Source organism: Nannobrachium achirus (assembly GCF_963921795.1).
Source record: "Nannobrachium achirus genome assembly, chromosome: 5".
In the NCBI taxonomy this organism is placed as follows: domain Eukaryota; kingdom Metazoa; phylum Chordata; class Actinopteri; order Myctophiformes; family Myctophidae; genus Nannobrachium; species Nannobrachium achirus.
In genome coordinates, this window is record NC_137814.1 from 66,124,742 (window position 1) to 66,196,830 (window position 72,089).

At 44.7% G+C, this 72,089-nt stretch overlaps 2 protein-coding genes across 2 annotated transcripts; one reads left to right on the top strand and one right to left on the bottom strand.

Annotated features, from left to right (window-relative positions):
* Positions 1–21,485: 21,485 nt before the first annotated feature.
* Positions 21,486–26,636, bottom strand: LOC308285267 (phospholipid-transporting ATPase ABCA3-like; the record flags this gene model as incomplete). Its single annotated transcript, XM_080725984.1, has 1 exon — positions 21,486–26,636. The coding sequence occupies one exon, from the start codon at positions 26,634–26,636 to the stop codon at positions 21,486–21,488; it is 5,151 nt and encodes a 1,716-aa protein (XP_080582110.1).
* An 18,302-nt stretch (positions 26,637–44,938) lies between these two features.
* LOC308285827 (ubiquinone biosynthesis monooxygenase COQ6, mitochondrial-like) lies at positions 44,939–46,384 on the top strand (the record flags this gene model as incomplete). Its single annotated transcript, XM_080726718.1, has 1 exon — positions 44,939–46,384. The coding sequence occupies one exon, from the start codon at positions 44,939–44,941 to the stop codon at positions 46,382–46,384; it is 1,446 nt and encodes a 481-aa protein (XP_080582844.1).
* Positions 46,385–72,089: the final 25,705 nt, after the last annotated feature.

A 72,089-nucleotide genomic window follows, 5' to 3' on the forward strand; every position in this document is an offset into this window, starting at 1 on the left:
AGCATGTAGATCTGATATTTTCACAATTTCTGCCCCTAATATTTAATTTATCATTTTAAAAGTATTAAAAAGTCCTTAAATTGTCTCTTTAGAAATGTGCAGATAGCCTCTGTATACTGTTGAGTGGAAAAACAATGTTTCACATTAAGCTAAACATTTGGGACCACCCAAGATCATTTGGAGACCCCTCTAGGGGTCCCATAGTTGAACCACTGACTTATAAGGGGAGTATGGAGACCCCTCTAGGGGTCCCATAGTTGAACCACTGACTTATAAGGGGAGTATATGAGGCTGGATCCGTCTGGAACACTGCACTAGGCTCTCGCCAGCTCTGTAGCTCTCCACACTTGAACAGTTGTGTCCTTAAATTCAATTATAATAATTAACTCCTGTATATACGGGCAATAGTTTTACATGACTTTGTGTACACAGCCAATAGTTTTACATGAACATGTTCAGGCTTTAGTACTGTACTGTCTCGTGTAGCCCAACAGAGCCCATCACAGCACAACACGGCCCACCAGAGCCCAATACAGCCTACCAGAGCCCAATAGACTCCAGCAAACCTAAGTCCAGCCCAGTCCTGCCCAATAGGAGTATAGACCAGGGAAGGGGGGTAGTTAGATGACTGCACCAGACTCCACCAGGCTGCTCCATGCTCCAGCCAGCTCTGTAGATCCTGTGTACACGGCACTCCTAACTCGAAAGGTCAAGGAAAAGGGTCGTTTTAGGCGTCAAAACAGGCCCTTTGTCCTTAAAATGAATAAAAAAATCAAAAAAATATGTTTTGTTTCAGGCAGGACACACGTTTCATATTTGAAGCATGCCCGATCTGATGGAATGGGTTTCGTGTCTCTCCGACACTTTGAACCCTTTACGATTGCGAAAAAGACACCGAACCCGGATTTTTGTCCTTAAAATCAATAAAAAAATCTAAAAAAATCTGTTTGTTTTACGCAGGAAACACTTTTCATATTTGAAGGATGCCTGATCCGATGGAATGGGTTTCGTGTCTCTCCGACACTTTGAACCCTTTATGATTGCGAAAAAGACACGAAATTTGCACGCCACCAACACGATTACACATTCTTTCGGATAAAAGACACTTATTCTGACTTACTTTTTGACGCTGAATCCAACAAACCCGGTCTCGTGTCTCTACGACACTCCTAACTCGAAAGGTCAAGGAAAAAGCCACTGTGTACACAGGCAATAGTTTTACATGACTTTGTGTACACGGCCAATAGTTTTACATGAACATGTCTAGGCTTTAGTACTGTACTGCCTCGTATAGCCCAACAGAGCCCAGCACAGAACAGCACAGCCCACCAGAGCCCAATACAGCCCCCCAGAGCCCAACAGAGTCCAGCAAACCTAAGTCCAGCCCAGTCCTGCCGAGTAGGAGTATAGACCGGGGAAAGGGGGTAGTTAGATGACTCCACCAGGCCATTACTGTCCAGATCTGGCTTGAATAGGCCAGACCAGGGTAGACAGGACTGCACCAGACTCCACCAGGCTGCTCCAGCCAGCTCTGTAGATCCTTGCACATGCGATTAACCACTGTGTACACGGGCAATAGTTTTAGGTTTTACATGAACCCTCAGAGGGACACTGTGGGCTTATCAAGTGGTCCATGGCCGGTTCTCAAAGTGAGGTCGGGGGGCCCACAGTGTCCCTCTGAGGGGACACGGCACAGACCGTGTACACGAAGGGCAGGAGCAAGTGTTCAAGTCCCATAGAATCTATGGGAAATGTACACAGGCGTGTACAAAGTCACCAGTAGTTTTACATGAACCCTCAGAGGGACACTGTGGGCTTATCAAGTGGTCCATGGTCGGTTCTCAAAGTGAGGTCGGGGACCCTCAGAGGGACACTGTGGGCTTATCAAGTGGTCCATGGTCGGTTCTCAAAGTGAGGTCGGGGGACCCTCAGAGGGACACTGTGGGCTTATCAAGTGGTCCATGGTCAGTTCTCAAAGTGAGGTCGGGGGACCCTCAGAGGGACACTGTGGGCTTATCAAGTGGTCCATGGTCGGTTCTCAAAGTGAGGTCGAGGGACCCTCAGAGGGACACTGGGCTTATCAAGTGGGAGCACAAAGTTGGTGAGGGGGGTACTAGCTATAGTAGGATGATCAGGCTTGTCGAGGCCAAAGGGTGTACTAGAGTCTTAATAGGCACCATTAGGTTGTTCTAGGCCGTTGTCTGCCCTTTAGCTGCTCACACAATTGAGACCAAACACTGTGTACAGGAGCCTTAGTTTGTGTGTACATGACCAATAGTTTTAAATGGATATTTCTAGTCCATCGCACACCGCTGCCTTGTGCACCCTTGGTTGGTTCGTCTTTGTTTGGGAAGGAAGGACTTTGAGGATGTACCTCACTTTGAGAACCGACCATGGACCACTTGATAAGCCCACAGTGTCCCTCTGAGGGTCCCCCGATCTCACTTTGAGAACCGACCATGGACCACTTGATAAGCCCACGGTGTCCCTCTGAGGGTCCCTCGACCTCACTTTGAGAACCGACCATGGACCACTTGATAAGCCCACAGTGTCCCTCTGAGGGTCCCCCGACCTCACTTTGAGAACCGACCATGGACCACTTGATAAGCCCACAGTGTCCCTCTGAGGGTTCATGTAAAACTACTGGTGACTTTGTACACGCCTGTGTACATTTCCCATAGATTCTATGGGACTTGAACACTTGCTCCTGCCCTTCGTGTACACAATCTGTGCCGTGTCCCCTCAGAGGGACATTGTGGGCCCCCCGACCTCACTTTGAGAACCGGCCATGGACCACTTGATAAGCCCACAGTGTCCCTCTGAGGGTCCCCCGACCTCACTTTGAGAACCGACCATGGACCACTTGATAAGCCCACAGTGTCCCTCTGAGGGTTCATGTAAAACTACTGGTGACTTTGTACACGCCTGTGTACATTTCCCATAGATTCTATGGGACTTGAACACTTGCTCCTGCCCTTCGTGTACACGGTCTGTGCCGTGTCCCCTCAGAGGGACACTGTGGGCCCCCGACCTGACTTTGAGAACCGACCATGGACCACTTGATAAGCCCACAGTGTCCCTCTGAGGGTCCCCCGACCTCACTTTGAGGACCGGCCATGGACCACTTGATAAGCCCACAGTGTCCCTCTGAGGGTCCCCGACCTCACTTTGAGAACCGACCATGGACCACTTGATAAGCCCACAGTGTCCCTCTGAGGGTTCATGTAAAACTACTGGTGACTTTGTACACGCCTGTGTACATTTCCCATAGATTCTATGGGACTTGAACACTTGCTCCTGCCCTTCGTGTACACGGTCTGTGCCGTGTCCCCTCAGAGGGGGAAGGATCTACAGAGCTGGCTGGAGCAGCCTGGTGGAGTCTGGTGCAGTCCTGTCTACCCTGGTCTGGCCTATTCAAGCCAGATCTGGACAGTAATGGCCTGGTGGAGTCATCTAACTACCCCCTTTCCCCGGTCTATACTCCTACTCGGCAGGACTGGGCTGGACTTAGGTTTGCTGGACTCTGTTGGGCTCTGGGGGGCTGTATTGGGCTCTGGTGGGCTGTGCTGTTCTGTGCTGGGCTCTGTTGGGCTATACGAGGCAGTACAGTACTAAAGCCTAGACATGTTCATGTAAAACTATTGGCTGTGTACACAAAGTCATGTAAAACTATTGCCCGTATATACAGGGGTTAATTATTATAATTGAATTTAAGGACACAACTGTTCAAGTGTGGAGAGCTACAGAGCTGGCGAGAGCCTAGTGCAGTGTTCCAGACGGATCCAGCCTCATATACTCCCCTTATAAGTCAGTGGTTCAACTATGGGACCCCTAGAGGGGTCTCCATACTCCCCTTATAAGTCAGTGGTTCAACTATGGGACCCCTAGAGGGGTCTCCAAATGATCTTGGGTGGTCCCAAATGTTTAGCTTAATGTGAAACATTGTTTTTCCACTCAACAGTATACAGAGGCTATCTGCACATTTCTAAAGAGACAATTTAAGGACTTTTTAATACTTTTAAAATGATAAATTAAATATTAGGGGCAGAAATTGTGAAAATATCAGATCTACATGCTCACGCCGCCCTGCGTTGTGAGGTGTTGTGAGCATGTAGATCTGCTATTTTCACAAGGCCGTGTTTTACAAAATGTAACGCCTCAACTCTTTGTCCAAACAGTGAGGCATTGTGAGCTTGAAGATTAGCTATTTTCGCCATCTGTTGGAACCAAGTCAAATAAATGCAAGGCCTACAATTCTCTGTCTGTCTGTCTGTCTGTCTGTCTGTCTGTCTGTCTGTCTATCTGGCAATATCCTCAGGGTGTCCAGTCAAAACACCACAAAACTGACATTCAAGGAGTAGTTCACCCCCAAAATGACTTATTTTTTCAATGTATTACTCACGCCATGGAGACTTGAGTTCAATAGAAAAAAAGTCACTTTGGGGGTGAACTACTCCTTTAATGAAATGTTTTCTTCTCTTCACCCACACCAAATGATCACCACTCTGTTTTGTTACACACGTGTGGTTCTAAAGATGAAAGAAAAATGCAGGGCATTCACAATCCGGCTAATTAAACAACAAACAAATTGGAATTATCAGAAATATTAGTTAGTCGCACGCATACTGTACCAACAAAACACAGTAAGTCCAAATGGAAAACAAATACACTTGCACTGATCTGAAACATTCTCTCCCAGTGAACTTGACTGACCAGGGAACAAAGACAGACTGGTGCCACTCATCAAGCAGAAGCCACTGATCAAAAGAAGGCACTAATTGACCACACCTGGCTTGGTGTGTTGACAGCAAGGCTTATGCAGGCCAACCTACTCTGTCCCTGGCATGTGCGAGGTGCTTGTAGATCTGTGAGGTGCTTGTAGATCTGCTGTATTGGGTTTTTTAACTAGTTTGAAGTGTTGGTGCCGTGCTGTGACAGCTTGAAGCAGGGATGGCTCCCCACAAACCCAATTGTGATGAAAAATATTTATGAAATAAATAAATGAAATATATATATATATATATATATATATATGTATATATATATATATATGTGTGTGTGTGTGTGTGTGTGTGTGTGTGTGTGTGTGTGTGTGTGTGTGTGTGTGTGTGTGTGTGTGTGTGTGAAAGACAACTGACTTTTATGTAAACCATACTATATGGACAGTTTGTTCTGCATGTCACTATGCTGGAAAGTGTCCTAATCGGGAGATAAGCCCTGGGGGTCCCTGGAGGGGTGGAGGTTGTGGATTAGCAGGCAAGGAGTGTGTGTGCAAAGTTTGGCATTGAGTAATATGCTGGCTGTGTACACATGTTCACAGCGGCGTCAGTTCAGGAAAGGCTAAGGTATGGCAACATGACTGGTGTCTTGCAAGACACCAATCATGTTGCCATACCTTAGCAACAGGCACGATGAAAAGTACATTTAATTATTTCCCCCCTGTAGCCAAGGTATGGCAGCTGCCATAGCTTGCCATACCCAATTGACGCCCCTGCATGTTCACCTCCAGTAGGTTGGGAAAGTAGCCTGCCACCCTGTGGAAATAGGCTTGAACTGCAAGATAGGACCCTAAAACAAATAAAATGGAATAAAAAAGCATCCGTAAGACGGATGGGCGAACAAGTGGTGTCCATACGTAGATGGGGTCCCAGAGGACATGTAGAGCCCACCCCCTTATTTTTCACGCCCCCAGGGAACACACAGCGGGGTTTGGAAATTTGTCGTGTACACCAGCCCTAGGACCTCGGCTTCGTGGACCGATTTAACGATAGGGGTAATAATAAGACTAATACTGTATATTACCAATTAATAGCCTGGGCGTTTATTATGCAAAATCGATGTGGACCGCAAACATTTAAAAGAGACCAGGCGGCTATTACAGCTAATACAAAAATGCAGTTTAGTATATAAATGTTAAAGGTGATACACCATGCATTTAAAAAGTATTTATGTCATATTGTTTATGTCCCAAAAACGTTTTTCAAAAGGTTTGAGGCTAAATTACCACTCCTGAATATAGAGCCTCTCATTTTTTAATGGCATTTTCAACTGCAGTACCACCTTTGGCCTGAACTGCTTTTAACCTCCACCTTCCCAAAACCAGAGAAAGACACAACGGTCAGAAATGGGACTAAAAAAGGTTTTAAAATAGGAAAAGTGAATTTTCATGGTGTATCACCTTTAACACATTTGATCACTGTTGTGTTAACCAGGGTGTTTGGTTTTGTGTTTAATACATGTTATTTTAAGCCAAGAATCAAAGCCATCCATATTAATAAATATCCTTTGTTTAGCGGTTTAATTCATTTTGTATTCTTTTCACAGAATCAAAGGTTTTATGTTCATGCTTCACCAGCATCCTGGATGGCTTGGTTCTAGGCTTAAAATAATTGATTTAAATATATTTATAAAAGTCTATGAGGAAAATGAATGGTGGATCTTTTAGTGAAACAGACCCACTGCTAGGCTCCATCATCAAGATGAGGAACATGACTGCAGCACATACAGTATGAACACATAACCTGACTCTGCCACATGGTGGCGTCTTGAGTCCCACTTCCAAGACTTTTGTGTCGTGGAGCATACTCAAAGCTGCCACCAACTGGCATAGTCAGGTTAACACATGGGTGACTAACCGGTCATTTTGGCCGATTTTGAGATTGCAAAGTGCAATAACTCTCCCCGTGAAGGTCTCAGAAATGTCCCCTTCCATGACTTTTCCTAAATACTCAAGACATATGTGACCGGACACGGCTGACGGCTAGTCATTGAATTTCAAGCTACAAAATGATATATTGGTTGTGAAGATTGACCCAACAGTTTTGTAGATATGGCTTACAGAGTTATGCCATGCAGAAATACTAGATCTGAGAAATTCAGTCTTTTAGATGAAATGTAAACTGCAATGACCTGACTCTGACACATGGGGAAGTAGTGAGCAAAATTCAATTCAAAGAAGCTTTATTGGCATGAGAACACAAACGTTTACATACATTGTAACTTGGGAGAACTTGGCTATTTGTACTTTACTTTAGTAAATCCAATTTCCAATATTTTAACTTCTAGGCCTACATTTATTTCAAAACTTTAGTTATTGCTTTGTAGATTTTGATTTTAATAGACCAAAACATACATTAACCACTTCAGCTGTTATTGTACACATTTTGGCCATTTGAAAATAGCTCACATTGTGAGCTTGTAGATCTGCTATTTTAAAAATATATTTATTTAATACCGGACTTCTACTTGTAACAGAGTATATCTAAATTGCAGTGGGCATATACTTTTACTTAAGTAAATAAGAAAAGTAAAGTATTTCTTCCTATAGTGGCACAAAGTTCTATGCGGCACCCGTTTTCGTCAGTCCACGTTGCTCTATGGGAATGCACTTCTAGATACGTGCGCAACACCATAACTCGTGCCCTATTGAAATTGGTCAGCTAACTGTGCTAAAAAGTGCTTTATGTAACATCAGTGTTTGTGTAACTTCAGTCAGAAGGATAATCTGACGGTTCTGACCTGATAATAAACCACAATCTACAGGCTTAACCGCCTCGCGTTGTGAGCTTGTAGAAGAGCAACAATAGAGTTGGGTCGCGTTTTATTCCATGTGTATACCATGCCTACATTAGCCTGCAGCTAGCGTTAGTATTAGCCGTAGCCACTAATAGACAGTCATCCAGAATAGTCTAATAAGTCAACTTTCAGACGGCGAGTGAACGATTGCATTCCATGTGTCCTTATGATGGATTTTTTTTCCCCTGGCTGTCATTCCTGTCAATGTTTTATTGTCCAAAAAAAAAAAACGCTCTGAACGTTAAAACTAGATTGTTTACGATGACACTGTTCTATTCAATGCTAAGCTAACTCAACAACAAAGGACGCACTGTTTCCTGTCCAGGCAGGAAACGGATCATTTTTTCCAAAACTCGAGAAGAAGAACAGCAGAATAATAAATAAATAAATAATAGATTAAATCATTATAACAACGTAACGTGGTTCATTTGGAACATACGTGGCATTAAATGAACAAGATAAATACTGTGGTTTGCATCGCTAAGTAATGGAGTCTCGATATTACCGCATTTGGCTACAAATAGCTAACAAAGGGTGGTGAAAACTGGCATGTTAGCTGTATTCCGGGAGGACCAACAGAATAATGTCCCGATCTCTCACATTAATTAAAAAAAGTCTTATTTACATGCAGAGTTAAGCTCTGGCGTTTAAGTGAAATGTAGCCTAGATATTTTGAGATGCTGTTGTGGCTTTATTCCATTTTAGAGAAAAAACAAAACAAAACGTCATAATAGCTCCAGTGAATAATGAAGCGTCCCGAAATGACTTGCCGTCTGCTACGCTGGGTCACATATGTTCTCGTTTTTTTTCCCCTTCTGAAACGTTTCCTAAGTATAAAATAATATACGATTATACCACTGTGACTGCATTTATCAGTCAAATTGGCAGGTAAATTCTCTCCAGCAACACCTCCTCCCCTGCTGCCAGCGGGGATTCTATTGTCAATAGAACAACAGACAATAGCACCCCCGCTGGCAGCAGGGGAGGAGGTGTTGCTCTCCTGGGCAAAAAAAGAGAGAATTTACCTGTCAATTTGACTGATAAACGCAGTCAGAGTGGAAGTGATTTTTTTTTTAGTCACCCGAGTGTTAATGAACACAGTGATCAGTTAGGGTTGGACTGAAGACAGGAGATGAGCAGCTTCTTCACAACAGATCTATATATCAACAGATCTATATATCAACAGATCTATATATCAATATGTGTCATTTCAAAACTTCACACGTCATGCCATTGGCAAGACAGTAGATTTTCAGGATGACTTGCAGAACATTGAGCTTGTAGATTTATGCTATTTCTATGGCCTTCCCTGGCTTCAAAGTTTAAGTCTACGCATGAAGGTGGATTCTGCTTCTCAATGGGAATGGAGTGGTTTCTGCTTCTCAATGGGAATGGAGTGGTTTCTGCTTCTCAATGGGAATGGAGTGGTTTCTGCTTCTCAATGGGAATGGAGTGGTTTCTGCTTCTCAATGGGAATGGAGTGGTTTCTTGCATTTGCGAGTTTTTGGACAAATACCCTCCATTCTCCATAAAGATTAGAAAGGGAAAACAGGGAAAGAAACCTGTGGGGAAAATGCATTTGCAGGAGCATTTCAGGAAAGAGCAATAAATATACTGGGTTGAAACGGCACATCTGTTTACTGTATATTACTTATTCATGTAACCATTTAAAAGAGATTGCTTGCATATATAATCAACATCAAGCATTTATTGTAATAGGATGTTTAGACGGTGTCAATATGTTTACTGTTTAGTCTGTTAAGAGGGGAAGAGGTTATGGTGGTTTAGTGTTCAATCTGTTAAGAGGTGAAGAGGTTATGGTGGTTTAGTGTTCAGTCTGTTAAGAGGTGAAGAGGTTATGGTGGTTTTGGTCTCCAGAAGGTGAAAGTGTTTTCTCTGGTTTATCAAGTATGCAGGGTCCGTTGCAACATCTGTACGACACAGAGATTAAGACCAGAGATTTGGGATGACTTGTTAAACACAGTAAATGACTCCGTCCTCTCATCATGTCAACATACTATAATTCAATACTTTTGTGTTTAAAAAAAAAAAAAAATGTATCGCCAAAAAGGGCTTATTTACCCACTGTTGTTTCTGTAACGATGCCATATTATGTAAACTGTACAAAAGTGTGTGTTGGGTTTTTTATGACATGTTTCACATGGAGGAAGCCACACGAACACATGACATGACTTTTCAGACAGAAGTTGATGAAACTGGTTTAGGGCGGTCTATTGATGATACAGAACCAGATGAAACTGGTTTAGGGCGGTCTATCGACGCTACAGAACCAGATGAAACTGGTTTAGGGCGGTCTAACGATGCTACAGAAACAGATGAAACTGGTTTAGGGCAGTCTATTGATGCTTCAGAACCAGATGAAACTGGTTTAGGGCGGTCTATTGATGCTACAGAACCAGATGAAACTGGTTTAGGGCGGTCTAGCGACGCTGCCTCTCGCAGTCTGGCTCCTATTAAAAGACGAGTTCCGGACCTCGGAGACGGGTTTCGGCTGGACGATCAGCTTAGAAGTTTCCCCGTCATCATTTTCCCTCCGGAAAAAGGAGGAAAAATTACTTTTTAGATTTTCTCTATTTTGAGATCGCATTAGAAAGATATTATTGAATAATTTGGTATACCCTCAATGCCCTCCCGCTGCGTCAATAGGCCTTCCAGATTTGACTTTTGAGAATTCTCTTGGAACTCTCTTGGTGAACGTATCTGGGACGGTCCGTTCCCCCTATGGGACGGTCCGTTCCCCCTATGGGACGGGCCAGGGCCATTCCCCCTATGGGAATTTGAACCCACCTTTCACGTTCTATGGTACCAGTGCTTTTCAACCTTTTTTTTTTCATATCGAGGTCCATTATTTGTTCAGAACTTGAGCCACAGAACCATCATTTGATAAGATTGAGCCTTTAAGACGAAAAACGTAAAATAACTTGTTATCGTTGGATAGGATTTTGTCAACCATTGATGTGATACCATAGAAATAACAGGCACAAGTTGCTCAAATCAATTATTCTACAGTCTCTAATTGTGAGACCTGCATATGTTTAACAATAATTTAACAGTTTTATTTTACAAAAAAAAAAAAAAATAGGGTCCATTTGGTTAACAACTTCATCGAATATAACATCGCAAAAGGTGATGCTATTTAGTAAATTAATGTATCGAATAAATTCTAAATTGATGATGCACCGGTCTGATAGTTAAAGGAATTTACTCAACCAGTTTCACCTTGTCTGTGAATACCTTTTATTAATACTATTGTTGGATTGTTTTATAACTAACTGTAAAGCTACATAATATTGTGCTGATTTTAAATAAAGCTTAATACCTCAGCGTGTCTTATTTCTCTGTTTGTTTTTTTGTTATTCTTTTGTATTTTCTTCCTGTATAGTAAAGTTAATGTTACCCCAACTTTCATCAGCCGTTACAGATTCCCCTACAGGGAAATTGAATGTCAGTCTTTGTCAGCTGTGTTTCTTAACACATTGGTGAAGAAATGTATTTGTATGGAATTTATTCCAAGGTTTTTGAGCGGTGGTAGACCACTCCATATAGCATGGCTGTGTGTGTGTGTGTCTGTAGCCTGTACATCCTAGACTTAAATCCTAGTCTGAAGACATTATGCAAGCACGACCACCGCTCACTTCACATTGGGTATGATTTTTTTTATTATCCCCTGACTAATAGTGGTTTCTTCAGAGGGAGGCCCGTCACCAGGTGAGTCTTTGATTGATTGATTGAAGGCTTTATTAGAAGTTTGCATAGGAAAATGTACAGATTCATGACGGTACAGTTCACTGGTACAAGGTCTACTAAAAGGAGATCCATGAAAAGACTAAGCTTATTTCAACAGGAAACCATTAAAGTATCTCATATAACATTGAATGACAGACAAATAGAACACAGTACTATGCAGTAGATATGTAAAGAAAAAAAGAAAACAGTAGGTCTATACAATCAGTAAGTACAGTATATACAATATATACAAGGAAGGGGCAGGTAACAGTAAGTCTAAACAATCAGTATGTACAGTATATACAAGGAAGGGGCAGGGAGGGTAGGGTTGGGCTAGGTTTTTTACCAGTTGCGAACGGCTGCTGCCTGTGAGTGGTTTTTCAGGGCATTTTTAAAGGATGCTAGTGATCCACACTCCTTTATGGCCTTCGGTAAGGCATTCCACATTTTTGTGGTGTAGCAGAAGAACGAGTTCGACCCTTTCTTTGAGTTGACTCTGGGTTGAACGTGATCTGTGGCACTGCCTCTGGTGTTGTAATTATGGACATCCTTAATGTTTATAAAGTATTTTGACAGGTACTTGGGTATCATAGTGGTGTGGTGTATCTTGTACACCAGGCCCATTGCAAGTTGCTGTACTCTGTCATCTACTCTGAGCCACCCTACTCTTAACTGGTGAGTAGCGGTGAGGTGAGTCTGATAGGGAAGGTTAAGCAGGACCCTAATTAGTTTATTTTGGGCTGTTTGGAGTTTAGTTTTAAGGGCTTGTGGGGCGTCACGATACCATACGTGGACTCCGTAGTCAAAGAGGGGCTGGATTATTGCACCAGCTATGGTCTTCAGTGTGTTGAAGTTGACCATTGGGGCGATCCTCTGTAGGAAACAAGTTCGTTGGTTGATTTTTTTTATTACTTTTGAAGTCATCTTTTCGCTGGAAAGATTAGCTTCAAGGATACATCCTAAGTAAGAGATTTCGTTTTTTCGTGTTATGACCTTGTCACCCACTTTGATTGTGAAGTCATCTACCTTTTTGAGATTATGATTTGATCCAAAGAGGATGGACTCGGTTTTTCCCAGGTGAATTGATAATTTGTTGTCGTTAAGCCATGTGCAGATCTTACTCAGTTCAGAGTTAAGTGTCTTTTCAACCTGCAAGTGGTCCTTGCCCGAGACTAGGAGAGCCGAGTCATCCGCGAACAGGAGCAGGTTGCAGTCGCAAGCAGATGCCATGTCGTTCACGTATATTAGGAACAACAGAGGTCCCAGTATGCTACCTTGAGGAACACCACAGCTTACTGGGAGGGGGGGGGACAGGGTTCCGTTAATCTCCACCACCTGTTCCCTCCCCACCAGGTAAGATTGCATCCAGCTCACTGCTGCGCTGTCAAGACCGATGGCTTTTAGTTTCTCAATCAGAATAGCATGATCCACGGTGTCAAATGCCTTCTGGAGGTCCATCATGACCATGCCACTATATTTGCCCTGATCCGCTTCGCGTTTGATTTGGTCAGTCAAATAGAGAAGGCATGTGTCAGTGGAATGGGATTTTCTGAATCCAGATTGGAACTCGTAAATCAGATTATTCTCATCGAGATAACTTGCAATCTGTTCGTAGACTATTTTCTCCATGACTTTGGATATGGAGCTAAGAATGGAAACGGGGCGGTAGTTTCCAGGGTCTAGTTTGCTACCTTTTTTGTGCAGGGGGGTTACTTTTGCTAGTTTGAAGTCCTGGGGGACATGACCCTGTTCGATGGAAAGGTTAATTATGTGGGTAATGATTGGAGCAATGGTGGCGGCTGAATCTCTGAGAAATCTAGCTGGGATTTTATCAAGGCCAGTGGCCTTGTGCTGAGGTAGGGCGCTCAATTTTTTAAACACTTCATCAGTTGTCACTGTGGAAAGTTTAAAGCTGTCTTTTCTGACGCCCAGTTTTTTGTAGAATTTTTTAACAAATTCTTCACCATACCGCCCAGATGGGGCGACCAGTCTTTCGACCAGTGAACGGGCTGTGGTGGTAAAGGTTTTGTTAAGATGGGTAGCCACTTCTCCTTTGTCAGAAATGAGAGCGGCGTCCGTTTTGATGTTTATGTTGTGGCATATGGTTTTTGATTTTAAGCCTAATTGGTTGTTAAGCAACTTCCATAGGTCTTGTGGTTTGTTTTTGTATTCCTCGATTTTGTCGTCGATGTAGTTTTTTTTGGCGGATCTAACTAGGGCGGTTGTCTGGTTTCTAAGTTTCTTGCATTGAGCAGTAAGATGCTCAATGTGGATTTTGAGGTCATGGTTGTATTTTTTTCTAAGCTTTTTGCAGCACTTTCGTTTTTCATCGTATTTTTTGTCTCTGAGTTTAGCTGATTCTGCAATATCTGAGTTATACCATGGCTCTTGGCGGGCTTTAACCCTGGTGGTATTCAAGGGGGCCACGTCGTCTAGAGCATTGGTCAATTTGGTTTTAAAACCACACCATGCTTCTTCGACATCTGTACACTGCAGCTCTGGGGAAAAGTCTACACCCGCTAGTTTGAGATTAAAAGCCTCACTGGAGTAGTTCTTCAGGCTTCTAGCAACGACAGTTCTGTGGCCACTAGCCTTGGGTTTGTGTATTTTACGGGTAGAGTAGATCATATAATGATCACTAAGACCGCATACAATAGCCCCGCTAGCGGTGACTTTGGACTTGTCAGTGGTTACGACGAGATCTATGAGGGTTTGAGAGTGCTCTGTCACCCTGGTGGGTACTGTGACAAGCTGAGTGAGGCTGTATTGATTGCATAACCCATCAAAGGACTTGAACATGGGTGCGTCTTTACGCAAAACGTCCACATTCCAGTCGCCCAAAATGTGATACTCAGTACCGTCCACCTTTGCTAAGCTCTCATCAAACAGCTCAAAGAAATCATTCTGATCAGGTGGTCTATAGACAGCGCACATTAGTATGTTTTTGGCATGTTCAAAGATTACCTCAATCCATACAGTTTCAAGTGAACTGTGGTGTAAGTCTGGACGGGGGATAAAATTGACATCATTATGTACATACATGCAAACTCCGCCTCCATACCTGTTTCTATCATTCCTGATTACAGTATAGTTGGCAATTTCAATGCTAGCATCCGTAAACGAGTCATCAAGTTTAGTTTCAGAGAAGGATAAAATCTTTGCCTTACCGTCATGAAACATTCCCTTAATTAACTCCAGCTTTTTGGGATTCAAGCTATTGATGTTTAAATGGACATGATGAAGTCCTGGTTTGGCAAAAACAACAGAGTGCATGTTCTCTGTAGTGATCGAGCCATCGTCGGAGCTGGGGGGCTCTTTGTCTACGACCGAGACAGGAAAGTTTGTCGTGGGGGGGAGGTGGTCATCATAGTCCGGTTGTAGTTGAGACTGAAGTGGGGGAGCGGTGGTGGGGGTGGGGGTGGGGGGGAGCTCAGGTTCCTGTGTTGACTGTGAGCTCAAACAGGAGGAGATCCATGCCTTTTCGACCGCACGGGGGGTCGGTGTGGCGGCGCCGACAGCTTCAAAGCCAAGATATTGCGCCAGCCACGACTGATCACGATCCCTGGGGGGTGGCGGGACCAGCGGGGGGGCATCCGGCTCGACGGACATCTCCGGCGATCCAGCGGCTGCGAGCTGGGCACCAGCATCCTCGGTGACGAGGTGGGGCGGCAGGGGGACATCCAGGTCCACGTCGGCGCTGTTGTTATCGGGCGGCGGCTCGAAAACCACGGCCGCGAGCTGGTCACGAGTAGCCTCAATGTTGGAGCTTTGCTGTAGAGAGCCGCGTGGGCAGCCATAGCACTCGTCACCAGTAGAACCCGTGTCGATGTTTCCTCCGCTGGGGTTCTTTGTCTCGGAAAGCAGCTGTAATTCCCTCGTGAGACGGGCGGCTTGCCGAGTGACTACGGGACCTGGATGAACCTCAATATCACCAGAAAGAAGCAGAATAAAGTAAATGATGGACCGTCTGTCCATTCTGCCTATCTGGGGTTTGTTCTTAGTCAGCAGCAGCGTCCCAAGGACCGTCAGTTTACCGAAGCCGAGATGTTTTGGCTCCGAATCCTCCGATCCAACGTGAAGGAAAAAAAACACTGCGTGATTCCTCTCCATTCCGCACATAATTCTCCGTATATACAATTTATGAGCGTTCCACGAGTCGGCAAACCATAAAAGAAACAATAGGAAAAAAAGAAGAAAAAGTATCCTTCCTTTCCATTGTCCCTGGACGGAGCGAAAATGCGACTGCTCAGGTCGACTGCCAAGCTGGTGTGTCTGGAGAACCATCGTCTGATATTTCAGTGTTTCTCAACCTTTTTTCTGCATGGGCACACTTTTCATGTCCCAAGAATCCATGGGCACACCAACATAATACGGGGGTGTAAATATCGTCACTGTCGGGAAGAAACCTGGTATTTCCAAGTTTAAAATGTGTAAGTTTCTTCACAAAGTAAAGCCCTGCTTCATCATACAAGGCTGTCACACAACAGAGCGAGGCGTTGTGTGCTTGTAGATCTGCTGTTTTCACTAATTTAAATCATTTTAAAAATTATAAATACAATACTGGCTTTCAAGTAGTTTCAAGGGGCACACTTGACCCTTTACAGGGGCACACCAAAGGTCCCCAGGCACAGTGGTTGAGAAACACTCCATAATCAATTAACCCATGTGTTTATAATATAGCTGCAAGCAGCGATAAAGTGGCCAAGGCAGAAAAAGCAGGAAAGCAAAAAAGCAAGGGAAAGTCTGGAGAAGCATTGTCTGATATTTTCACACTCCATAATTAATTAACCCATGCAGACCTGATGACCCGATTCTATAAATGTCTTCTAAATCATAACGGCTTTCTGATAAACCTGTGTTTCCATATCAGTGGTGCACTTGAACTTTATAATGGCAAAACGGGGAAAACTCAGAACCATTGGCCAAAGGGGTCCATGCTCAAGCTCCCTCGGCCCTATGTTCCCTCAGCCTTATGTTCCCTCAGCCTTATGTTCCCTCAACCCAATGTTCCCTCAGCCTTATGATCCCTCAGCCTTATGATCCCTCAGCCCTATGTTCCCTCAGCCCTATGTTCCCTCATCCCAAAATAGGACCCTATGTTCCCTCAGCCCTATGTTCCCTCAGACCAAAAATCTCAGTCCCCCATGGCATTGTTTCCGATGTCTCATTGTTCTGACGCCCCATTCGCCCGATGCTGGTGAATGCTAACCTGGTGAATGCTAACCTGGTGAATGCTAACCTGCCGACGCTGTTGAATGCTAACCTGGTGAATACTAACCTGGTGAATGCTGACCTGCCAACGCTGGTGTATGCTAACCCGTGAATGCGGACCTGCCGACACTGGTGAATGCTAACCTTTTGAATGCTGGCGAATGCTAACCTTGTGAATGCTGACCTGCCGATGCTGGTGAATGCTAACTCTTTATATGCCCATATATGGAGATCCCTGATGTCATCATTATTAAGGCCATATCTGTGAATGCATGGGTAACAGGGATCTCCATATATGGGTAACTGGTCCGATATATATTAATAAAGGATAACATAAATTAAAAGTTCACATATGGGTATTCCAGATGATGCCCTGTTAGGGGAACCACACCAACAGAATCCATATATGGCCAAGACTGGTGGCCAAGACAGATGGCGTGACCTTGCCCAGTAAGACGCCCTTAATGGGACATCGGAACAATGAGATGTCGGACCAATGCCATGGCACCGTCTATTTTGGGCTGAGGGAACAGAGGGCTGAGGGAACATAGGGTCTATTTTGGAATTGAGGGAACATAGGGCTGGGGGAACATAGGGTCTATTTTGGAATTGAGGAAACATAGGGCTGGGGGAAACATAGGGTTGAGGGAACATAGGGTATAATAAATTGTTAGGGAGTGAGGGAACATATGGCTGAGGGAACATAGGGCTGAGGGAACATAGGGCTGAGGGAACATAGGGCTGAGGGAACATAGGGCTGAGGGAGCTTGAGCATGACCCCGGCCAAAGGGTGGCGTTATATAGCACCTAATTGAAAATCCAAACTTTTAACAGGTATAACTCAACCCTCTGACCTTTGACCTCTGAATCTTCCACCATTTTGAATTATGTGAAGAAAAAAAAGAGAGTTAAAATCGATATCCTCCGGCTCCAGGGATTTTCACGCAATGTGCACAAAACATTTTACACATGAACTGGACTGGACTAATATCTAAAGAAAATGCTTGTTCTTTTGTTTTTAAGTAAAAAAAAAAATCAAACCTTGGTTGGAAGTGAAGCGGTGAAGGCAATCATTTGGCCACCCCGGCCAAATGTGTTTAATTTAATATTATATTATATTATATTATATTATATTATATTATATTATATTATATTATATTATAATATAATATATTATATTCTGCAGGTGGGTAACTGTCATGTGAAGTTTGACCAATCCTCAATTCTTCATTCATGCACGGGACACGGGACAGACAAAGCTATACCTTGGAAGCGGTTTTCACCGCTTCAAAAAAGCTTTGAGCTTTTATGAGCCAATGAATATTGCAGTTCTATGAAAAGTATTCTTCTGCCCCTAACATACACACAAAATCACATTCTTATCAGACTTTGGACAATAGTACTACTGCAATAATGTAGAGGGTTAGTCCAAATATCACTGAAACCAATCTCACTCCAGTTGGCCGAAGGGGGGCAATTGTTTTAAAAACGCAACCTTTGAAACCAGGCATATGTCATGACTGGTTTGGCCTGAAGCCATGTACTGTACCTTGACTCGTGAGGAACACATCTCTTTGTTTGACCAGTAAGCTCCGCCCTTAGACGCGATAGATTCAGTCCTTGTCCCTTTTATCCTTCCATCCATCCATCTTCAACCGATTATCCGGAATCGGGTCACGGGGGTAACAGTTCCAACTGAGACCTCCAGATTTCCTTATCCCGAGCAACTTCCTCCACTCCCTCAGGGAGTATACCGAGGCGTTCCCAAGCCAGTTTGGAGATATAATCCTTCCATCTGGTCTTTGGTCTGCCACGGGGTCTCCCAGTGGGACGCGCATCAAGGACCTTCCTAGGAAGGCGCTCGGGAGGCATAGGGCTGGGGGAAACATAGGGTTGAGGGAACATAGGGTATAATAAATTGTTAGGGAGTGAGGGAACATATGGCTGAGGGAACATAGGGCTGAGGGAACATAGGGCTGAGGGAACATAGGGCTGAGGGAACATAGGGCTGAGGGAGCTTGAGCATGACCCCGGCCAAAGGGTGGCGTTATATAGCACCTAATTGAAAATCCAAACTTTTAACAGGTATAACTCAACCCTCTGACCTTTGACCTCTGAATCTTCCACCATTTTGAATTATGTGAAGAAAAAAAAGAGAGTTAAAATCGATATCCTCCGGCTCCAGGGATTTTCACGCAATGTGCACAAAACATTTTACACATGAACTGGACTGGACTAATATCTAAAGAAAATGCTTGTTCTTTTGTTTTTAAGTAAAAAAAAAAATCAAACCTTGGTTGGAAGTGAAGCGGTGAAGGCAATCATTTGGCCACCCCGGCCAAATGTGTTTAATTTAATATTATATTATATTATATTATATTATATTATATTATATTATATTATATTATATTATATTATAATATAATATATTATATTCTGCAGGTGGGTAACTGTCATGTGAAGTTTGACCAATCCTCAATTCTTCATTCATGCACGGGACACGGGACAGACAAAGCTATACCTTGGAAGCGGTTTTCACCGCTTCAAAAAAGCTTTGAGCTTTTATGAGCCAATGAATATTGCAGTTCTATGAAAAGTATTCTTCTGCCCCTAACATACACACAAAATCACATTCTTATCAGACTTTGGACAATAGTACTACTGCAATAATGTAGAGGGTTAGTCCAAATATCACTGAAACCAATCTCACTCCAGTTGGCCGAAGGGGGGCAATTGTTTTAAAAACGCAACCTTTGAAACCAGGCATATGTCATGACTGGTTTGGCCTGAAGCCATGTACTGTACCTTGACTCGTGAGGAACACATCTCTTTGTTTGACCAGTAAGCTCCGCCCTTAGACGCGATAGATTCAGTCCTTGTCCCTTTTATCCTTCCATCCATCCATCTTCAACCGATTATCCGGAATCGGGTCACGGGGGTAACAGTTCCAACTGAGACCTCCAGATTTCCTTATCCCGAGCAACTTCCTCCACTCCCTCAGGGAGTATACCGAGGCGTTCCCAAGCCAGTTTGGAGATATAATCCTTCCATCTGGTCTTTGGTCTGCCACGGGGTCTCCCAGTGGGACGCGCATCAAGGACCTTCCTAGGAAGGCGCTCGGGAGGCATCCGTACTAGATGCCCCGAACCACCTAAGCTGACTCCTTTCCAAGTGTAGGAGCAGCGGTTCTACTCCAAGTCTCTCTCGGGTGACTGAACTTCTCACCCTATCTCTAAGGGAGATACCAGCCACCCGTCTGAGGAAACCCATTTTCGTCCGCTTGCACCCGCGACCTTATACTTTGGGTCATGACCCACACTTCATGACCATAGGTGAGAGTAGGAACAAAGATTGCTCGGTAGACAGAGAGCTTTGCCTTCTGGCTCAACTCTTTTTTTCTGATGCCAGTGAAATGGTCTTTATACTAGGTCAATAAACTGCCTCTTTCATTGCCCACAAGATGATGCAGCCCTTTGTGTGGATTAACGTACCAATGTCATACATTCTCCATTGGACCCGTCTCACTCTCCTCCGTGCTGCGCTGGAACTGGGCAAAGCCGAGGAACACTTGCTCCAGCGTCACCTGGCCCACGCAGTAGTCCTCCACGTGATACTTCTCCTTGGCCGCCTCCATGGCCCCGAACACCCGTGCCCAGGTGACGGCCTCGCCCAGGGCCAGGTGGTAGTTCACCGTGCCCTGGTGCTCGTCCTTCAGCCGGCAGCTCGGGAAGGTGCGTTCCACGAAGCGCTTGAAGCGCTGCAGGTTGCTCCCTTCCTCCTCCTCCTCCTCATCCTCGTCCTCCACCTCCTCTGCGCGGTCGTGCGGTCGCGCCACCTTCGCCAGCAGGGTGTAGCCGCTGCCGAACTTGCTCTTGAGATGCTGGACGCTGCCCAGGCACTGGAGCCGCCCGTTGACCATGACGCCCAGCCGGGTGCACAGGGCCTCGCACTCCTCCATGTTGTGCGTGGTGATGACCACGGCCTTGCCGGACTCCCGCGTGGCGCGCGTCACCGCGTCCCACAGCAGCCGCTTGGCCGCGGGGTCCATGCCGGCCGACGGCTCGTCCAGGAGAACGAGCGGGGGCCCGCCGATCAGCGCTACGCCGGCGCTCAACTTCCTCTTGCTGCCGCCGCTGTAGGCGCCGACCAGCTTGTCGGCGTGGGGCTCCAGCAGCAGCGACACCAGGAGGTCCTGCACGCAGGCGGACAGACGCCTCTCGGGGATTCCCCTGAGCCTGCCGTACATGTACAGCGTCTCCCGTCCCGTCATGTGGTCCAGTAGCGCGTCGAACTGGGGACAGTAGCCGACGCGCCGCTGCACCTCTTTGACGGCGCTACAGACGCTGTGTCCGTCGACGTAGGCGTCGCCGGAGGTGACGCTCTCGTCGCCGGTAAGCATCTTGAAGGTGGCCGTCTTCCCGGCTCCTTATCCCGAGCAACTTCCTCCACTCCCTCAGGGAGTATACCGAGGCGTTCCCAAGCCAGTTTGGAGATATAATCCTTCCATCTGGTCTTTGGTCTGCCACGGGGTCTCCCAGTGGGACGCGCATCAAGGACCTTCCTAGGAAGGCGCTCGGGAGGCATCCGTACTAGATGCCCCGAACCACCTAAGCTGACTCCTTTCCAAGTGTAGGAGCAGCGGTTCTACTCCAAGTCTCTCTCGGGTGACTGAACTTCTCACCCTATCTCTAAGGGAGATACCAGCCACCCGTCTGAGGAAACCCATTTTCGTCCGCTTGCACCCGCGACCTTATACTTTGGGTCATGACCCACACTTCATGACCATAGGTGAGAGTAGGAACAAAGATTGCTCGGTAGACAGAGAGCTTTGCCTTCTGGCTCAACTCTTTTTTTCTGATGCCAGTGAAATGGTCTTTATACTAGGTCAATAAACTGCCTCTTTCATTGCCCACAAGATGATGCAGCCCTTTGTGTGGATTAACGTACCAATGTCATACATTCTCCATTGGACCCGTCTCACTCTCCTCCGTGCTGCGCTGGAACTGGGCAAAGCCGAGGAACACTTGCTCCAGCGTCACCTGGCCCACGCAGTAGTCCTCCACGTGATACTTCTCCTTGGCCGCCTCCATGGCCCCGAACACCCGTGCCCAGGTGACGGCCTCGCCCAGGGCCAGGTGGTAGTTCACCGTGCCCTGGTGCTCGTCCTTCAGCCGGCAGCTCGGGAAGGTGCGTTCCACGAAGCGCTTGAAGCGCTGCAGGTTGCTCCCTTCCTCCTCCTCCTCCTCATCCTCGTCCTCCACCTCCTCTGCGCGGTCGTGCGGTCGCGCCACCTTCGCCAGCAGGGTGTAGCCGCTGCCGAACTTGCTCTTGAGATGCTGGACGCTGCCCAGGCACTGGAGCCGCCCGTTGACCATGACGCCCAGCCGGGTGCACAGGGCCTCGCACTCCTCCATGTTGTGCGTGGTGATGACCACGGCCTTGCCGGACTCCCGCGTGGCGCGCGTCACCGCGTCCCACAGCAGCCGCTTGGCCGCGGGGTCCATGCCGGCCGACGGCTCGTCCAGGAGAACGAGCGGGGGCCCGCCGATCAGCGCTACGCCGGCGCTCAACTTCCTCTTGCTGCCGCCGCTGTAGGCGCCGACCAGCTTGTCGGCGTGGGGCTCCAGCAGCAGCGACACCAGGAGGTCCTGCACGCAGGCGGACAGACGCCTCTCGGGGATTCCCCTGAGCCTGCCGTACATGTACAGCGTCTCCCGTCCCGTCATGTGGTCCAGTAGCGCGTCGAACTGGGGACAGTAGCCGACGCGCCGCTGCACCTCTTTGACGGCGCTACAGACGCTGTGTCCGTCGACGTAGGCGTCGCCGGAGGTGACGCTCTCGTCGCCGGTAAGCATCTTGAAGGTGGCCGTCTTCCCGGCTCCGTTGAATCCCAGCAGGCCAAAGCACTCTCCTCTCCCCGTGGCCAGAGACAGACGGTCCACGGCGGGCGGGGTCCCCGCGCCGCCGTACGACTTGCTGAGTTCCTGCAGGACCAGGGGGCTGCCGGCCGCCGACTCAGCCGCGGGCCGCCACTCCAGGAGCCTGCTCCTCTCCGCGGCCACGTCGCTGTCCTCTGGAAGCGGCGCAGAGTCCACCGTCAACGGCCGCCGCCTCCGCCGCGAGAGCCTTCCGCCCAGCGAGCGGAGGAGGGAGCCAAAGACACGCCGGAGGGTCCAGACCACCTGCAGCTCCATGACAAAGAGCAACGCCATGAAGACCACGCCCTGCACCGAGAGGGACACCAGGTAACGGCCCATCCCGGGCGCGGACATGGAAAAGTAGTTCTCCTTTGTCATGTAGAAACACAACAAGGACATGCCCAGGCAGTAGCTAGGGAAGATCTGAAAGACCTTGTCCATTACCTTCACCCTCGTAGGATCAATGAAGAAGGTGAAGATGGCAGTGCCTGATACGATGTTGAAGAAGGTGAGGCATTTGTAGGCGGAGCCCGGCGTGTTGAACAGGAGGCTGAGCAGGTACATGAGCGGCGTGACGGCCCAGCCGTACAGCATCAGCATCAACAACGCGCTCGCCAAGCGGTCGGCCCCGACGAAGGCCTGGAACGGATCCGCCCCCGCAAACGCCCGCCAGATCCCCAGCAGGACGAGGCAGGGCGGCAGGAAGCTCAGCAGGTCCCACAGCAGGGCCGAGAACCAGTAGTTGGCCAGATAGACGCCGCTGACCTGCTGGACGTGCTTGGACTTGACGCTGCGCTCCGTGACCAGCAGCTGGGCGAACGTGCTGGCAACGGACATCAGATACATCAGACTGACGATTAATAAGATGAGAAATAAGGTAAAACTCCTCCATTCCCCCTCGTCGGTTGAGGGTGGCATGGGCCAATTCCCGGTCCGGATGGAAGCGGATGGATTCCCTGCCACAAGTTTGAACAGTGCGTTGTCCACCATCCACAGGGCCGTGGCCGTGGTGTGGTAGCCCGCGATGTTGAAGTACGCCGTGGCCGTGACCTCTGCAGAGCTGTTGCTGCTGCCGTTGAAGATGGCGCCCACCACACACTGCTGGTCGAACACCTCGCCCTCCTTCACCGCCTGGGTCAGGATGTAGTTGTTGAAGTCACCGTCGACGTTGACGATCTGTGCCCCCGATGCTTTGACCTGGGATTCGTATGCATCTGCCCAGCACTTTGCCAGGGCATCTCCGTCCACCCGGACCACGGGGACTCTGGTGTGGCCGTAGAGGCTGAGATCCAGGTTCAGCTTTGGCTGGGGAGACTCGAGCGAAAACCACCAAAAAAGCCAGTACACAAAAGTCATTACGGCGAGGGGCACCAGGAACTGGGCCACCATCACCTTCCAGTTCCTCAGGCTGTACAGAGCTCTCTTCAGGAACATGGCGTAGAACTGCTGCACACATAATCTGAGCCCCGTGTTGAGATTCACATCCTCGAGCTCCGTGGTGTCCTTCGTTCCAGCGGCGCTGCCATCTGCGTAATCTGAAGTCCTCTGAACGACCTCCACGTTCAACCTGGATTCCGCCAGTTTCCCCACCTTGAGGAACACCTCCTCCATGGTGGTGAGAGAAGCTCCGTAGCTGGAGACTCCCAGCTTCTCCCTGTTCGCCTCCAGCTGGGAAAACAGCTCCTCAAACCGGTCGGTGCTCTCCTTAGGCAAGATGTAGGAGAGCTCCGCCCCCACGTTGCTCTCGAGCGCCGCGTTGGGGACGTGCGCCTGGACCAGACGGGTGATCTGGGACACGTCGCAGACGGCCTCCTTCACGATGACCATGTGGTAGCCGGCGCCGTACTTGTTCTTGAGGAAGAGAGGCGAGCCGCAGCACTGCAGCTCTCCCCCGGCCATGATGGCCACGCGGTCGCCCAGCCGGTCGGCCTCGTCCATCATGTGCGTGGTGATCACCACGGTGCGCCCGCGCTTCTCGCCCTGCAGCAGGTCCAGGGTGGCGCGGCGCGCCGCCGGGTCCATGCCCGTCGTGGGCTCGTCCAGCAGCACCACCCTGGAGCCGCCGGCCAGGGCGATGCCGATGGACAGCTTCCTCTTCGTGCCTCCAGAGAGGGTCTTGGCGCGGGCGTGCCGCTTGTCCTCCAGGTTGAGGACGGCGAGGAGGTGGTCCACGTCGGCCTGGACCCGCTCTCTGGGGAAGCCCTTTAGCTGCGCGTAGAAGAACAGGTGCTCGCCGACCGTCAGGCTATCGAACAGGATGTTGTGCTGAGGACAGAGAGCCAGGCTGCGGCGGACCAGAGCCATGTTGTGACGGATGTCGTGACCGTCGACGCGGGCCCGTCCGCTGGTGGGCGGCAGCAGGCCGGTCAGCATGGACAGCGTGGTGGTCTTCCCGGCCCCGTTGTGCCCCAGCAGAACGGTGATCTGCCCCTCCAACATGTTCAGCGTGAGGTCCCGCACGGCCTGCTGCGTCCGCCCGCCCACTCTGAACTCCTTGGTCAGATGTCTGATCTGGACCCCGGGGACCAGTCCGGTGGGCTCCTCCTCCATGAACTCTCCCCTCCTCGCAGCGCTCCCAGCGACCTCCTCTTCCTCCTCCTCTTCCTCGTTCCCGCTGGCCGTAGCTGCGCGGGCGCTGCTGCTCCGCCAGTAGGAGGGCAGGATGAAGAAGTACCACGGCAGCGGCACTCCGTACTCGCCGGGGAAGACGGCGTCCACGTACCACGCCACCAGGCCGTACAGCCAGGCATCCAGCAGCAGCATCCCCAGCACCGTGGCCAGGGACACGTCGTTGCCCACCGACCCCGTTTCAAACAGCTTGGACCACCGCATTCCCCCGCCTCTGACTTCAAACCTCATGAAGAGCTCGGCTCCTGTTGCCATGGCCACGTTGGAAATAAGGCAGAGCGATGTCCTCTGGGCATGGCTCAGCGGAGAGCTGATCAGGATCAGATAAGGCGAGTAGCTCAGGATGTAGATGAAGTTGCCCGCCCATGCCGCTACGTAGGCCCGCGAGAAGAAGGTGCTGAGCATGAAGCTGAAGTTGACGGTGGCCACGGCAAAGACCAGCAGAAAGACGAACAGCAGCGTGGGGTCGCTGTTGCTCAGCACGGCCAGGGGGCCGCTGACGGGAACAAACAGGAGCAGAGTGATGAAGAAGATGGAGACGGAGAGACTGAGGAGGAAGGTGAGGAACCAGGCGCTCCAGTGGAGCCAGTTGCTGACGCCCATAATGCACATGTACTCCTTCAGCTTGTTCTCCTTCTCCTGAGCCACGGCCTGCACCACGTTGACCGAGGTGTAGAGGAAGCTGAGCACCAGAAGGTGGGGCAGCAAGAACCGAAGGCTCTTGTCTTCCGCGTACGCCGGGTCCGGGAAGCGGGACAGGCGCACTGTGGTCCGGCTCAGCAGGGAATCCGCCAGCGTTCTGTTGTAGGACCGCATGATGGCCCGGTCCACGGCATGTTGCACCGCCAGGAAGCCCTCCTTATAATAATCAGGATCACCCCCAAAGGTGTTGTTCTTCACCCGGGGTCCGGCATGAACAGTAGGGGAAGGGAACAGGCTGTCGGTGTGCCAGCCATACCTGCCAGTGGAGTGGGGGAACCGCAGGTGGTAGCTCACCTGCTGAGGTAGCGGTTCATTGCTGGCACCGTCGAAGGGAGGTTCGAACACCACGGCGGCGAACAACTTCCTCGAGCGATCGTCCCTCACGTAGTCCTCCAACTGCTTCTCCGTGTCAAACCCACGTAAGGAGATGGACACGTTGCTGTGCGGCGCGCCGACGGAGCTCAGGCTCTGATGAACATCCAGCGCTATGCTGTGCGCGCTGTGCGGCACGTAGGCCAGCTCCATGCTTCTGTTGCTGGAGCGGTACTTTTCATTAAGAGCGTCTTCAGGAAGGAAGTTGTCGTAGACCTTGTGGTCGACGTGGTCCAAGGGTCTAACAAAATAATCCGCCCACAAAATGATGACGATGCACAGGAGCAGCAGAGGCAGGGCCAGTTCACACACGGTGGCCAGGGGCCGACGCTTACGCAGCAGAAAGTTCTTCCACAGCAGTACGCCAAACTGCCGCCGCCAGAGTCTCATCGTGAAGTCTGAAGTCCTCTCTGTAGTCGCTTCTGGTTGATGGTGACAGAACGGAGATGTGTTGACGCTGCTTCCTTGACTGTCACCATCCATCGATAATAGGCATTATTCATAGCCGACTGACATCACGGACGACATCGATATTGTGACGTCAGGCATGTCCATAGTAATTGTTGCGACCGAAGGTCGCATATACTCTGAAGAATCGTGTCGCTTGAGTGTCCGAAGCCTCGTGACCGTCCTTCCGAAGCCTCTGTGATGTCAGTGTGATGTCAGCGAGTTGTGACATCACTTCCTGTACAGGGCAGCTACACGAAATGTGGATAACACTATATATGGAGATAGTCCAGTCCATCATGTCATATGGGACTACCGTCATAGAAAGTAGCCATTGTTAGGCCGGAGTCAATGGCTGTCTGTCTGACTGCCAAGTCTGCCATTGACTTGCAGCGCATGAACGCCGCACTGGAGCGTGAAAACCAACAGGCCTGATGGAAAATGATACATGGCCGCAGGCTTTGTGACGTCCCACATCTTATGTGCTGGGCATACTACTAACCGACGCCAAGGACCTCCAGAGGCCATACAAAGAGTATCTAACCCGAGGCCCCTTACTAAGTAGCATACATTTACAACATACCTTCTCCAAAAACATCAATATTGAACTCCATATGTATATGGATACATACATGTATTTTTATTAATAAAGGATAAAATAAAATAAAAATGCCATAGATGGGCATTCCCAAAAGCAAAATCCCTTTATGCCCATATATGGGGATTTCTGATGTCATCAATCTCTGACCCTAACTAGCTCAAAAGCCTGCTTTACTCTGATTTACACCCTACCTTTCCAGATGATGACCTATTGGGTACACACTTATGTCCAAATATAGAAATCCCAAGGCATCAAACCTAAGCTTGGCTTTACTAATTAACATATGTTTCATGCCCATATATGGAGATCCCTGTCCCAATGTTATCAATATTAAGGACATATCTGGAAATGCCCATATTTGGTAATGTCCACATATGGGCATGTTTTGACATAACATAGTCAGGGAACTCCATGTATGGGCATAACATTGATTCTGTGAGTGTGCCATGATTCTGTGAGTGTGCTGAGCTCCTAGGGTTGATACCCTCACAAAAACATGAACAAACTCCCCCCAGAATGACAACAACTAGAATCGTCAGAGAAACGCTGTGGTTGGCCAGATTGTCAAGAATTGGCGCGACCTCGCCCTTTAGGGCGAGGTTGCATGTCACCCTGAGGTCGCATTCCACCCTTGGGTGTCTTACTAGTAATAACTAGAAATACTGTTCCTACGAAACAGTGAGGGCTCGCATGTAACTCCATGTATGGGCACAAAAATCTACCCTTTTGGCTGTACCTCATTGGCTAAGGGCCCTGCCTTTGTACTGTCGGTACAGCGTTTTGAGGAGAACTTGACTGATAAATAAAGAAATATTGAAGATAACATACGTGTGCTCGCTTTCAGCGAGCCTACAATAATAATTGTGGCTCTAGTCTGAATGACTGAACCACAAGGCTAGGTGGGAGAGGAGAGCAGCAGTGATAAGAACTACAAAATGACATTTGAACAACGTATCGGCTACGCCGTTATAGTAGAAACCTACCTGAAGATCTACTATACCTACCTGAACCAACGATCTTATAACACAACCCATTAAGACAAAGATGGGTAAATTCTCCTTCTACAACACTGCCACCCAGGGGTGGAATTCCTCGACTACCTCCCTTAAAACATGTAGCTCGCTGGCATCCTTCAAAACTGCCCTGAAAACTCGTCTTTCAGGATGCCAGAGGATGTGTTTTTTATTAGTCCATTGATTTTATGGTTTTAGAAATATTGTAAAGGGTTTTATTTATTAAAGATTTATATTCACTTTTAACTCTTATTCTGCTTTGAACGTTCCTGTTCGCCCCAATTTTTCAGGTCGCGCCGCGCCAATACGGCGCTCGTTCGTTTACCTTGTCTGATGACTGTAAGCTGATGAGGGGTCGTGCCGCCGTGTACTGTAAACACATTTTCCGCGGTGATGGTGTAAAAAATCCATTATGCGTTAACATCAACGGAGACCAGTTCACTTCCTTGTTGATTTCCTCTGGCCGTGAGGCTCTGTGGCCAGTGACTGCACTGAATGTACAGCAACACATAACAGGCAAATTTCATTCTGTGCCAATGACGTCTCTTGACGTCTTTTTTCGCAAAGGCGTTCTGTGCCAATGACGTCTTTGACGTCTTTTGAGTTTTTTGCATAAAAAAAAAAAAAAAAAATCTAAATTTTCAAAAAAATTCAAAAAAAATTCAAAAATCATGGGTGGCACATGAACCTTGGAGCCATTTTGGCATTTGGCACAGATAGAGTTAATTCTTGCATGACGCTGCCCTCTGCTGCCTGGCAGACCAAAGTGCACTATTGCACAATCAAAAAAAATGTCTATCTATCTACTATAACGTCGCAAAGGTAAGCCGCTTTTTGATGGCACCAGACCCAATAAATAAATTAATAATCTGGCAGTAGTAGAGTTAATAGTTGTTTGTGTGCTTTGCTTCATGGAACACTCTTTGCTAAACTACTCCTTTAACTGCTATTATGGGATATTACAAAACTGGGTTTTACTTTATTATTCATCTTAAATACAGAGGACCATATAGCTCTACACAAAGGTTACATTCAGTTCTTAATGCGTTTGACACAGCACACTTGGTTGTATTTCATACGTTATTGTACGTTCAAGGCCTATTTTAAATAGAGCCTTGGGTCATTCCACACTTAATAAATATTCTGTCAACCCTACTGGCCACGAAGGTCCTCTGGTCCTGACATATATGTCCCTGTTTTATGTCCAGAGTGTACAAAGATAAATTCATATCAACTATGTTGACATGGCAATTAATGTATTGAATCACAGAGTTCACCTTAATGACTTTAGGCCAGGGGTCCTTGGGGGGGGGGGGGGCTTCCAAGGGGTCCCCTGCTAGTTTCCAAAGCCAAGTTTACACCGTGCTGCATAATGTTGATGAGGATGATGATGGTGCGCGCTGGATAGAAAGTGAAGCTCAGTCGATATGAACTCCAATCAATATCAGCTTTAACATTTTAAGTGTGCGTGTGTGCGTGTGCGTGTGCGTGTGCGTGCGTGCGTGCGTGCGTGCGTGAGAGAGAGAGAGAGAGAGACTATCAACAAGACAGCATAACTTTAACTCCTCCCATACATTCATTCATTCTAAAGACAGTCTGTCAGCAGCTGTATGAGGACTGTCCATATTGTTGTGGTCTTATCATTGTGTGTAGGCTACAGTAGACAGACATAGCGTCCATAGTATTATGGTGTTATCATTTAATTGTGTGTAGGCTACAGTAGGCAGTCACTCAGTCACTCAGTCACAAAATGCATTATACTGCTGTGACCAATACAGCCCAGTAGAGGGCGGAATCATTCCACAACAAAAAGAAAAGAAAGGAGAGGATAAAAACAACGGGTAAGGTCTAGTATTGTTCTATTATTGAAAGCAGTCCTCAGTCATGGAGGTGAGCAGTGACACAATTCAGCACCAGGACAGCTCCTTTCAGCACCAGGACAGCTCTGCAGGTAAGAAAGCAACTCATGTTGATCTCTCTCTCTCTCTCTCTCTCTCTCTCTCTCTCTCTCTCTCTCTCTCTCTCTCTCTCTCTCTCTCTCTTGGCATGACAACATATTTCTTACATTGCCAAAGCATACATATAACATAAAACAAAGCATAACATTGGACACAAGTGAGCTATAAACATCCTAACAACAATAAATAATAATTGTTGTTAGGATGTTCTCCTTGAGAACAGAGTGAACACAGTCTGTCTTCTCTAGGCAGCCAGCTCTGTTTGTGTCTGGCTGTTTCTATGGCCAGGTGGTGGTCACTGAGTCTGTACATAGTCAAAGTCTTCCTCAGTTTGGGATCAGTAACAGTGGACAGGTACTCTGCAACGGTGTATTCTCGGTTTAGGGCCAAATAGCATTCTAGTTTGCTTTGTGTTTTTGTTGTATTTTTCCAATAGGTGATATAGTTTTCTTGTTGCATTTTGATAACCTGGTTGGTGGAGGTTGTTTTAGTCAGGGGAGGGTTGGTGGAGGTCAGTCATAGTGTATAACATGAATAGCACACTATTGCACCAGGAGACAAACCCTGGCTGTAACAGTGCTCATCCCCTGATCATTGTGGGCTCGTCTGAAAGGTCTTCCCATGGCATCTGATTCACAAAGTTTATCTAGTGGTGAAAATAAAGTTTTCCTAGGACTACAGGGTGTTAACCCAGTGTTTCTCAACCTTTTTTTCTGCATGGGTACACTTTTCATGTCCCAAGAAATCTGTATCTCCAAGTTTCAAATGTGTACGTTTCTTCGCAAAGTAAAGCCCTGCTTCATCATACAAGGCTGTCGCACAACAGTTGTGAAAACAGCCGATCTACAAGCACACAACGCCTCGCACCGTGAGGCGTTGTGTGCTTGTAGATCGGCTGTTTTCACTAGTTTAAATCATGTTTAAAATGATAAATACAATACTGGCTTTCAAGCAGTTTCAAGGGGCACACTTGACCCTTCTCAGGGGCACACCAAAGGTCCCCAGGCACAGTGGTTGAGAAACACTGTGTTAACCTGTCGGGCAACCACACTAATAAACAACAACAATGATGTTGGTTTAGATTTGTTATGCCATTGTTTTTACGCCGTGGCTCCAAGCATCACCTGCAGTTCCTGGCTTTCATTGACTCCAATGTATTCTACAGGACTGTTTAAAGTGTTTGTTCATAATGGGAGCGTTTCGCTGTTACTACGTGTCATCTGTTCGACACCCAACTCTAACCCTTACCCTAAACCTAACCTCTGTGGGATGGTCGTTCGAAAGAGCGAGATTTCCCCGTTCATAATCTGGTCAACATGGCTCTAATTGACTCCAATGTATTATTGCGACCGTCAGGTCGCACTTACTATCAAAACCTCCACAAACTGTCAGTCCGTCTGTCTGTCACACCTCACACGTCACACTATTGCCCTGCTCATATCTCCGCAACCGTTGCCCCGATCCATGCCAAATTTTGCACACACGCTCCTTGGCTGCCAAACTACAACCTCCAAGGACCCGGAGCTCCAGGGACCCCCAGGTCCCTGGGGGACCCCCAGATGTAAAAAATGTCCAAATGTGCAAAAATGACCAAATGACCACCCCAACGGGGCTGCTCACGGGGAATTCCCGGGGACCACCGACTCCTGGTGCTCCAGAACGGATGCAAAAGTGGTGGCGCCCCCAGTGGAGGACCCCCTGCCACTGCAGCGCGCCCCCAGTGGAGGACCCCCTGCCACTGCAGCGCACATAAAATGCCGTAACTCGGGCTAGGAGCGACCGGGAGAGCCGGGGCCGGTACCTATTCGTCCACCTCGGCGGCGCGGAGACCCCACCCCTCATTTCTCACATGGCCCTCTTCTACCGCCACCATGTGGCGGATTCTTGCAAAACACATTTTTGGACACTGCTCCTACAATTTTTGCCCTAAAATCCAGCAAGAGCCGTTGGCCGCCGCGTCCACGTCCATGGACGCGGCCGTGGACGCGTCCATGGACGCGGCCGCGAAAAAAACGTCCGTGGACGCGAGGCCGCGTCCACGGACGCAAACGGCCGGCCGTCCCGGCCGTGGACGCGACCGTGGACGCGGCCGTGGACGCAGACGGCCGGGGACGCGGCCGTGGACGCAAACGGCCGGCCGTGGACGCAAACGGCCGGCCGTGGACGGGTCCATGGACGAGGCCGCGAAAAAAAGGCAGCGAAAAAGAAAAAAAAAGGTGTCTATTGTATGTATTTTTTGATGGAGATTTCAAATATGACCTTCTTTTTTGCATAGGACAACTCTAACCTGCATCAATTGGTATTTTATAATTGCCAATTGTACCCTATCCATCTAAAAAACAAATTGGATGTCTATTGTATGTATTTTTTGATGGAGAATTCAAATATTAATTTCTTTTTGGGATAGGACAACTCTAACCTGCATCAATTGGTATTTTATAATTGCCAATTGTACCCTATCCATCTCAAAAACAAATTGGATGTCTATTGTATGTATTTTTTGATGGGGAATTCAAATGTTACCTTCTTTTTTAGATATGACAACTCTAACCTAAATCAATTGGTGCATCAACCTACTTACTATCTATCTATCTGTCTATCTATCTATCTATCTACATTTATATAAAGCTGTTCTTGCATTTGAATTCAAGTCTGACACAAGTTAAGGTTAACTTAGGTAGTATTTCATTTTGCTGGCTTTTAGGGTCTGTGTGTGAGTGTGTAGGCTCACAAATTATTATAATTGTCTATAAGTGACTGACTATCTATCTATCTATCTATCTATCTATCTATCTATCTATACTTCACCTTTAGTCCAGAAGAGAGTTCAGCCTCAGGAACTTGCACACATGGAACTGTGTCATGACTGTGTCATGGAGCTAAAACAGAGCTATGTTAAATACTCACAATGACTCTGATGGACCAATCAGGGTGGTGGTGGGGGGAGGGATCAACAATAGACAGAAACTGGATAATGCTTTGTTAACTGTCCCACCTAAGTCCCTGCTAGTCTGAACAAACATCACCTTCCTTCTCATAACACTACTACTACTACATTTATATAAAGCTGCTCTTGCATTTGAATTCAAGTCTGACACAAGTTAAGGTTAACTTAGGTAGTATTTCATTTCGCTGGCTTTTAGGGTCTGTGTGAGTGTGTAGGCTCACACATTATTATAATTGTCATTAAGTGACTCTGAGATCTATCCATCCATCCATCCATCCATCCATCCATCTATTTATTTATACTTACTGTTTACATTTTCTATAAATATTTATTTCTATATAAAACTCAGTTGTGTGGAGTTATTGTGTGCCCTTTCTTGTTGCTAAAGAGTCCATTTGTTCACTAGACATTAAGTCAAGGTTACTATTTTGAGTTGAAGCTAAGTGTTTTATTGCTTTGTGGTTTAACATGATTTAAAAGGCAAATTCATTGTTATGGTTACTTTAGAAGACTGCTTTTGCATTCATGAGTTAAGAGAGCCAAGCTAATTCAAAGAGTTAGGTTAAAGGAACACAAAACATGACCTAACTCACAGCTGCCATTGGACAGACAGTTACAACATACTCTTATCTTTCACAGAACAGACAATTATCATTTATTTTATCTATTTGAGACTATGTAGCTGCTCTAGGGGAAATAGAGCATTATATCAGCCTATTCAATTGATAATGACCAATGGGTGCCAGTTTCTAAGTAGTTAAAGCATATTAACATAACAATATATGTGGCCTAGACATGGATATTGCCCAATCAACTCGTAATCTACAGAAATGTCCACCACATCACACAGTATAAAACCTAGTAGGCTTAGTGGATTACCTATGTTAAATCATGTCAGGTTAGTTTGGTTCAAGGTTCAAGTATAATAATTTATGAGACAAAAATGTAACACAAATGTGCACAAATGTACAATCACATCTAGGCTAGAATGATAACATAAAGTCCTGACTACTCCTTGTTATTGTGGTCCTAAATACTACAATGATTAGTTTGGATGCATTGCTTCTATCATGTCCAATTAAAAAGAAATACATTACATACATACAGAAATCTGCCTTCTCCTGTATTGTATTAGTGACATTCATTATAAATAGTAAAATAACAGGACAGAGCAAAAAAGGCCTCTGTTGTGTCTTTATCTGATCACATGCAATCAGACACTCACACTGCACAGCAATATATAAACTTTATTACAGGCTCAAGGCCCACAGGGTAAGAAGACAATACATTACAAAGATAATAATTTAAAAAAACAACAACAGAGAGTACATTCACCGAGCCCCACCGGAGCTAAATAGGCACTCATGCCACTCATGCCAGTGTCCACTAATGGTAGACGTGTACCTGACAGAGCTACATCCAGGGTCTGTCATCAGTCTCTGGAACAATCTGAAACAATGTATCTTTCCTGTGGCTGTTATAATGAACACAAACAGATCAGAAAGTAATTTAACATACAACAATGTACGGGATTCCTTTCTATTAAAAGCAAAATCATCACTGGGTCAAAGTTGTTGCTTGGTTCTCCCCATATAAAGGCATGTAGGTAACAGTAACATGATATTATGTCATGAATGATAAAAGTAATGTTTAAACACTTTGATGTGTGTGAGTTCATCTGGAGACTTACTCAGTCTGTGTCTTACAGAGATCTTGATGGTCTTTGGGTTCCACCTGTTCATCAGAATTGCCGCTGGTGCCGTCTAGAGATTTCATCTTCACTTGAAGTCTGGAGTCTTGAAATGATGTACAGTGTATTCTGGACAGTTGTGGACACTCTGCAACTAACCTAACCTAACGCACACTATGTGTTAATGTTGATCAATATAATAATGTAAAAATACAAAGTTAAGTAGACCTAAGTAAGAAATAGTAAATACATTGTAATAATACATTGAAGGGGAAATGTAGAAAAACAAATGCAACTCAGCATTGAATTTATGGCAAACATTTTGCTACTCAACCCTTTCCAAATAATATACAATTAAGAAGTGGGATGTTCCACTTAGTAAGAGAAAGAATTAATGAAATATTATTTTTTTTAAAAGCTAGAAGACTCACCTATTATAGTAACCATGTGAATTGCTAATAATGTTATGGGTCAGATGTGTAAAGATCTATCACATTGTATTGTTCTTTTCAGACTCAACAACAATAATAATGATGATGTTACTTAAATGCTGATCAATGTGTGAATCTGGCTCTTATCAGGTGTGTGTTTTCTCTCCCTGTCCTGTGCTGTCCTCAGTTAAACCAAGACAGTGCTGTTGTGACCAATGTGGAAAAAGCCTTCAGCTCAATTTATTATCTCAAAGTAGACCAGAGAATTCATACCGGAGTGAAGCCATTCAGCTGTGAACAATGTGGGAAGTATTTTGCTCGTCTGGACAATTAAAAGATCATAAGCGTTCACATACTGGAGAGATTGTTGTGACCAGTGTGGGAAAAGATTTGTTCAAAAGGGGATTTTAAGAGAACACCTGAGAATTCACACTAGAGAGAAGCCCTATTGCTGTGACCAGTGTGGGAAAAGCTTTACTCGATTGTCTTATCTCAAAATACATGAACGAATTCACACAGGAGAGAAACCGTACGGCTGTGTCCAATGTGGGGAAAAGTTCAGTTTAACGGCTGCTCTGAAAGTACACCAGAGATTTCACACCGAAGAAAAGCCTTACTGCTGTGAACACTGTGGCAAACGTTTCACTGTAAAATCTAGCCTCGTACAACACAAGAAGATTCACACTTGAGAGAGACCTTACTGCTGTCACCAATGTGGGAAAAGGTTCACTCTGAAGACGGCTCTGAAAAGACACCTGAAAATCCACACTGGTGAGAAGCCATATACTGCTGTGTCCAGTGTGAGAAAAGGTTCAGTGATATGCATCATCTCAAAGCACACCAGAAAAATCACACTGGAAAAAAACCTTATTGCTGTGACCAGTGTGGAAAGAGCTTTCCTAGACTGGAACATATCAAAATACACCAACAAATTCACACCGGAGAGAAACCTTATATCTGTAACCAATGTGGGGAAAACTCTGTCAGGTACACGTCTACCGTTAGAGGCCACTGGCATGAGTGCCTCTTTAGCTCCGGTGGGGCTTGGAGAATGTACTCTGTTGTTGTTTTTTTAATTATTATCTTTGTAATGTATGGTCTTCTTACCCTGTGGGCCTTGAGCCTGTAATAAAGTATTGCTGTGCAGTGTGAGTGTCTGATTGCATGTGATCAGATAAAGACACAACAGAGGCCTTTTTTGCTCTGTCCTGTTATTTTACTATTTATAATGAATGTCACTAATACAATACAGGAGAAGGCAGATTTCTGTATGTATGTAATGTATTTATTTTTAATTGGACATGATAGAAGCAATGCATCCAAACTAATCATTGTAGTATTTAGGACCACAATAACAAGGAGTAGTCAGGACTTTATGTTATCATTCTAGCCTAGATGTGATTGTACATTTGTGCTGTTTACATTTTTGTCTCATAAATTATTATACTTGAATCTTGAACCAAACTAACCTGACATGATTTAACATAGGTAATCCACTAAGCCTACTAGGTTTTATACTGTGTGATGTGGTGGACATTTCTGTAGATTACGAGTTGATTGGGCAATGTCCATGTATAGGCCACATATATTGTTATGTTAATATGCTTTAACTACTTAGAAACTGGCACCCATTGGTCATTATCAATTGAATAGGCTGATATAATGCTCTATTTCCCCTAGAGCAGCTACATAGTCTCAAATAGATAATAAATGATAATTGTCTGTTCTGTGAAAGATAAGAGTATGTTGTAACTGTCTGTCCAATGGCAGCTGTGAGTTAGGTCATGTTTTGTGTTCCTTTAACCTAACTCTTTGAATTAGCTTGGCTCTCTTAACTCATGAATGCAAAAGCAGTCTTCTAAAGTAACCATAACAATGAATTTGCCTTTTAAATCATGTTAAACCACAAAGCAATAAAACACTTAGCTTCAACTCAAAATAGTAACCTTGACTTAATGTCTAGTGAACAAATGGACTCTTTAGCAACAAGAAAACAAGAAAAGGCACACAATAACTCCACACAACTGAGTTTTATATAGAAATAAATATTTATAGAAAATGTAAACAGTAAGTATAAATAAATGGATGGATGGATGGATGGATGGATGGATGGATGGATAGATCTCAGAGTCACTTTTATATTATAATAATTTGTGAGCCTACACACTCACACAGACCCTAAAAGCCAGCAAAATGAAATACTACCTAAGTTAACCTTAACTTGTGTCAGACTTGAATTCAAATGCAAGAGCAGCTTTATATAAATGTAGTAGTAGTAGTGTTATGAGAGGGAAGGTGATGTTTGTTCAGACTAGCAGGGACTTAGGTGGGACAGTTAACAAAGCATTATCCAGTTTCTGTCTATTGTTGATCCCTCCCCCCACCACCACCCTGATTGGTCCATCAGAGTCATTGTGAGTATTTAACATGGCTCTGTTTTAGCTCCATGACACAGTCATGACACAGTTCCATGTGTGCAAGTTCCTGAGGCTGAACTCTCTTCTGGACTAAAGGTGAAGTATAAATAAATAGATGGATAGATAGATGGATAGATGGATAGATAGATAGATAGATAGATAGATAGATAGATAGATAGATAGATAGATAGATAGATAGATAGTAAGTAGGTTGATGCACCAATTGATGCAGGTCAGAGTTGTCATATCTAAAAAAGAAGGTAACATTTGAATTCCCCATCAAAAAATACATACAATAGACATCCAATTTGTTTTTGAGATGGATAGGGTACAATTGGCAATTATAAAATACCAATTGATGCAGGTTAGAGTTGTCCTATCCCAAAAAGAAGGTAATATTTGAATTCTCCATCAAAAAATACATACAATAGACATCCAATTTGTTTTTTAGATGGATAGGGTACAATTGGCAATTATAAAATACCAATTGATGCAGGTTAGAGTTGTCCTATGCAAAAAAGAAGGTCATATTTGAATTCTCCATCAAAAAATACATACAATAGACACCTTTTTTTTTCTTTTTCGCTGCCTTTTTTTCGCGGCCTCGTCCATGGACCCGTCCACGGCCGGCCGTTTGCGTCCACGGCCGGCCGTTTGCGTCCACGGCCGCGGCCTCGTCCACGGCCGCGTCCCCGGCCATCTGCGTCCACGGCCGCGTCCACGGTCGCGTCCACGGCCGGGACGGCCGGCCGTTTGCGTCCGTGGACGCGGCCTCGCGTCCACGGACGTTTTTTTCGCGGCCGCGTCCATGGACGCGTCCACGGTCGCGTCCATGGACGTGGACGCGGCGGCCAGCGGCTGTCTCTCGAGCCGGGGCCGGTACCTATTCGTCCACCTCGGCGGCGCGGAGACCCCACCCCTCATTTCTCACATGGCCCTCTTCTACCGCCACCATGTGGCGGATTCTTGCAAAACACATTTTTGGACACTGCTCCTACAATTTTTGCCCTAAAATCACTCAAATCGGTACACAGTATGTCTACACTCATGTCATCAACATGGATCTGTCCCATATCTGCCACCTGACGGTCGCTTATCTCCCGATTAGGGAGTCTTACTGGTTATAGTTAGCAACACCTTCAGCCACAACACCAGAGAGGGAGCAAAAACAAAGATCTAAAAATACAAACCCATAAGACAAATATGGGTAAATTCTCCTTCTACAACACTGCCACCCAGGTGTGGAATTCAGCGTAAATGACACAGATGACTGTATACCTCCTTTTAATTTACCTTGGTGGGGGAGCCCCATCCAAGACAGAAATAGCAAGACTCGCAATAGTCGAGGAGCCACAGGCCCAAAAGCTCAGAGAATTGGGTTTTACCTGTGATGTCATGACATACTTTTTTTTTTTTTTTTTTTCTATTCATTTGGTCATTAAGGTACACAGAACGAGAGGCCTGCTCTGCCGGAAACATTACGAAAAAAGTTATGGCCTTTTGTATATTCACTGTCCCACTATACAGGAAAAGAAAAAAATATATATAGAAAAAAGAATACATCTGCTTTAAGTAAGCAAACTAGGGATTCTTCATGATTCTTAAACCATTGCAAGTATTTGTTTTGCATGAAAAACATTCCTTGGGCTAGATTTCAGCCTCACAAAACTGTTAAAAGTGATGAGTCATCACTTTTTTTTGATGACTTGTTTTGTGGGGCTGAAATCTAGCCCAAGGAATGTTTTCATGCAAAACAGATGCTTGCAATGGATTCAGAATCATGAAGAACCCCTAGTTTGACCCCTCACATGCTACTTAAAGCAGATTTATTTTCTCTTTTTAATAATTGTCGATGGGACAGTGAATATACAAAATGCCCATTTTTTTTTTTCGCAATGTGTCCGGCAGAGCAGGTCTCTCATTCTGTGTACCAAATTCATAGAAAAAACTAAAATAAAAAGTATGTCATGACATCACCGTGGCTCCCCGGGGTCATGCTCAAGCTACCTCAACCCTATGTTCCCTCAGCCTTATGTTCCCTCAGCCCTATGTTCCCTCAGCCCTATGTTCCCTCACTCCCTAACAATTTATTATACCCTATGTTCCCTCAACCCTATGTTTCCCCCAGCCCTATGTTCCCTCAATTCCAAAATAGACCCTATGTTCCCTCAGCCCTATGTTCCCTCAATTCCAAAATAGACCCTATGTTCCCTCAGCCCTATGTTCCCTCAACCCAAAAATAGACCCTATGTTCCCTCAGCCCTATGTTCCCTCAGCCCAAAATAGACAGTGCCATGGCAGATCTCTGGGGGTCCCTGGAGCTCCGGGGGTCCTTGGAGGTTGTAGTTTGGCAGGCAAAGAGTTTGTGTGGAAATTTTGGCATGGATCGGGGCAACGGTGGTGGAGATATGAGTAGGGGGAAAGTGTGACGTGTGACGAGTGATGTGACGGAGGGACAGACAGACCGGTGGAGGTTTGGATAGTATGAGAGTGTAAGTAAACTGCGACCTACGGTCGTAATTAACCAGGTTAGCATTCACCAGTATCATCAGGTTAGCATTCTCCAGGTTAACATTCACCAGGTTAGCATTCACCAGCATCGGCAGGTCAGCATTCGCCAGCCTTCAAAAGGTTAGCATTCACCAGTGTTGTCAGGTCAGAATTCACAGGTTAGCATTCACCAGGTTAGCATTCAACAGCGTCGGCAGGTTAGCATTCACCAGCATCGGACGAATGGGGCGTCAGAACAATGAGATGTCGGACCAATGCCATGGCACCGTCTATTTTGGGTTGAGGGAACATAGGGCTGAGGGAACATAGGGCTGAGGGAACATAGGGTCTATTTTTGGTCTGAGGGAACATAGGGCTGAGGGAACATAAGGTCCTATTTTGGGATGAGGGAACATAGGGCTGAGGGAACATAAGGCTGAGGGAACATAGGGTTGAGGTAGCTTGAGCATGACCCCTTCATATGTATCTCCATCTAGGGAGAGCATCTTGGTGTATAAGAGGTGTCCCATATGACACTTTGCGAGGTCTTCTGCCCCACAGGACCAAAGCTCTAGCCATGGAGGCCAGGGTTCTGATGCTGGATGCCGTTTCTCTCTGCTGAGATCTTCAATAAATTGTCAACCTTCATCCTTGTTGAACATTCGTTGTTTCCGTCGTAGAACCTCTGCTCCAGACCACAGGTGACGGCGGCGGCCATCTCCTCCAGGATAGAGCGCGCCTCCGACGGAGGGAACGACCGCACGGCCTCCAGAGCCTGGTCGGCGTGGTGACGGCACAGATCCACGGCCGAGGAGCGCACGCCGTCCGAGGAGTGGAAGGAGAGCGGCGGCCGCGGCGGCCGCGGCGTCCGCAGCTTGGCGCCGAGCTGCAGGCCCAGGGAGAGGTGTTTTCCGTAGTGGTGGGCGAGTCTCTGAGGCTCGGGGCTGTGACCGGCCAGCACCACGGCCGCCTGGCAGCTCCTGGCCAGCAGCGAGCCGTGGGCCAGGAAGGCCTGCTCCTCCCACACGGCTGCGTCGAAGCACCCATCGCCATCGCGGACGTCAGCGGAGCATTCGTTGTAGACGTCACAAACATGTTTTATGAGGAATACCTGGAATAATAAAATATTTAAACTTTTAATTTTAAAGATATTGAAGAATAACAACCCCTGGGGTCATTTTTGACCCCACTCATGCATCCTAGGGTTAAGGATAACGCCACCAGAGTCATATCCTATTCTCACCTTAATACAAACTCATATCATAGACAGGTGGGACAACATGAAAACTATGTGGGAAAGTTGTACCATTACCCTCCATTCTACGGCGATTTAACTTCATGACTGCAGCCCACTGTAAAATGTGCGGGCAGTGGAGTATCCCTATATGTATATATATATATATATATATATATATATATATATATATATATATATATATATATATATATTACAATGCAAATTGTATTTTACTGAAATACATCTGTATGCACTTACAAATCCTTCATTCTTTTCGCCTATCTTGATCGCCAGTGATGGGAAGACTGTTATTATGCTTTTCGCCAACAGCACCTTGTCAGAATTTGCAGGGTAACTGAAAGCCTTCGTATCCTCTCGTCTGGACTACTGCAACTCACTTTTCACCTCAGCAAATCATCCATAGAGCGTCTTCAATTAATCCAAAATGCTGCAGCCAGACTGTTAACCAGGTCCAGTCGTAGATGTCACACAACCCCAGTCCTAGCCTCCCTGCACTGGCTTCCTGTTGTTTTCAGGATTCGTTTCAAGGACCTGGTAATAACATAGAGCTCTGCATGGCCAAGCACCAGCATATTTAACTGACCTGCTTAAATGGTATGAGCCCACTAGGACCCTGAGGTCAGCAAACCAAGGTCTACTGACCGTCCCTCAGACAACCTATGTCACTAAAGGTGACAGAGCCTTCCAGGCTGTTGCTCCTAGTCTCTGGAATGCCCTTCCGCAGGACCTGAGATCTGCAAGGTCTGTAGGTATTTTTAAGAACCAACTAAAAACCCTTCTGTTCAGGAATGCTTTTGCTGAATTTTGATTTTGATTTTGTCCTCTATGTATTATGTCTGTTGTTTTGTTTTTTTGTAATACTTTATTTGGTCAATCAACATGTGTACATTTTCATCATATATATTTCTTTTTTTACATGTTGTGTCCCTTGTGGACATTTTGACCCATTTTTTTTCTTTTTTTTTTTTTTTAACACGTGTAGAAAACCCACCACCTACATAACAAGACAAAACACTACACAAAGATCAAATACATAAAAAAATAAAAAATAAAAAAATAAATTAAATTAAATTAAAGAGGATTTTTTGTTTGATGTTTGTGTGTGAACTACTTTTGGTTTGAACAAAAATAAAGATAAAATGAACAGAACAAAAAGGGAGGGCTAGGTGGGCATGTTATCCTTATTTAAAAGATAAGAGGCCCACCTTTTTTCAAATACATTTTCCTTACCATTTATTTTATATGTCACCTTCTCCATAGAGTACATGTCCTCCATTTTTCCCAACCATATATCCACCCTGGGAGGTTCCAAACTTTTCCAACCCCTTGATATTTGTTTGAGTGCTGTAATTCTCAAAATCCAAAAGAGATATAGATCTCTGCTCTGCAGACTTTGGGGACGTGTTCCCAGAAGTATATTGTGGTTTTGTAAATTTAAAACTCTCCCACATATTTGTTCTATTATTTGTATCACTCTTGACCAGAAAGTTTGTATTTTGGGACATGTGAGAAAAATATGGGTGTGATCCGCATAGCTCTCCCCACATTCCCTCCAGCAACCAGAGTTTGAGTGGTACTTAGATATTGACAGAGGTGTTTGGAAGTACCTTATATTGATTTTCCAGGCATATTCCTGCCAAAAAGGTGATCTTAAGAAGTTAAAAATGTCTTTGAAACTCTGATTCCACTCATTCCCATTTATAGTAATTCTCAGTTCTTTATCCCACTTATCCTTACCTTCTAAGCCTGGCCGCACTCCCTCGGACTTCCTACTGGGTCCCATCAGCCAATCGTCTATTCCCGTACTTCCCCGTAATTTATGAAATTAATCATAATTTTTTGAAAAATACAGTCGCAGGTCGTGCTCTGTCTCTTTAAGAGACGTTGTGCAATCGGATCACGTCAGAAACGTGATGACGTCATCGGCTGGCTCTGCCACTGGCTCCACGAGCGGCCATTACGTTCCCCTTCACTGTGTGTGCTGCAGCCTGGTTTAGCCCATCCCCTCGTCTTTTTCGACCAGACGACAGGCGAAATCAAGGCTTCGGAATGAGTGGAATACATGGAATTAGATCGATGTGCGTGCGACGAGGACGTAATGTACTTTCGAACGCTGTTTTTTCTCGCGGATTACCCCATCTCGCTCCATGCAAATGAACGGCAGAAATACACTGAACGACCCGCGCGCGTTGTTTATCATTTGGTGTGTTTGTTTTTTAAAATATGTTTATAAATAAAACGCTGATTGCACGGCAGTACCGGGGTTCAGGGGGTTCTGCCGCGGCTTAAAAGGTGTTTTAATATAGACTAAATCTTCAGTTTTAATTTCCTGAAATATTTGATAAAGTTGTCCAATTGTATTTCTATAATCATTTCTTTGATGTGATTTTATTATATATCTCAGGAGAGGGTGAAGGTTTCCAAGAGTTCTGATCTTTTAGGTAGCTCCTCACTTGCAAATATCGATGAAAGTGATTTCTAGAAATTCCATATTGATCAACTAAATATTCAAAAGAGACCACCAATGTCTGTTGTTTTTTAGTTTTATTGTACAGTTACTTTCATCGTTGTATTTGTATTGTATGTCAAGCACTTTGTGAGTCTTTCTCTGTGAGAAGTGCTATATAAATAAAATGTACTTACTTACTTACTTACTTACTTACTTACTTACTTACATCCACTTGTCAGGACTCCAAAGATCCCAACCTGTCACACAAGTTATAGAAAGTACGCAAAGGCCGACATCACCACACTGATGTCAGGGACAGAATGGCCCATACAAGGAGATAAGCACGCTCCATATATGGTTTGATGAGGTCAGGGTTATGACACGACACCCCTGCAGCAGTGTATATAAACTGCCCCGAAAAGCTAATCAGACCAGAGAGTGAACCAGACAGCAATCTCGGTCCAAACCGCTCCTCTCAGCGGTGGGTCTTGTCCCAGATTAAAACAACCAGGCTCAGAGCTACATGTAGATGTATCACTTGTTTAAGTTTGATTATTTATGTATTGACTGTATGCTGAAATGTAGGACTGAAGTATCAGAATGTAAATGTAATGTATAATCTTTTCAACTCAACAGACACGTTTGTTTGAGCACACCTCTGAACTTAACTGTCTGCAACCATTAGTGCCAGATTATAGGGACTTGGGTACTACATTTAAATGTTTCACAAGGTGAATGTCAACAAACATGGCTGGATTATAAGTCATTGTGGGCTCGCTGAAAGCGAGCAAACGTATGTTATCTTCATTATTTATCTATCAGTCAAGTTCTCCTCCAAATGACGTAATCCATCAGTCAAGTTCTCCTCAAAATGACGTAAGACACTGCCTTTGTACCGACAGTACAAAGGTAGGGCCCTTAGCCAATGAGGTGCTGCCAAAGGGTAGATCTTTGTGCCCATACATGGTGTTACATGCAAGCCCACACTGTTTCGTAGGAACAGTATTTCTAGTTATAATAATTATGACATATTTCAAGGGGAGACATTTCAGTTAACAGTCGGTTGTGCAGTAGTCAAAGTACAATGCATAGTCTCACAAAAGCGATGCTGGCTCTGAATGGATTTAGCCGGTGTTGCATCACTGCAGCGAAGCACTCATCGACTGTAAAAATCATTAGTCGAGGATTAGTCGGCACACCTAATGACCAGAACAATGACTATGACGTCGTTATATCCGGGGGAGGGATGGTGGGGACCGCCATGGCTTGTTGTTTAGGCATGGATCCCAATTTGGAGGGGAAGAAGGTTTTGCTGCTGGACGCAGGCAACAAGACAGTGATGGACGGCGTCCCTGAAAACTACGGCGCCAGAGTTAGTTCTATCAGCCCCGGCTCTGCCACCCTCCTCAGTGGCCTCGGAGCGTGGGATCATATCACAAACCTGAGGTACAAGCCCTATCAGAGGATGCAGGTTTGGGACGCCTGCTCCGATGCTCTGATCACATTTGACAAGGACAACCCACAGGACGACATGGCATACATCGTGGAGAACGACGTCATTGTGGCTTCCCTCACCAAACGGCTGGACAGTCTTCCCCCTGATAACGTGAGCGTCAAGTACGGCTCCGAGGTGGTGAAGTGCGCTTGGCCAACAACGTCCTGCCAGGAGGCCGACTCCATCCCTTGGGTCCGGTTGACGCTGGCTGGCGGTGAAACGCTTCGAGCCAAGCTTCTGATCGGCGCCGATGGACCAAACTCGAAGGTGAGACGAGAGTCGGGGATTCGCACTGTAAAGTGGGATTATGACCAGTCAGCGGTGGTGGCTGTGCTACACCTATCAGAGCCCACAGAGAACAATGTTGCGTGGCAGAGGTTCCTCCCGACGGGACCCGTAGCAGCGCTACCGCTGTCGGAGACGCGGAGCTCTCTGGTGTGGTCCACCAGCCACCGACGCGCACAAGAACTGCTGCGACTGGACGAAGAGAGCTTCGTGGATGCCGTCAACTCCGCCTTCTGGAGTAACGAGAACCAGTCCGAGTTGATGGAGACGGCTGGCTCCCTGTTCCGCGACGCCTGGTCTCTCCTGACGCCATCTGCCGGCTCAGCTCGCCAGCTTCCTCCCAGCGTGTCCGGCATTGGTCCAAAGAGTCGGGTCGCGTTCCCCCTGGGCATGGGCCATGCATCAGAATACGTAAGGCACCGGGTGGCACTAATTGGGGATGCGGCCCACCGCGTGCACCCCCTGGCCGGTCAGGGAGCCAACCTGGGTTTTGGGGACGTGGCTTGCCTCGCGCGAGTCCTGAGCCAAGCGGCCTTTAAGGGGAAAGACCTGGGATCCTTGCAGCACCTGTTGGAGTATGAAACTGAACGCCAGCGGCACAACCTCCCCATGATGGCTGCCGTTGACCTCATGAAATGTCTCTACTCCACTGATGCTGCTCCCGCCGTCCTCCTGCGCACCTTTGGTCTGCAGGCCACCAACATGCTTCCTCGCCTAAAAGAGCAGATCGTGGCATTTGCAAGCAAGTGATATTTGTCCTGTATTGGAATGACTGGACTTGTGGCTTTTTAGGTTATCATAGGGACTTGTAAACACAACACATATTAAGTGTATTAAGTGTAAATCACTTCTGGGCTAATGTTCCTACTTATAATGATCCAAAAAGACTGTCCATGGAGTCTATTAGGCAGAAATGCTCCTGTTTCCCCAGCAGAACCCAGCAGCTCTCATAGCATAGAGTGGAGCCTATAAGCCTATCGCTTTTACACTTGTTGTGGTCAAAAGTGATTTTATTTTTCATGAACGTGGTACTAGTTGTGATTACAAACACATCCATGTCATCGTTGTCCCACACAAGCCATCACCCTCTGCTAAACAGATGTTATGCTTTTATGTGTTTTGCCAAGTCCCGGAAAAGATGTCCTGTGATTGGCCAGTACAGTCACTTTGATTGGCACTTGTGCTCACCCCAAAACATTATTTATGAGATTGCGGTGGCTTGTGTGGGACAACCAAGCCATGTATGAGTTTGTAATGACAACTAGTAACACATTCATGGAAAAGAAAATCACTTTTGAACACAATAAATAGTGTAAAAGTGATAGGCTTATAGGCTCCACTCTATGCTATGACAGCTGCTGCGTTCTGCTGGGGAAACTGGACTACAGGGGCATTTCTGCCTAATAGACCCCATGGACAGTATTTTGGGATCAATATAAGTAGGATAATGAGCCTAGACATGATTTAGGGGGGAGTTGTCCTTTAAGTCGGAGTTGTGGGGTGTTGTGTTGACCAATACACAGCATTAGGGTTAAATTGGAGCCTGAAATGTACAAAAGTGTTGCCATCAAAATATACTTTAATACCAAATTAAAATAACTCTCATTTTCCAAAAGATTGTCAAGCTTTTTCCAAAATGGCAGATCTACAAGCTCGTAACGCATCACATTGTAGACCGTCTTTTTTCGAATAGTCGAAGTGTGAGGTCAGGGAGGTGGGGTGGCGGTGGAATGTGGGGGGCAGCATTTTAGCATAAAAATATACTATAAGTACCAAAATAAAGAGACCCCAATCAAACCCTTGATGCTTAGTTGAAGACACTGGGTGTCGTTTTTCTGAATCTTTGATATGGCCGGACATGGGCTCAAACCCCAGCGTCCCTGTCTCAAGGCAGACTCTGACCACAAGGCCAGGGGCGTCACAAGGGGTAGGAAAGTGGGACTGAGTTACCAGGGCCCAAGGTGGAGGGGCCCTATAGTAACTTTAGCTATTGAAAAATAGCAGATATACAAGCTCACAGCGCGGCACCGAGTGCCACGCTGCAAGCTTGTAGATCTGCTATTTTTGAAAAGTCATAAAAATGTGCGCAAATCTTTGAATATGTATTTCTTAAGCGAACATTTGTAACTCAAATTTTGCTTCCGGGGAGGGGACCCTGGAACTAAATATTTTGAGATGGGGTCTAGCTGTGGCCAAATACATATATCATCTTGGGGGTCCTTCACATGAAAACGTTTGAGCACCACTGGCACTGACATAGAAACATAAGTTTCTTGCACACATTTTCACGATTTTTCATAGCAGATCTACAAGCTTGCAGCGCGGCACTCGGTGCCACGCTGTGAGCTTGTATATCTGCTATTTTTCAATAGTTAACATTCATGGGGGGCCCGCAGTGAATCCTTGTACCCAGGGCCCAGAATTTGGTGTGACGCCCCTGAACCCCAGTGTCCCTGTCTCAAGGCAGACTCTGACCACAAGGCCACTGAGCTGATCTGTCCAGAAACATGCATGTCACATCATGTGTGTGAGGGGACTGCCCATCAGTGTTGTGTTTGACAGCAAATTTTGATTTAGTTTTAGTCATAGTCTTTTTAATAAAATGTCATTTAGTTTTAGCCACAATTTAGTCTCCTGAAAAGTTTTAGTTTTAGTCTAATTTTAGTTGACTAATTGTCATAAGATTTTAGGCGACTCAATCTACAGTTGATTTAGTCAACTGAAACGTATTTTGGCAGGCCTTGATGGCATCGTAATGAGTGATTTTACACTTGGTTGTGTGCTGAAAATAGCAGATCTACAAGCTCACAACGCGTCGCAGCGCTGTGAGCTTGTAGATCTACTATTTTCAGAACGCAAGACCTGAGAGCAACCAAACATAAAATGACTCTCTTCTCCACTAGTCCCTCCCTAACGCGCAACGCATTGTGAGCTTGTAGATCTGCTATTTTCAGCACACAAGACCAGAGAGCAACCAAACATAAAATGACTCTCTTCTCCACTAGTCCCTCCCTAACGTTTCAGTCTAGTTTTTATTTTGTTGACGAAATTGTCAATATATTTAGTCTTAGTTTTAGTCATCACAGCTTAGTATTTATTTCGTTTTTATTTTGTTTTCGTCACAAAAAAACACAGTCGACAACCATTTTTCGTCATAGGTTTTAGTCAACAAAATCAACACTGCTGCCCATAAGCCCGACATCTCATCTCTTTAGCTCTACATTGGTTAGAGTTAGAATTCACCAGGTTAGCATTCATCAGTTTCGGACTAATGGGATGTCAGACCAACATGTGAGGGGGCACCCAGAGTTGAACTGGGGACCTCTTGATCTGCAGTTAAATGCTCTCTACCACTGGGGCGCCCGGTGGCCTACTGGTCTAAGCGTATACCATATAGGCATTGATGCCTGGCGGCGTCGCCAGTTCGATTCCCGATCCGGACGACCTTTGCCGCATGTCTCTCCCCATCTCTCCCCCTGTTTCCTGTCAGTCTACTGTACTGTCCAATAAAGGCATAAAAGCCCAAAAAAACAAATCTTAAAAAAAAAAAAAAAAATGCTCTACCACTGAGCTATATATACCCCCTATTGATAACAAAATGTATATTTTCCATGAACCCCAGTCATCCCGATGTATGACATATCATCATCCCGATGTATGACATATCATAGAGATAAGACAGTGTTAAACAAAATTGTACGTCCCAAGAGTTGTACTGAGGGCCTCTTGTTTTGCAGTCGAATGTTTTAGGACAGACCTATTTGAACTATATATTTTTCATGAAATGAATTTTGAGTATTGCGCAAAATTCTATCCAGCCTGGAGACAGCACACTGGATTTAAGGGGGCACCCAGAGTTGAACTGGGGACCTCTTGATCTGCGGTCAAATGCTCTACCACTGAGCTATACCGCCACACAAAGTAAAGCAGTAGAGTCCACCCCCTATCGTTTCGATAACTAACTTTGTGTGTTAAGATTCAATTCTGTCCAGAGATAAACATGCATGTCACATCATGGCGTGAGGGGACTGCCCATAAGTCTGACATCTCATTAGTCCTACATTGGTTAGGGTTTGAGTTAGAATTCTCCAGGTTAGCATTCACCAGTTTCGGACAAATGGGATGTCAGAACAATATGTGAGGGGGCACCCAGAGTTGCGGGGACCTCTTGATCTGCAGTCAAATGCTCTACCACTGAGCTATATACCCCCACGAAAAGCAAAGCATTAGAGTACATGCTCTGTCGTTTCGATAACTCTTTCTTGAGTGTTGAGATCCTGTCCAGAGATAAACATGCATGTCACATCATGTGTGTGAGGGGACTGCCCATAAGTCTGACATCTCATCTCAATAGTCCCACATTGGTTAGGCGCACTACAGAAAGTTGCGACAGCTATCGTGTCCGTATCGTCTGAGAATGAGGGGAAGAGGGGAAGTCCAACGAAGGTCATTGTCAACGAAGGTTACGTGGTATTTTGTCGTTGCCGTGTCTCTTGGCCAAAAGACAGCCTTCGGTTGAGCAAGAGACACGGCAACGACATGAAACCACGTGACTTAGATAGAAAATGCATTGGACTCCCTGCCCCCCTCCCCCATTCACAGACGATACGGAGAAGAAGTCTCATGCGTATTTGTGATTCCGGCCTTAGAGATAGAATTCACCAGTTTCAGTCTAATGGTGGGATGTCAGAACAATGTGTGAGGGGGCACCCAGAGTTGAACTGGGGACCTCTTAATCTGCAGTCAAATGCTCTACCACCACGAAAAGTAGAGCATTAAGCCTCTATCAAAGTCGGCTCCACGGTGGAGTCTTTTTGAGTCTTTTTGAGTCATGAAACTACAACGTTACGCCATTCCTCGCGGTGAAGAGCTTTCCACCGCGAGTCCCAACACATCTCTCTGTTTTTACTATCAGACAGACAGGCTCTTCACCCCGTTCACTGATTGGTCGACCTGAACCGGTCTAGACCAATCAATGTGCCCCCTGGTTTCAGAGACACAAAGAGAGAGCTGCGCGAGCGAGAGACAGGGGGAGACAATACACAGAGGAACGACAGAGATAGATAGAGGAATATTGAAACATACAACAAAACAACAACATAAACAAATAGAAATAGAGGCATAGAATAGAGGCAGATAGAAGAGGAAAGAAAAAAGAAAAAGGTTAAAAAATGAATCCTTTTGAGGAGGTTTTGTCCATGGAGTTTAGGCGATATGTACACCTCTACAACCCAACACTCAAAAATCACAAAGACCAGCAAATGGCCTACAATAGCTGGCAAGAAATAAGCGAGACATTGGGAACACCTGCAGAGATGTGTAAAAAATCAAACCTCGGTTCGAAGTGAAGCGGTGAATTTCTATTCTATGTGTTCTAGAGCTATGAAATATGTGATCTAGATCTATACATTCTGTGTTCTAGATCTATACTTTCTATGTATAGATAGACAGATAAAACCTCTATTCTGAATTGTTATTTGAATAAGGTTTTCATAGTAGCATTAGTTGTGGATGCAGTAGGTGAGAACTATTGCATGTACAGGACAGATAAAACCTGAGGGCAGAATTATCATGTGAAGCTTGACCAATCCTCAAAGTATCCAATCATCAGACCGGGAGGGACACTACATACACCCTCCAGAAAAACGCGATTATGCGATCGCAGAATTTCCCGCAATAATCAATAAATGCCGCTGATTATGCGGGGGCTCGCATGATTTCACAATCCCCGCATATTCACCGCATATTTCGCATATTTCCGCGGAAAATATGCAAAATATGCGTGCATCGCTTGATTTCACAATCCCCGCACTTTTTCGCATAAAAGTATAAAGTCATCGCTTCAACGTTCAATCACGTTCAGACACAAAACAGAAGCAAAACAATGATGCGCTGTGAAACCTGTGGCTCCTCTCTCTCTCTCTCTGTGTGTGTGTGTGTGTGTGTGTGTGTGTGTGTGTGTGTGTGTGTGTGTGTGTGTGTGTGTGTGTGTGTGTGTGTGTGTGTGCCGTGCGATTGCGTGCACACTGCACCGTGAGAACTGCAGGCAGACAGAGAGAGAGATGCAGGCATAATGTAGGCTATACGGTATGAGCGTTGGCCCTCGCCAACGTGACCGTGACGCTAGAATAACACACTCTTCCTCGGTCCTCAAACTTCAAGAAACGACAAATTAAAGTTTATCCTACTTGTTTTGAGGTCTCCATTGTACTCCGTTTGAAACGTTGCGTCGTTGCCGTTCAAAGCAAACGAGCACAGGGCTGCCAACTTTCAGGAAAACCTAGGAGTGAGATTTTTCTTTTTTTGCGAGGGAGGGGGGGGGGGGGGGGGGGGGGGGGGGGCTTTGGTGCCGCAAAATAAAAAATAGAAAAATGATATGTAGGCCTATATGTTCAACAAATATTACAATAATTTTGGTTATTATTATAATTTTATCGACCCTTGGAGTCACTATTACACACCAACCACCAGGTACAGTATGTTGCTCTGGGTGGGTTATTTAATTCTCCAAATCTAACCCTCAATAATGAATATTATGTAATTTTGAGTCAGAAACGTAGGAAGTTAATAGCCTATAGCCTACTGTAGATCATTTTGTTGGGGGGTCTGGGGGTCCTCCCCCAGAAAAAAAATTAAAGAGTAGATGTTATTTCCTGTATTCTGTTGCATTTTACAGGGAGTTTGATACTTTTATCTGGCTTTACTAGGATGAGAAAAATATTACATTAGGCTGCAAGTAACACGTCTTTTGCTTGAAGATCTGTTCTTTTTGCACACGCATGACGCAACCATCCAAAAGTCCCTCCTCATTTAAACTGCCTGCTCATTTTGGAAGTGTTGAATTAATGTTGTAGATCCTCCTGTCGCCTGTCGATCTTACTGTAGAGAATGATGTGCGCAGGAACGTGCACGCAGCGTTGCTCACACCAGACGCTCACGCACACACAGCGACGCATCTAATCATTAGGCTACTTCAGAATCGATACAGTATTTTAAGCCCTTTAATTGCTCAAATCGCAGCCTAAGTGGATGTCTCAGTGACACTTGAGTTGACGCAGTTTTCCACTTTGTGACGGCTGGTGATATGACGGCGTGAGAAATACGATGTGTGGCGTGAGAGCGTGAGAAGAGGCTCATTTGCGTGAGTCTCACGCTCATTGCGTGAGGGTTGGCAGCTCTGAACGAGCACCTCTCCGAAAAAAAGTAGCACGCAGTATTCCATGGATGGATAGGAACAGCAATTGAATGCATAACATTTTAATCCCTTAAATCCCTTTAGAGAGAGCAAAACCACATAAATAAACCAGAGTTTTGCTTTAGCAGTGAGCTGTATCCTTAGCAATCACATAGGCCATAGGGTAATTATTTTTGCCTTGATGTAGCCCATTAAGGTAATTAAATTGCAGATATTTGACAGAGGTTTGCTTTTTTGCCTTGAAAATAATGAAAGGCAATTTTAATTTATTGTACTTAACTTTGTTTGTGTAACTATTTTTCTTTACTATCGTGCATATTGTGTACGCTGATTTATTGTTTTGTATTTATTTTACTGTTACTGTCTTTATTATTGTTTCAAGGAGTGATTAATGATAGCAACATGGGGGGAGGGTTGGGGAAAAGGGGAAAAAAAAAAGAAAAAGAATGTCTTTGCAATATTGACTTGTTTGATGTACAATGTTGAAACATATGAGACATGAATAAAGATATATATAAAAAAAAAGAAAATAATGAAAGGCAGTCAAAAGTCTGTTTTGCATTTCTCAATTCACTCAAGGACCCTTAAATTCGTGTTTTGACTACTTTGATGACTACTTAGTGATGTTGTGAGCTTTTAGATTGTCTATTTCCAAATAGCCAGTGTACTGTATATTAAAGTGGTTTAATTAATAGTTATCAATTTTTATTATAATATGTATTGTATATAGGCTATAAATATGTTTTTTAAGGTCCCGCATATTAGCATTAATTTCGCATTTAATCGCAACTTTCACAAGTTCCCGCATATTTCGCATAGTTTCGCATTGTCATCGCATAAATTCACACAAAAACCCCGCATAATTCACCGCATAATCAAGGATTTTTGCCCGCAAAATCAAGGATTTTAGCCCGCATAATCAAGGATTTTTGCCCGCGTTTTTCTGGAGGGTCTAATAGATGATGATTTTAATAGTATGAAAGGGGAGTGAACGAGGCACAGCCAGGCAGCGTAGCAACAGCAGAGACACACAGCAATCCATGCCTTACCCCTTATCCACAAACCTCTTTGCCTTTTTTACTATTTTGAAAAACATTTTAAAATACTTCAAATAGGCAATCTACATCGACACGGCTTGTAGATCAGCTATTTGAACTATTTGATTTTTTTCCTTTTTTCTTTTTAATAGAAGAACATGGCAAAAAGGTTTAGGCATAAGGTGTAAGGCATGGATGAAAATAGAGCCCATCATGTTTTGGGTTGGCACAGCCCTCTTGCCGTAGACCAATGATGGCGCCAGGGGGGGGCTAGGGGGCGCTCTAGCCCCCTCTGGTGGAGGCTTAGCCCCTGCTCAGCCCCCTCCCCACAGACCCAATTGTAATGAAAAATATTTACAGAATAAATAAATAAAAGATAATACATATGTGAAAGAAAATGGACTTGCTTCTATGTAAAATCATACAATAAAATGTATTTTCTATAAAGATAATTCTTTGCTATTAACAGCCCTGTTCACTGATCAGAAGTGCATTCTCTCGGTAGAAGACGTGGTCTGCAACACAGCCACTTAAAGGTTAAATGACATTCTGTTTTTACCAATCATAAAAGTCTTTGCCCTGGTCCTAAAAACATGTTTTAAAATGTTTAAACTTGAAAATCCACTCCATGGAGCCATGGTCTCTCTCTCTGTTTAGGTGTCATGAAAAACGGTCTGTTCACCTGAAATACTCTATAATCACCACCAGGGGAGCCTCTCTCTCCCACTCATTCTAACAAATATTAGTATAGCTTGAGTACAATTTTGAATACTGGCCACACACACGCACACGCTCACACACACGACACACACACACACACACACACACACACACACACACACACACACACACACACACACACACACACACACACACACACACACAGGTCCGCCCAGCTCCAACACAATGACCGAGAGATGCATGCTCGCAGATGCGATGCATGTGTTTCGCTGCTTTGCACTGTGACTGACACACACACACACACACACACACACACACACACACACACACACACACACACTGACACACAGAGGCTGAGCTGAGCCCTGACGAGGCACACACAAACAGCATCGAGAGTCGCGAGTGTTTTTTTCTTCCCCGGGACCGACGTTACCGGATCTCTGTGGTTACATCTGTACCCCCGCGGAGTTCAATTTAGACCGTACGCGGTAACGTTATAGCTCTGCTTCGCGCTGCAGAAACACTTCACGGTCCTTCTGTAGTTATTATAGTAACATATTTTGTCTAAATGCCTCCGTTTAGAGAACCACCTATTGCTTGTGTTATCATAGCGTTTTACTGTCTGCTCTCCGAGTCGCCGTGCCCGTGTGTGTGGAGGGAGGACAGGGCAGCGTGGAGTTATAGTCGGCTGCTCCACGGTCCACGGAGCTCTGCCCCCGGGAGAAGTGCGCTGTCCTCGGGGACTTGGTGATGAGGAGGGAGGCGCTGTCCACGGACCCAGCCAGGGCGGAAAATACATAGCGATATATAGCGATTTTCATTATTTCACAAAAGCATAAACTGACTACTTGATATGAAGGATATTGATGTAAATAAGATATCCGAATGGGTAAATATATTTTATATGCCCATATTTACAATTAAAGGATAATATAATGTAAGAGGTCACTTCCTCAAAACTTGGGCTGTGGAGAAATACCTGAGAAATACAGACAGGGACACTGGGAGAGGGGAGAGAGGAGGGGGAGGGGGGGGGGGTGAATCGACTGACGACGTATGAGTCCAGTAGCCAATGAACTGCGCGTTTGAGACTCATTATGCAGAAACCAGCACAAACACACAGATAGCAGGAAAACCACTGCATGTCAAAAGTTGCGTTTTTTTTGGTGTAATTGAGGCCAGGAAACATTAAAAAAAGCATAAAAAACTCAAAATTTATTTTTGGATGTCACCACCCCTTTAATTCTCCCCCCTCCCGTTACACACAGACACACACACACACACACACACGCACACACACACGCACACACACACACACACACACACACACACACACACTGCACCGAGGAGAAGAGACAGAGCTGGCATCTCAAAAGACGTTTAAAAAAGTTTTTTTTAAACGTCTTGGATACAGTGCCACTGGAATAATTCATCATAGATCAGAATATAGGTACTTCTACCTTTGTAGCTGTTGTCATCTCAAAGTAAAATCCACGATTTTTTTCTCCAACTTGCTTGGTGAATGCAATACTAGATTGCCAGCCAGCTGTGTTGGGTTAACGAGGCTCGTTGAGAATGACCCTTATTTGACATACTGTAGATGAGCAACTAAGGCACTGTCTTTTATGGCAAGACATTTTAACTTTTTGTATTTTGTCTGTGCATGTGTGTCAACTGAGAATGGTTTCTCTGTAGCCTAGGTCAGGGGTTTTCAACAGGGGGTCCTCAGAATTACTACAGGGGGTCCTCCAAATCTTTGTGTGATATAAACCTTTTTTCCTCCTTTTTTATATTAACCACTTGCCAAAAATAGCCGATCTACAAGCTCACAACTTCTCGTGCTGAAAGGCCTTGTGAGCTTGTAGATCGGCTATTTTCGGCAAAAATGTCCTCAAATGGGCAACTTTATTTTTCATCCTGCATATCAAGCCTAATTATAATAATGATAATAATAATAATAATACATGCATACTGTATGATACATGTATGCCTTATTCCACCTATATCTTTCCATTCCCACAACAATATAGGCTAAGGAAAGAAATGGCATATTTTGGACATATTTTGATTTGTGATTAATCATGATTAGTTCATTTTTAAGCTGTGATTAATCTGATAAAAAATTGTAATAATTTGAAAGCCCTAATATTAATATGTGAAAGACAACTGACCTACTTCTATGTAAATCATATACGACGGGTATCTTGTTTACAAACATTGAGACTAAATGCACAGCTGATTGTATCATGTAATCAATTCCGTCCATTCCCCAAACCTGTTGTTTTGGGGAGCGCTGGTTAAACCTGGTTTCATTGGCTAATTTTGGTAACTGACCCTGCGCACGCATCTAGTTTTATCAGTGTAACGTGGACCAGAAACCCGTCTATGGACAGTTTGTTCCGCAATGTCGCCAGTGGAGCACCGTTCGTTAATTAAAACGGGAGCGTTCCGAGCGTTGTCGCTCGACGCGCCCGGTGGAGCCGGGGGGTTAGCCCCCACTCTAAAAAAGCCAGCCCCCCCACAGACCCCCCAGTCACAATTTTCTGGAGCCGTCGCTGCCGTAGACAGACCACCATGCTGTGCCAAACAAAACATAATGCAGAGACAGGGTGCAGAGAGGGGGTGCAGAGACAGGGTATAGAGAGGGGGGTTTCAGAGAGCCAGGTGTTCACAAGGCACAGGCTTGTGGTCAGGTGGAAGGGTTGACATTTAAACATGATGTACAGCCTGCTCTGTGACCACATCCTCTGCTCTAGTGCTGTTCTCTACACCGCCGCACACACAGCTACTGCTGGAGCTGCACTTAACTAATCCATAAAAACATTTAATATAATTAAATACATATCCAAACCCCGGAAGGACCCCTGGGGGTCCCCGTACCCCACTTTGAGAAGCTCTGCCTGAAGACCAGAGGGGGAATTCCCCTTTAGGCTAGTGCAGGGGTCTTCAACAGGTGGTCCGGGAGCCCTGGGGGGTCCTTAGAGTTACTACAAGGGGGGTTTCTTTCTTTCTTTCTTTCTTTCTTTCTTTCTTTCTTTCTTTTCTTTCTTTCTTTCTTTACGTGAATCACTTGAACCCTATCGCATCCCTATTCTGGGGGGAACAGTCACCAAAGGTAGCATGCCAGATCTACAAACTCACAAGGCATCTCGCTGTGGCATGTTGTGTGTTTGTAGATCTACTATACAGTATTCGGCAAAGAGGTTTGGTGTAGAGGGGGAAAAAAGAGCAGACCAAGTAAACAAACAAACAAAAATAATAATATAATAATAATATCTGATGATAGTGCTGTCAAGTCTATAAAGCTATCTATGAAATCTATGAAAAATATTAATCTGAAAAGAGTTTTATACAATATGTATGGTGGGAGTCCCTGCTTCATCTCTCTAGCTAGTGGGTCCTTATTGGGCCTGAATGTCATTGCAGACCCCTCTAGGCTAGCGGATGAGATGTTTGTATTTAGAGCGATTGAGTCCTTTCCCATGTCGGAAACCTGGTTTCGAATCCCGCAAACGTGCCTGTTGAAATGTAAGAGGTCAGATTTGATTGGTTGATGTAAAGTGGGATGTCATTTTACTGAGGGTTCAGTAGGTCCATGTCTCCGTCTGTCTGATTGCCCACTCCTCCCTACCTGCCCCCTCCTCGCCTCTAAAGAATTATGTGTCATTATTAGCTTCCCATGTGAAAAGCCCTGAAAACCTATTCAAGAATACATGGCAGCAGTTGATTTATATTTGTCCTGTTAAAGCGGTATTTTGTCACCTTGTTTAATGAATAAAATGTAATTTTGACAATCTATATGCCTATGGTAGAGTATACAATTTACAATCTTATACAATCTGTATAGTAGAGAATGTTAGTAAAATAAAACTGGTCTTATCTAGTAAGCTTTTTGGAGCTGTGTGCAGCTCCCTATACGTGGCTGTGTGGGTCTGTGTGTGTGTCTGTGTGTGTGTCTGTCTGTGTGTCTGTGTGTATGTAGCCTGACTTCGGCGCGTAACTAGTGCCGCACCATTTACGCCACTCGCGCAATATATACATCAAAATGTGCGGCTCGGCCGGGAATGGTGTTCTATTACCTTTCGTTCCGATCCGCCTTACCATGCCGACGTAATCGGCAAAAAACGACGCTTAATTGTCCCCATTGACTTATAATGGGACAATGCAAGAAATCACTTTCAAGTATTTTTCTCTCGTAAACCATAGGAGCTACAGTTTCAAACCTCGGAGAGGAGATTCATAATGATTTTAAGAATGAATCGAAAAATAATTACATCACTCGGCCTCATGGTGACGCTATAAGGGCCCACTTTACGTTTTGCCCCGTAACTCTTGAACCGTAGATCGGAAAATTAAAATTCTTTTTTCCCTGGATTCCTTGGGTCAAGACGCATCTCCCCATATAGGCCACGCCCATTTGCGCCAGGATAGATTTTCCGCCATCTTGAATTTTCTCCAAAACACACTTTTTGCTCCTTTTCCTACATATTTTCTTCAAATGTCACAAAAATCGGTACACATGATCTACACACACACATACACACACACACACACACACACACACACACACACACACACACACACACACACACACACACGCACACACAGCTCCACTTCACACGGGTGTGATTTTTTTTTAATGTTGAATGTTGTTATTTGATTATTTTATTTTATGCGATGTAAAAAAGGTCTTAAAAGTCCTTAAATTGTCTCTTTAGAAATGTGCAGATACCCTGTATACACTTATATATGATATATTTACTGCTGAGTGAGACTGCTGAGTGAGAAAGTGAGAAAACAACCCCCCAACATCACTGCAAGTGTCGGTATTTTGAATGTGTGTGTGTGTGTGTGTGTGTGTGTGTGTGTGTGTGTGTGTGTGTGTGTGTGTGTGTGTGTGTGTGTGTGTGTGTGTGTGCGCGAGCGTGCGTGCGTGCGTGCGTGTGTGTGTGTGCTGCTGCAGTCTCTCTATGTAGGTCAGGAGGAGCTTGAGCTTCCTGTCAAGCAGGAAGACAGAGATAAGATGAGCTGATCACCAGTGGTGTAGTGTAGTTATGACTGGACCCCCCCCTATTCTATACCCTGGCCATTTGAAAATAGCAGATCTACAAGCTCACAACATGTCGCATCGCAACACGTTGTGAGCTTGTAGATCTGCTATTTTCACACATTTTGTACTTTTACTTTTGGTACTTTTAGCCAATGCTTTTGTACTTTTACACAAGTACATTTTGAATTCTGGACTTTTACAGGTAACAGAGTATTTCTACCTTGCAGTGTTGGTACTTTTACTTAAGTATAAAATGGGAGTACTTTATCCACCACTGCATAGATCCTGCATGTGGAATTCACTACATGAAAATAGATAAAACACTTGATAAAATATCTGTCAGCTATTGAATAGCAGTATGTTTTAAAAAAAAATCCATTCCACACACAACTACACAATGTGTGTGGAAGTGTACAGGCTCTATGAGTGTGATGTATTTACGTCTCATAAATGCGTGCTGTGCCCTGGCAGACTTCCATGCATGTCAACACATCCTCCATTTTGTAACACATCCTCCATTTTGTTAGACGGTGCAGAGTTCAGTGTCCTCTGGTTTCTGTTCACTGCTCAGAGCTCAGATCCGGTCTAGAGCCCGCCTACTGGCTCTGTGATTTGCACACATTAAGCACACAGACCGGATCTGCAACCTGCAACGCCCCTTTTACCTCCTCTGGTTTGTTTCTCATTGGTCGCGGAGCTGTCAATCTGGCTAAATGTGTTCATCTCATTGGCTGTGTCTACTAGTGACTGCAGCCTTTGCTCTGAGAAGCGCGAGACGAGGAGAGAGAAACAGTCTGGTACATGGTGGGTCTAATGTTCTTAATTTAGATGACAGACAGGAAGAAATTGTTGTTAGACTGACAACTTCTCATACTGCTCTCCCACATTAGTAAAACCAGTCAGTCACACTCACTACCAAATGTTACCAAATAAACCACAGCAGTGCTGCAGTTTAGAGGAAAGTATAGTGAGAAATGTGTGCTATCTTTTGTTATATGTGTATAATACAAAAATATATTACTGTGTTGCACATGATTGATATTCACAGTCATTGATTGAACAGTTTAGTTCAGTTCAGTTCAGTTTAGTTTAGTTTAGTTTAGTTTAGTTTAGTTTAGTTTATTTAGATCCTCATTCAACATTAACACAATAACTGCCGGGCGCCGCTAGGTGCCGCTAGAGTGCCAGCCATTCTCCCGTAGGCATTCACTATCACATCCGGGTCGCCAGCCTGAACTGGCTTTTCACTCGAATGAGTGCTATGCTAGCGAGCCGGAGGAAGTTAGCTTTCAGTTAGCAATCGGCTATGTATTTTTTTAGAAGACCGATCTAAAGTTATTCAGCCGCCAAAAAAACTTTTCTGCTGGCCTCGGAACACAATCCGGAGAAAATCCGCTGTAAAGATGTGTTTTTCTATTGGAGTGGACGGCGTGGCGCGGCCTTTTTTCCCCATTACGGGCCGTGTAAACAGAATCGCGGCCTTGTGCTTGGATGGAAAATTCGACCGGGGCTTCCGTTGATGCCTCCGATTATTTAATTCATTTTACTAAAGGAACCGAAAAATGTCGGTTCTTGTAATCCTTAATATGTCTTGCTGAAACAGCGTTTTTTTGGGGGGGGCTCTAAACTTTTTTCTAAACCATTTTCAATGGAATAAATCATCGGGACAAGTAGAATGGCTCGTTGGGAAGCGGTGGAGGAGCCAGGACCACCCACGTCGCTACTAGCAGCTCAGGGTAAGCGAAATAGATTAAAAAAATAGTATAGGAATGGAAAAAAGAACCAAGATTATTCGGTTTTCGCACAGAATGAGTTAACAGAAAACATTTCACATTGAAATCCAACATTTCATTCTTATTGATCTAAAAGGCTTAGGCTGAAGCTCAAAGCTTATTATTGCCTATCCTTTCTACATGTGGATATGCCAATATATATATATATATATATATATATATATATTTTTTTTTTTTTTTTTTTTTTTTTTTCTAGTAGCAGCAGTAGCCTGTAACTGGCTTTTCAGATCGGTTAAAGGAGGTGGTGTAGTGTATCTTGTACACCAGGCCCATTGCAAAATGCTGTATACAGTATAGCTACTGTGAGCCACCCCACGCTTAAAAAGTGATTAGCCATAAGGTGAGCTTGAGATGGAAGGTTAAGCAGAAGCCTAATTAGTTTGTTTTAGGGCTTTTGAAGCATCACGATACATACAAGTGGGGCTGAATGAGTGCTCTTGCTAGAGTCTTCAGTGTATTTTTACGGACAAGCGGAGCGATCCTCTGTAAAAAAAAACAAGTTCATTGTTGTTGTTTTTTTTTTAATATTATTATCTTAGTAGTCATTTTTTTCACTGGAAAGATTAGCCTCTAGATGCAACCCAAGTAGGTAATTTCATATTTTCTTGTTATTACATTGTCACCCACTTGTTTTGTGGAGTTATGGACCTTCCTGAGGATAGAAATGGACTCAGAAATACAGTACACACATCAAAGACAGGGCCGCTGCTGGCCATCACTGCTGGCCATTTATCAGAATCACAATCAACTTCATTGTCACATTCTCACATGTTTACAGGTATAAAACAGTGGCTGAAACTCACTTTTGTGCAAGCATGTGGACTGTTGTGTTATTGTATGTGTGGTGCATCATGGTACACAGACACAGCTTAGTATGGAGTCTAATATAATGATAAATTATTAGCCAACATATCCATATGCAACAGGTTCTCACCCCTAATGCTTCATACAACCGACGCGATGGTAAATACTGTATTGCGTCGGACGATAGACGCTTTGGGATTGCCTATTGTTTCATGGGTTGGACGCATTGGGTGGTCTAAGAAGAAAGAAAAAAAAAGTAGTTGCCGATGCGGGATTCGATACCGCTCTGAAGGGCTTCGCGGTTTACCAGCCACCCGTCGCTACCGCTCACGCCACTATAAATGACGGTGCTGCGCCGTCTCAGGCGCCTATGAACCCCGTGAGATGCCGCCGAGGGAGCGGTAGCAACCGAGTCGCCGCGGCGAACGGTGTGAACGGCGCATGAGCCGACTCAGCGGTGTTACCGAATTATGTGGCGCTATGGACAGAATAGTAAATTTTGACCAGGGGACTGCTTCCGCGTCCGAATACGGCTTGAAGAAGGGACTACGTTATCATCCACGTTGTCAAAGATAAAAGCACAAAAAAAAAGAAATTTCCCAGTCGTCTCGGTTAGCTCAGTTGGTAGAGCATGGTGGTAACAAAACCAGAGACCCGGGTTCGATTCCCCGTGACGGCCGTGAGTGAAAAATATTCCAGTAAACACATGTCGGCGCATGCGTACTAAGACTCCGTTCTCATCCAAAAACTCTCCGTGATCGTCCGACCGTAGACGCTGTTTTAAAACAATCTTGTTAATGAATGTGTTCTTACTTCGGTACCTACTTGAAGTGGCTTTCATGATTTAAAACAAAGTCCATGATCATTGAAATGAGGGACATTGATTGGTTGGTGTGGGAGGTGGGACAAATGTCCCATTTTCGTGACTGTCCCGCAAGATGTGGGACAGGTGGTCAATGGGCACCCTAAAGGGTTAAGATAAGGGTTATAGGTCTATTTGGTTCCATTTGTACCCTGGTGGTGTCATTTAGATTTACAGTAATTACTTGCACCAGCACAAGAAGGGTGATGATAGCTGTCTGTGTGTATGTGGCTGCTGCACCCTCATTGGCTTAAGACCCAGCCAATGAGGGAGCAGTCACCACCAACCAACAAATGTGACCTGATTTTTTTGTAATTTCAAGGACCAATTACTGTACACTGGTGGTGTAAGTGGTTTCTACCATTTTTCGTTTCCTTCAAAACACATTTTGCTACAGATTCAGTACAAAAACTCACACAAATCAGTTCATTATCATTATCTCTGGAGTCATGTGATCAGGATATAGGCCTATGAGTCAGATTTTCCATATAAAATTCCAATTGGCAATGACTGACTTAAAACATGTTTGGCAGTCCTTGGTAGCCAACCCTGGTCTGGCGGAGATATGCACACCGAAGAGCACACTTTTATCTGCATGCCTGCGCGCTTTTGTGTGTGCTTGTGTGCATGTGTGTGTGTGTGTGTGTGTGTGTGTGTGTGTGTGTGTGTGTGTGTGTGTGTGTGTGTGTGTGTGTGTGTGTGTGTGTGTGTGCAGGCACACATGCGTGTGTGTCTTCTCTCTGTCTACAGAAAGGTGTGAATTTCCATCAAAACCACGTGATGAAGAGATATGATGAGCTGACGTGTCACTAATAAACACACAGACCACAGAGTGTTGATCACAGTCTCAATCACAACCAGTCGGTGAAGATCGCTGAAGTTCCACTTGAGAATCCAGAGTGAGTGAATCCAGACATGGCTCTAACAGGGATAATGTTCCTTCTGCTCTTCAGCTCAGGTAAACACTTGTTGGTTGATGTGGATGTGAAAGACAACATGACGCTGGAACAGCATCAGTACTGCTGTCTGAGTCACTGCATGTTAGCATGCACTGTATGGACTGTACGCACGGTGCAAACACTTTGTTTTACTTGACTCTGTAGGCAGGCATGATTAAATTAGGCTGATTAGAGTTGTGCCGTGGCCTATTCATGTTAAAATGTATGTCATATTCATAATGTTAGGAACAAATATATGGCCTATTCATTCTTCAGGCTTTTGTTTAAGCAGGGACTGAGAGTCAGGGAGTGACATGCAGCAAAGCTCCACCGGGCTCAGGAATCAGATTTTACGTGGCAACACCTTAACCACTCAGCTATCCATGGCCCCTAAATGTTCTTCAGCTGTTTGTTTTTTTATTTTTATTTTTTTGGTCTTTCCATGAGCGTGGCTTTATTCAATTGTTTTTGATATGTTTTTGATTTACAGTAGATTGTGTCATCATGCCTGTCATGGCAGACAGTGTGTGTGTGTGTGTGTGTGTGTGTGTGTGTGTGTGTGTGTGTGTGTGTGTGTGTGTGTGTGTGTGTGTGTGTGTGTGTGTGTGTGTGTGTGTGTGTCATAGTGGATTCAATGACATTAAGCTTATGTGTGAATTATGCTCAGTTAAGCTATGTCTGTACGGTGCATATTGTCATATTTGTTTTGACCTCTTGATTTGTTGTGTTGTGATGCTCAGGTTGAAACTAGTCTCTAAAGTGTGTGAATTTGCATTACATTTGCGTTCGTTATCAAATGTCTTTGACTCCAAAGAACCTATTAACTCTGAAAGTGGACACATGTAACCAAATGGACACATAAGGGTCTATTTGATTCAATGTGTACACTCTCAGAGTTACAGATCCATATGCATTCATTTGGTTCCTTCTGCAACTATCCATCATTGGGGATACCGTGGACCCCTCCAAGGACCTCTGGAGGTCCTCAGACCCCACTTTGAGAACCGCTGCATAACAGTACATGCATGAGGTCTAATTGTGGGCTCGCCTGTAAGGCGAGCACACTTTAGATATTGTCATTATTGTGGGCGAGCACACTTTAGATATTGTCATTGTGGGCTCGCCTATAAGGCGAGCACACTTTAGATATTGTCATTATTTATCTATCAGGCAGGCAATCAGTAGACGGGAACTTCGGTTCCTTTCTACTCCTACATATTTAGTGAGAAAATGAAAATAAAAACATCAATGTGTTCAGTTTACTGTGGCGAAGTGTGCTATTACTTTTTACAGCAATCGGCCAAATGGTGGCGCTGTAGGAAGCCTTCGAAAGTGCGATCTTTGAACAGGTATAGCTCATGCTGTGTTATACATACAGCCATGAAACCTGTATACACTTATGCGTCTCCTCATGCCGAACAACTTTTACCCTCTAACTTTTGACCTCTGACCTTTAGGTCTCCCACAATTCGGAATTATATGAAAAACAGTAAAAATCTATCTCCTCCTGGGATTTTCGCGTCAAGTGCACAAAACTTTTTTCACATGAACTTTGGACCAATGCGGTCAAACTGTCTGGTTGGATTTCTTTTAAAGTGAAATATAATTTTTTAATAATTCAATAAATATTGCAGTTTTATGCAAATTATTCTTCGGCCTCTAAATCATACATGCAAAGTTACACGTTCATGGCATTTGGCAAAGATGTAGAGGGTTAGTCAAGGTATCACTGAAACCAATTTTATTCCAATCGGCCAAAGGGGGGCGCTATACGAAGCGTTTGAAAATTCAAACTTCAAACCGGCATAAGTCATGACTCGTTTCGTTTGAAGACATGCAACTTGTTACACGCGTGCTTTGACTCAAGCGGAAGACATCTGTGTCGTTGTTAAGTAAGCTCCGCCCTTCAATTTTCCGCCATATTGAGCAGTTTGTAAAACACGTAAACCCGCTTTTATTCTGGAATTTTCGCTCCACGTGCACAAAACTTTTTTTACATGAACTTTGGACCGATATCTAAAGATCTGTCAGATCGGATTTCTTTAAAATTGAAACATGCTTTTTAAAATAAATTCAATGAATATTGCAGTTTTATGCAAATTATTCTTCTGCCTCTAAATCATACATGCAAAGTAACATGTTCATGGCATTTGGCAAAGATGTAGAGTGTTAGTCCAAATATCACTAAAACCAATCTTACCCCAATTGGCCAAAGGGGGGCGCTATATCATTTTGAGCAGTTTGTGAAACGCTTAAACCCGTTAGGATTTTTTTTTTGCAATTTGCATGAAACATTCTACACACAATCTAAGGACCTTTATCTAATATGCCTATGAAGTGCACACACACACAAAAAAATAATAATAATGAATATAGCTGCAAGCAGCGATAAAGTGGCCAAAGCCAAAAACACCTCAAATCATGAACACAGCCTGCAATGTGCGTGAAATCTTGCAAGCACATTCCCAATAGGTCAAGGAACAGATACCACCCTTCTTACATTGGCCTGTTATAGCGCCACCAGCGGGTCAACTTTTGCACAACATTTGGAACAAAATGGACCAATCTTTGACGTCAGTAACGTCAAAGAGAGCACTGCCTGCGATCTTGACATTTTGTACTTTTATAGCCATTGTTTTCTGGCTTGAAGCGAGCCCACAATTGTTTCGAAGGAACAATATTTTTCTAGTTATTTATTTCTATCTATCTATACTAGTCATATCAAGTTCTCCTCAAAACTTTGGCACCTTTCTACTCCTGCATACTTAGTGAGAAAATGAAAATAAAAACATCAATGTGTTCAGTTTACAGTGGCGAAGTGTGCTATTATTTTTTATAGCAATCGGCCAAATGGTGGCGCTGTAGGAAGCCTTCGAAAGTGCGAACTTTGAACAGGTATAGCTCATGCTGTGTTTTAGGTACAGCCATGAAACCTGTATACACGTATGCGTCTCCTCATGCCGAACAACTTTTACGCTCTGACTTTTGACCTCTGACCTTTAGATCCCCCAGAATTTTGAATTATATGGAAAAACAGTAAAAATCTATCTCCTCCTGGGATTTTTGCATAACGCGCACAAAACTTTTTTCACATGAACTTTGGACCAATACGGTCAAACTGTCTGGTCGGATTTCTTTTAAAGTGAAATATTTTTTTTTAATAATTCAATCAATATTGCGGTTTTATGCAAATTATTCTTCGGCCTCTAAATCATACATGCAAAGTTACACGTTCATGGCATTTGGCAAAGATGTGGAGGGTTAGTCAAAGTATCACTGAAACCAATTTTATTCCAATCGGCCAAAGGGGGGCGCTATACGAAGCGTTTGAAAATCCAAACTTCAAACGGGCATAAGTCATGACTCGTTTCGTTTGAAGACATGCAACTTGTTACACGCGTGCTTTGACTCAAGCGGAAGACATCTGTGTCATTGTTAAGTAAGCTCCGCCCTTCGATTTTCCACCATTTTGAGCAGTTTGTAAAACGCGTAAACCCGCTTTTATTCTGGAATTTTCGCTCCACGTGCACAAAACTTTTTTTACGTGAACTTTGGACTGATATCTAAAGATCTGTCAGATCGGATTTCTTTAAAATTGAAACATGCTTTTTTAAATAAATTCAATGAATATTGCAGTTTTATGCAAATTATTCTTCTGCCTCTAAATCATACATGCAAAGTAACATGTTCATGGCATTTGGCAAAGATGTAGAGTGTTAGTCCAAATATCACTAAAACCAATCTTACCCCAATTGGCCAAAGGGGGGCGCTATATCATTTTGAGCAGTTTGTGAAACGCTTAAACCCGTTAGGATTTTTTTTTGCAATTTGCATGAAACATTCTACACACAATCTAAGGACCTTTATCTAATATGCCTATGAAGTGCACACACACACAAAAAAATTATAATAATGAATATAGCTGCAAGCAGCGATAAAGTGGCCAAAGCCAAAAACACCTCAAATCATGAACACAGCCTGCAATGTGCGTGAAATCTTGCAAGCACATTCCCAATAGGTCAAGGAACAGATACCACCCTTCTTACATTGGCCTGTTATAGCGCCACCAGCGGGTCAACTTTTGCACAACACATTTTTGGAACAAAATGGACCAATCTTTGACGTCAGTAACGTCAAAGAGAGCACTGCCTGCGATCTTGACATTTTGTACTTTTATAGCCATTGTTTTCTGGCTTGAAGCGAGCCCACAATTGTTTCGAAGGAACAATATTTTTCTAGTTATTATATTTGGTTGTTTGAGTTTTTTATCCATGTGGACTGTTGTGTTATTTTATGTGTGGTGCATCATGGTACTCAGACACAGCTTAGTATGGACTTTATTATAATTACATATGATTAGACAATATGTCCATTAAGGGTTAAACGCAGGCTGAGATTATGGGACCCAAGTGGGCTTGTATGCAGGTTCCACATGGGCCCCACCTATGTTTGCCCATATGGGCTTGAAGTGGGTTCTGACTGGGCCTTATAGGCAGGCTCCAACTGGGTGATTTATGTGAGACCTGTGTGTAGTCCTTATGAATGGATGAATGCTCTGCAGGTTCAACTGTAAATGACTGAGTGCATTTCATTCAAATGGGTGCTGGGTGTGGCTGTGATCTATCTTCTATACATGTATGTGTGAGATTTGCTGTCTTTATTTTCATGTGTGACAGTGATTAGAGGCAGAGCAGATCAAAGTAGTTTTTCAGTAGATTCTGGACAGTTCAGATGAAAATGACCAGGACAAACTGCCACCCCACGCCCCTTCTCCTACTTATAACTTGTGCGTGCGTGTGTGTGCATAGTGCGCGTGTGCTTGTGCGTGAGAGAGAGGGGTGGAAGGAGAGGTATAAATCAGGCAGAGGGAGGGGAGGGGTGGGGCAAGCTGTTGCTTTTTGGGGTGGGGGTGTTGTGGATGTGTGTGTTGGTGATGGAGGTGAATGGTGACACTAACAGTGAATTCACAGCAGCAGTGCTATGCTGCTACTTGACTGTTAGCATCATACTGAATTAGCTTGTGTGTCACGTGTGGTCTATTCATAATGTTACGTTGAAATATGTCTTATTCATTATGTTAAGTTAAGCAGATCTACAAGCTTGTAGATCGGCTGTTTTCACTAGTTTTGTGCGACAGTCTTGTATGATGAAGCAGGGCTTTGCTTTACCAAAATGCTTTACCAAAAGACGTACACATTTGAAACTTGGAGATACAAGGTTTCTGCCCGACAGTGACGATATTTTTAGCGATTATGTTGCGAGAAAAACCTTGAGATAATAGCCATTTTGGTTAGAACTGACTGAAAATGACTTTGTACTTCAGGTTTAAAATGATACTAAATATTCTTTCTAAATATTATCAATGATTTTGCCGTCGCGGCACCCAAAGGTGCCCCGTCACCCACTTTGAAAACCCCTGGTCTATTCATTCTTCATGCTATTCTTTATTGATAGTAAGCAGGGACTGAGAGTCAGGGAGTGTCATGCAGCAAAGCTCTACCGAGCTTAGGAATCAAAGTTTACGTGGCAACACCTTAACCACTCAGCTATCCATGGCCCCTAAATGTGTAAAGTCAATTCACATATTCAACACAAACACCTCTGTCTTTAGCAGTGTTTTCCCCTTGTCTTTCCATGGCATCATTACATATCAAAGTTATTGTTTTTTTTTAATGTTTTTGATATACAATATCGTCATCGTCATTATGCCTGTCATGACAGACAGTGTGACATGTGTCATAGTGGATTCATTGACATGTACAGATGTACATTGTGTGAATTATGCTCAGTGTAACAACTATGTAAATATTGTCATCATCATGAACACCATGAATGTTTGTTTGGTTGTGATGCTTATGGTTGAAACTAGGTCTCTAAAAAGTGTGAATTTGCATTACAATGTTATCATACGACCCTCATAAACAGAGAGTGGACAATGGAACCAAATGGACCCTTACGGGTCCATCCATTTGGTTCCAGTACACTCCCAGTGGACGTCCATTTGATTCCTTCTACAACTATCCATCATTTAGCTGGGGATACCGTGGACCCCTCCAAGGACCTCTGGAGGTCCTCAGACCCCACTTTGAGAACCGCTGCATGACAGCACTTAAAAATGATGATATTTGGAGTTTTTAATCCATGTGGACTGTTGTGTTATTGTATGTGTGGTGTATCATGGTACACAGACACAGCGTAGTATGAAGTTTAATATAATGATGTATTATTAGCCAACATGTCCATATTAAGGGTTAAATGCAGGCTGAGATTATGGGACCCAATTGGGCTTGTATGCAGGTTCCACATGGGCCCCATCTATGTTTGCCCATATGGGCGTGAAGTGAGTTCTAACTGGGCCTTAGGCAGGCTCCAACTGGGTGATTGCAACCGTAGGTCGCAGTTTAGTATGTGAACGGTCACAGCTTGTCCGTATCTCTGTCTATAACGCCTGACACTGTGGTTCCCCTGACACATCACTGTGACATCACAGGTGAATTCCAAGGCAGAGTTTTCTTTGACATGTCGATTTCTGCCACTGTCCACTTCATGTTCAGGCGCAATCCCCTCCGCCTGCTGCAGCAGATGTATATACCCATTAGGGTGGATCTTAAATGACCTTTTTCTGATTTTCTTGAGTCTCACCCCCCAATTATGTTCCAATGTACAAAAAACTGCTTTGGTTAAAATTTGGTTGAATTTCAAGCATATTTAGAGGTAGCTCAATCAAGTCAAAGATTGTACATTTTATTGGTCAAAATCGAATTGCACTGCAGGCACATTTAAGTTATACATTACACATTATTCTTATACTAAGCACAGAAATGATATTTTTTAAGCTTACAAATCTAAACACAAATCTGATTACATGTTTGTCATATGTCAAACCAGAATTAATGTATTGTAGGTAATAGCAAAGCAAAGAATGACAATTTGCAATTTTTCATTTAACGTGCACAATGAAATGTCTTTATTGCACACTCTTCAATCATACTCACAACACACAACAAGTACACAGCCCCACTTCCTTGTTTACCCCCAAAATCCCCGAAAGTCACTGCAGTATAGCAATTCAGTAGTTACTGATCAATTAAAGTTTGTTTACGGCTATCGGGATACTTGTGCCGATAGTCCTGCACAATTTGCAGCAAGTATTGGAGTTGGGACTCATCTTTAGTAATGAGACCACAATATTCTTGTATTAGGTCAACCCCACACTCTGCATGATCATTAACAACATTCATCGCCTTCACTACAGCCAGAGCTTCTTGGTAGTCCTCCCTGGGCTAATTTAAGATCCACCCTAATACCCATATATGGGTATTCCCCAGAAATACTTTTATGCCCATATATAGAGATACTTGATGTCATCAATATTAAGCCCATATCTAACAGAACTTCATATGGGAATGCCCATATATGGACTTTTATTTTATTTTATTCTCCCTCTATTGACAGGTTTCCTGTTTGTAAACAAGAAAGGATGCACGCAAATCTAACAGGGTGCTATTATGCGCAGCAGCTCTGGTCAAATCTAGACTACTTCACCGAGTTTAATCAAAGTAGACTAAATAAGCATTGTTTGTAAGAACTTGTTCACTGATTTACAATGGTGTTTCAGAGTTGGAGTCTTTAATTTAATGTGCCTATAATTAAAATGCTCAAGTCATTGAATGATATCGTCCTAATTTTGCAGTCCTCACGTTATTATCATTATAAGGAGCATGATGGTGCAGTCACTCAAAAATAAATGTTTACTACAGTTTACAGTTTACAGTTTAGGCATTTAGCAGACGCTTTTAATCCAAAGCGACTTAAAATAAGCAGATACAACATCACAATAATAAACAAGATAATAGGTCAGTACATTAACAGCAATATAACAATGTAAATGGATATCTATCTAGAGAAAAACACAATATAATCAAGTTATAAAGAAACCTAAAAACACAAATGTTAACTAGCTTCATGTTTGGTCATTGATTTTCCTGTAGTGCTAAGGGTTTAGGTGGAGTCTGAAAAGGTGAGTCTTCAGTCCACGGCGAAAGGTAGCGAGTGAGTCCGTTGTTCTAAGTGCGACAGGGAGTTTATTCCACAA